This window comes from Rhinatrema bivittatum, chromosome 5, assembly GCF_901001135.1.
Source record: "Rhinatrema bivittatum chromosome 5, aRhiBiv1.1, whole genome shotgun sequence".
Classification (NCBI taxonomy): Eukaryota; Metazoa; Chordata; class Amphibia; order Gymnophiona; family Rhinatrematidae; genus Rhinatrema; species Rhinatrema bivittatum.
The window spans coordinates 254430556-254483241 of NC_042619.1; the positions used below are offsets into that span (position 1 = coordinate 254430556).

General features: G+C 47.7%; 1 protein-coding gene across 1 annotated transcript; it reads right to left on the bottom strand.

Annotated features, from left to right (window-relative positions):
* Window positions 1-14929: 14929 nt before the first annotated feature.
* Window positions 14930-47750, bottom strand: ATP6V1B2 (ATPase H+ transporting V1 subunit B2). Its single transcript, XM_029603873.1, has 14 exons — window positions 47591-47750; window positions 42940-42995; window positions 41478-41576; window positions 34091-34184; window positions 33745-33822; window positions 33253-33392; window positions 32928-33029; window positions 32496-32593; window positions 32191-32314; window positions 31781-31931; window positions 18682-18764; window positions 18101-18205; window positions 17495-17624; window positions 14930-17168 (listed from the first exon to the last, which is right to left on the bottom strand). The coding sequence occupies exons 1-14, from the start codon at window positions 47718-47720 to the stop codon at window positions 17026-17028; spliced, it is 1533 nt and encodes a 510-aa protein (XP_029459733.1). The 5' UTR covers window positions 47721-47750; the 3' UTR covers window positions 14930-17025.
* Window positions 47751-52686: the final 4936 nt, after the last annotated feature.

Sequence of the window (52686 nt, forward strand, 5' to 3'; positions counted from 1 at the left end):
GCCAATGGAAGTCTGCTCTCACCTCCAGTGGTGGTTGCAAGCGGATCATCTGAGAAAGGGAGTCTCCCTGATGTCACTGGACTGGTTGGTACTTATGACGGATGTGAGCCTCCAAGGTTGGGGAGCTCACTGTCAGGAACTAATGGTGCTGGAATACACAGAAGTCTCTCTGGAACATCAATCAGCTGGTAGCCCGGGCGGTCCGGTTGGGGTACTTGCAGTTCATCTGCTAGCTGCAGGGTCAAGCGGTCCAAATAATGTCAAACACATCAACAGTAGCTTACATCAATTGGCAGGAAGGAACCAAGAGCCAGCAAGTATCGCAAGAGATAGACCAACTTATGGAATGGGCTGAAATGTATCTTCAGGAGATCTCAACCTTGCACACTGCAGGAAAAGGCAATGTAAGAGCAGACTTTCTCAGCAAGGAGAGTCTGGACCCAGGAGAATGGGTATTGTTGGACTAGGCATTCCAGCTGATAGTGGATCGCTGGGGACTTTCATTTCTAGACCTGTTGGCAGCTTCTTGAAATGCTAAGGTTTCTCGATTCTTCACTTGCAGGAGAGATCAGAAGACCTTGGGGATCGATGCTCTCGAGCAGGTCTGGCTGGAAGGCAAGCTGCTGTATGCCTTTCCCCCATGGCCCATTGGGAAGAATGGTGCGAAGGATTGAAGGCCACAGCGAGATGGTGCTTCTGGTGGCACCGGATTGGCCCAGAAGACCATGGTTTGCAGATTTGAAAAGACTCCTGGTAGAAACCCCCCTTCGTCTTCTGCTGCACAAGAACCTGTTGCAACAGGGCCCTGTCCTTCACGAAGATCCAACTCTGTTTGGATACTGTATGGCCCTTGAGAAGGCTTGCTCGTTGAAGCGTGGATTTTCTACTGCGGTGATTGCCAATTTTCCCCTTCCTTAGCCTATGTGCAGGTTTGGCAGGTCCTGCGTTTCGACCGCTGCATAGCCTTTCCTTGCAGTTACTGACCTTGAAAACAGTGTTTCTAGTGGTAATTTGTTCTGTTCAACAAATTTCTGACCTGCAGGCCTTGTCTTGCCGGGAGCTGTTCCTTTGGGTAACTCCAGTGGCAATACAGCTGCGTACTGTTCCTTCCTTCTAGCCTTAAGGTCCTTGGATAAAGAAAGAGATGTGGAGGAATACCACCTGTTGCGTCCCTTGGATGTCAAGAGACATGTCATGAGATATCTGGAGGTTTAGAAACACTCGCCTATTCGTCCTTCATGGTGGAGGAAAACAGGGTAAACCAGCTTCGCAGGCTACAATAGCTCGCTGGATTAAGGAGGTGGTTACGGCCGCACATAAGGCAGCTGAAAAGCCATTGCCCACTCAGGTTAGGGCTCATTCCACTAAAGCTCAGGCAGTGTCATGGGCGGAAGTTAGATCATTGTCTCCCATCGACATTTGCCGAGGTGCAATGTGGTCCTCCTTACACTCCTTTTCTAGATATTATTGTCTGGATATGCAGGCCCAGGAGGATGCAGCCTTTGCACGTGCAGTTTTGATGAGACCATGGCAGGCTCCTGCTATTTGGGAGTAGCTTGGGTACATTCCACTGGTTCTGGATTCATCTGTCTGGATGCTAAGAAATGAGAAATTTCTACTTACCTGATAATTTCTTTTTCTTTAGGACAGACAGATGAATCCAGCTTCCTGCCCTTGGCTGCCGAATGATTGTACTATGGTCCTCCTGCATGGTTAAATTTCCAGAGATTACTGGTAAGTGTTAATCCAATCCCTAGACTAGTGTTAATATATTCTTTGTCTGAGCCCAGTGTTTCTTCTTGTTAGAATACAGTATTGGTTGTCTGTTTTAAATCAAGATTTTTGCTAGTCTGTCCACAGTTGCTTTTGAAGAGAATACTGGCAGGCTGATTATCAGTGCCAGGGGTATATATAATGTGATATCAGTTTGCTCTGTCTCCATCTGCTGGGAGAGGTGCATAACCAATTGGTTCTGGATTCATCTGTCAGTCCTAAAGAAAATGAAATTATCAGGTAAGTAGTAATTTCTCCGTCTTTGGGAGGGAAGACAGAGAAGTTTGCACAGGAGCCCCAACATAAAACCGTAGCAACCTGAGGCCGAGATTTATAAATTGCCTACTCTGGGCTTTTGTTGTTTCTCGGAAATGGCCAGTCAATATGGAATTATTATTATTATTTTAACTTTTATCCTAATACATCCTAAGATATGTAAACTTGCTTCCATTTGAAACAAGCAGCACTGCAAGTCTCTACATGCCATGAAAGTACAATTACAGAGCAAATACCACGCAGAAAGGGACACTTGTGGTAGGTCACCCCAAGAAACTTTATTTGGGGCATCTGGTTTCCAAATATTTCCAGCTACTGCTATCTAGAATTGTTTTTGGCTTTCAAGACATTTAGGCTATCTGCTTCTTGTATAAGCATGTTTTCCCATCCAATGCATGTGAAATGGGAGAGTCACAAGTCTTTCTCTTTCAACAAACCTCCTTTGCAGGTCCTTTCAAATGGTCCATGTACACATGGCCAGTGAGCAGCAATGGCTTTAAAGGTACAATCCTTAACTTGTCTCAGTGAGAAACTAACCAGTTTCCAGTGATCTGTGGGAGATGACTAGTATGGAATTGGGGAGCTAGTCCCAGCATTAGGACTGGAACAGATGGCTTACAGATGGGAATGCTAAAATCTAAGTGCATGTGTACATACTTTCTGTATCATTCAATCAGTGTCTTCACCATGGAAGGCATTTAATGTCAGGGCACACTGTTCCCTATAAAACAGTGGAAAACAAGGTACCAGGGTCGGAAGCAAGAAAAAATCCATTCTGTCAGACTGTACAAGCCAGTTTGCTTACCGTAGATAGCAGGGAATTTAGTCATGCATAGTGGGTGGCATCGTCCAGACGTCACGGAGGCGGAGCTTTCTAAGCTCAAAGAGTTTTGTAGTGCGCATGAGCACGACTTCCCGTGCTCCTCAAGTCCGCCTCAATTGGTTTTCCAAGCTAATGGTGGTGTAGGTGTTGTAAAAGTATGGCTGTCCAGGGAGGTGGGAGGGAATGCATGGCTAAATTCCCTGCTATCTACAGAAAACACCGTTTACGGTCAGCAAACATGCTTTTTTCCGTCAATAAGCAGGGCATTTAGCCATGCACAGTGGGTGTTCCAAGCATACAGGTTGCAGATATGAAATAACAGAAACATTAAAGAAAACACTGTTTATTAAAGATTTGTTTTTTGCAACCGGTAGAACCATGGACAGCTATTAGGAGTTAGAAAAAGTTCATAGAATCGCAGAACCCAGTGAGGAATCTGCCACTGACTGCTGGTCGAGACAGTAGTGAGAAGTAAAAGTGAGAATTGAAGACCAGGTTGCTGCCTTGCAGATGTCTTGAATCGGTACTCCCTGGATATGCGCAATGGAAGCTGCAGTGGCCCTTATTTGATGGGCCTTAACTGGACCGCCTAGAGGCATGTCCTTTGCAGAATAGCAGTATTGGATACAAGCTGTTAGCCAGTTAGAGTTAGTTTTATAATTGGTTGACCTGGATTATTTGGGTTGAAGGAAACAAATAATTGTGATGAGTGTCTAATTGCTTCAGTGGTGCTCTTGTAATAAGCTAAGACTCATTTACAGTCTAGAGTATGAAGGAGTTTTTGGCAATCTTCAGTGTGTGGCTTCAGGTAGAAGACCGGTAAGGAGATTGTTTCATTCAAGTGAAAAGGAGAAATGAAGGATGAGCTCATAAAACTACTTTATCGTGATGAAATTGGAGATATGGGAAAGTGATTACAAGTGCTTGAAGCCTACTTATCCTCCTCACAGATGTGATAGCCATGAGGAAAAGTACCTTCCAGGTTAGAAATTTAAGGGAAGAAGTCGATATGGGTTCAAAGGGTGGATGCATTAATGTGTGGAGAACTAAGTTGACAGCCCATGGTACTATCGGTTTCTTAAGAGGTTGGTGTAAATTTTGAAATCAAAGGATAGGAGGAGATGGAATGATCTTGGTCCAAGACATGATAAGCAGCAATAGCGCTAAGGTGAACCATAATAGATGTAACTGCCAGACCAGAAAGGGATAAAGAATGTAAATAAGTTAGTATTGCCTCTGGTAGACAAGAAAAAGGGTCAAATTTGCGGCGTGTGCACCATGTAGAGTATCATTTCCATTTGAAGGTGTAGTTACATCTGGTGGTGGGTTTTCTTGCTGCAGTGAGAACATCTGTAATGTCAGATGAGAGATCTAAGGAACTTAGTATGTGCCGTTCAACCTCCATGCTGTTAAGTGGAGGTAGGCTTGCATCGGGTGGATTAAGGCTCCCTTGTCTTGCGAAAGGAGAGTTGGGTCCTTTGGCAGGAGAACTGGAGGGTGAACAGAAAGGCAGAGAAGATAGGCATATCATGGTTGTCTCGGCCATGCAGGTGCTATGAGGATAAAGTCCGCCGTGTCCACTATACATTTTTGGATCATGCGCAAGATCAGCGGAATTGGAGGAAAGGCGTATAGAAGACCCTTGTTCCAAGGAATCAGGAACACATCCTGCGAAATCCTGCACGTATTGGGAAGTAAAGAACAAAACCTTTCTACTTTCTGGTTGTCTTTTGTTGCAAAGAGGTCTATGTCTGGAGTTCCCCAGAACGCAAAGATTTTGTTTGCTTCGGACTGAATGAGCGACCACTCGTGGGGGTGGAAAACTCTGCTGAGTTTGTCTGCTTTGGTATTCGCTAGGCCTGGTAGGTAGGATGCTTGAAGGAAAATATTGTTGTGTTCCGCCCATTCCCATATTTGAACCACTTCCTTGCAAAGGATCCAGGAACCAGATCCTCCTTGTTTGTTTATCGAAAACATCACTACCTGATCGTCAGTATGAATCATCAGAGATTTCCCCCGAATCCATGTCTGGAAAGCTAGTACGGAATTTTTTTATTGCCCTGAGCTCCAACAAGTTTATTTGAAGGTTTTGTTCATCCCTGGACCAAAGTCCTTGAGTTTGCAGGTGGAGGAGATGCGCTCCCCACCCTCTTGTTGAAGCATCTGTGGTGAGAATTAGTTGATGAGGGAATTGTTGGAATGGGCTCCCTTTCTCCAAGATAGATGGCTGAATCCACCATCAGATATCTTTCTTCATGAAGTTGGTAACCTGTACTTTGTGAGACATTGGTTGAGGGAGTTGGTTTCATTGAGATTTTAGGCCCCATTGGAGCCGTCAGATGCGGAGTCGAGTGTTTTGGACCACATGTATCGCTGCAGTCATGTGACCTAACAGTACACCATAATGTGTCTAGCTGGAACTTTTTTCCGACGTAGAAGAGTCTGAAGAAGTGAGTGTAAGGTGTGGATTCTTTCTGGAGGTAGAAAAGCTCTGGAAAGGGGGGTTTGGATGATCGCTCCTATGAATTGAATGTTTTGGGTCAGATGGAGTTGAGACTTTTCGTAGTTTATTATCCAACCCAGGTTTTGGAGACAGCGGAGTGTGTTTTCTGTGTGGTTCTGTATCAACTGGGGGTCATGCAATACGATTAACCAGTCATCTAAGTAGGGAAAAATGTTTATGCCCTGTTTACGTAAGTGTGCCACAACAATAGCAAGGCATTTTGTAAAGACTCTTAGAGCTGACGAGAGACCAAAGGGAAGCACTGTATACTGATAGTGTTGATTTGCAACCTGAAAGCAGAGGTATCACCAGCAACGGTTGTGAATCGGGATGTGAGTGTAAGCATCTTTTAGATCGAGTGAGCACATCCAGTCGTTCGTCTGAAGAAAGGGGAGAATCGTTTTGAGAGAGGTCATCTTGAATTTTTCTTTGGCAAGATAGTTGTTGAGTTCTCAAAGATCTAAAATAAGGCAAAGACCTCCTGATTTCTTGGGAATGAGAAAGTATTAGGAATAAAACCAATGCTCCATTTAATTGGAAGGTACCAGCCAGATAGCCTTCTGCTGAAGGAGGAGTGAAATTTTCTTCAGGAGCGATGGAACTTGAACCAAAGGAGTCTTAGGACAAATGATGTGAGGGAGCATCGGAATTGAGTTGAAATGTAGACGATATCTTTGCGCTATAATGCTCAAGACCCATTGGTCCGTAGTGATATGGGACCATTGGGAATGGAACAGAGATAGCCTGCCTCCTAGAGAAACTGTTGTTGTGGCAGGTGAACTTAAAAAGATTGTTTAGGTTGTTGAGTAGTCTGAGGTTTTTGTGGCCTCTGGGCTCTTTGGCATGGTCTTTGTCCCTGCATCTGAGATTGAGACCGCTGTTGTTGGAAAGGCTGTGGTTTGTAGGTTGATAGTACCGGAATGGCCTGTGGTAGTAGTAACCTCTCTTGTATTGGGGGGAAAAAAGACACTTGGATGTAGATGGCGTGTCCAAGGGAGCCACTAACGATTGTACTGTGATATTTTGTTCCTTAATTAAGGAGACAGTCTCCTGGACTTTGTCTCCAAACAGATTGTCGGTCTACAGGGTAGATTAGCCAGACAGTCATGTACCATCGTCCCGAATACTGCTGGCTCACAGCCATGCCATGCGTCTAAGCTGATACTGAGGTTGCGGATGAACGTGCCGAAGTATCAAAAGCCTCATACGAAGTGCGCAACAGATGTCTTAGACCTTCTTGTAAATCCAAGACGGGTTGAGGTAAGGAAGAGTCTCCTTGTGAGGTGTGAAGTAAAGGTTGTAGTTTTTGTGTATAGTTGAACAGATATTGGATGATGTAAAATTGATGATGATTAATACTGGAATTCAGCATTGAATTTAGATGGATGATTTTGTGAAGAAAATCTAACAATTTATCTTTCCCTGGTGGCATATTGGAGTAGAGCCTGTTCTTTTTGGCTCTCTTCAGCGCTGATTCAACTACTGTGGAATTGTGAGGGACTTGAACATTCGAGTAGTAAGATGTTTTCTGCATTCTGTATTTCAAGTCCAGTTTTTTGGATAGTGGGGTGAGAAGGCGTGGGGTCTCCTACACCTTATCCATCAGGCTCTCCAAAATCTGATGGGGAGGTAGAGCAATGGGCTCAGATGGGACATCAAAAATCTGTTTAATTCCCGTGACTTCTGATCTTGGGTCTGGGAGTTTACGTGTCTCTATGTTAAGAGCTAAACCCAGCTTTTCTAAGAATTTAGCATAAGTAAGATCCTCAGGAGGTGACGTCGGCTGAGGTAGGTCTTATGGAGGGGTCTGAAGGAATACCCGTTGAACTTGCCAGAGACGTTGGAGGTGAGAACACTGGAGAAATCGTGCAAGTGGAAGACAGGAGAATTAGAATGTGTCGGAAATGGCAGATTTTTCGGTGAAGTAGGAGAATTAGGCGATGCAGGAGCTTGAGGATACTGGGATACGGAGGTAAGCCCTGGAAGAAACTGTGAAGTAAGGAAGTTATATGAGACATAGTTTCTTCAGGTGTTGGGCGGGAAGTATGGACAGGTTGTCTCGCTGATTTTTTGAGACTTTGGTGTCTTTGGCAATGGAGATGTAGGTCTCTTTTTGGGACATGGAGGATGAGGAAGCACATCCGGTGATGAGTTCCAGTCTCCAGCTGGTTCACCAATGATAATGTCTGAGAATACCAAGGAAGGAGAGTACTGCCCAGCCGGGCTGGTTGAAGATGCTGCTCTTTGTGTAACATGTTTTGTCTTGGAGACTGATTTTCTTGGTGTTTCAAGCAATCTAGGAGTCTCTGAAGGAGCCTTGTGATGTTTGTAAGCTGAATGAGTCGTAATCTTCTGTGATGCGTCTTGGGCTTTTGAGGTGAGTCATGATGCATCGTAGCTTTTTTTTTTTTTTTTTACCTGCGTCGGGATGCGTTGTAGTCTGTTTTTGTGTGTCGGGATGCTTCGAGTTTCCCGATGCTGCCAATGGAGTCGATGCATGCATCGAGTGAGGACACTTCGATGCAGGTTTTTGTGGTGTATGCATCGTAGTCGACACAACGCTCGACGCAAGCTGCGTGGCCGACAACGCAGTCTGTGGCACACGGCTCTCCGAAGCCAAGTGCGCGCGTCAAGATGTCTCAGACCAGGGTTTCGGCTTACCCAGCGAGGACTTTGTTGATCTTCCATTCATTGGAGAGGGGGCATAAGATTGCCTCAGCCTCTCCATTTTTTTCTGCCCTCTGCCTTCTAGCCCTCGGGGACATCCGCCACACCCTGCATGCGGATTGATTATAGTTGGGACCGAGGTATAAATAACAATAGTTCCCTGTACGTACCTGGATCAGTCCAGACAGTGGGTTATGTCCCCAATCCAGCAGATGGAGTCAGCACAAGCTTTGAGGGGGCGTATCCATATATACTACTACCCCCTCTGCAGGAGTTCAGTATCTTCTGACTCCAGCAGATGCGAGTAGGGAAATCAGGCATCCCCTCCTTTTCCTTTTTCTTCACTTTCTTGCTTGATTATGGCTTGTTGTTGTCTTTTTCTGTGGATCAAGTTTGTATCAAGTTTGTATTAAGTTTAAAAAAAAAAAAAAAAAGTAAGGCAGAGTTCTTTCAACTTCTGGGGAGTGGCTTCTCTTCCTTGTCTCTTCTCTGCGGCCTTGCTGTTTATTTCTCGTTGCAGCCAGGGGTAAGTTTGTTTTTCCTTTGTAGTTTTTTCCTTCACAGCTCAGCCCCCGGTGCCCGCGAAAGCCGGTGGAGCCGGCCTCTTCGCTCTTTACTCCCTCACCCGCGGCCATTTTACAGCTCCTCATGGGCTGCTGAGCCATTTAGGGAAAGATGTCTGGGGCGGGTCGTGTGGCCGGGAAGGCCCCCTGCAGCACCCTCCTCTATTTTCGGACAGCGGGCAGTGCGGGCCGACCGGGCCCCCCCGCAGCGGCGCTTTTGTGCGCGTGGCCCCCCCCCCCGTGGCTTTTTCTTTTCTCCTACAGCGATCCCGATGCCGCGGCCGTCCCGCTGTGCGGCCTGCGGAGACCCGGGGTCCCGGATTTCCCGGGAGGGCATCTGTGCACGATGCCTTCCTGGGGGGGAAGGTACCTCACAGTCCCTGACTGATTTCTCTTTTTTTTGCCCGGGCGGTGCAGGCCAGCCACTCCGCCATTTTTGGCGGGAACGGCGGCCATTTTACATTCTGAGCGCCCTGAGGCGCAGGCCACGAGGGGGAACGGATCCCTGGAGGCCACGAGGGAGAACGGATCCCTGGAGGACTCTACCAGCGGGGGTGTTCCCCCGATTTTGGTGCAGGAACCAAGCACCCAGAGCCAGGGAGCAGGAACCACGCCGCCCCCGAAGCGCACCCGAGCAGGCCGGGGTTCTCTCCGGAGTTTATCCTGCTCATGCATACCGCTTATCTGCAGGGGCTGGAAGCACCTGTGGGACCCCCCCCCCCTCCTAAGATCCCTCAGATGTCGCCCTCGACGCCGGCCCCCCCCGACCCTCCGGGAGTGGGGGCCTCCCGCCTTCCTACCCGGGTCCGATCCACGCCTGCGGCAGTGGGGGCAGTGCCAGACCCAGCGGGACATGGACTTGACCTCCCGGACGGGGGACAAGGGGACGGCACGCAGGAGGGGGATGATCCGCGTACCCTACGCCTCTTCCAGAGGGAAGAGCTGGACGACCTCATCCCGCAGATCATCCAAGAATTAGATTTGGACCCGCCACCAGACCCGCCTGCCCCAGTAGCTCCCGCTGTCGTCACTTCTTCAAGGAAGGGAGATCCTGTCCTGGCGGCATTCCGGCCGAGGGCTCGGGCTTTTCCCATTCATGACTCGTTTTTACAACTTCTCACCAGGGAATGGGACACCCTGGAGGCCTCCCTGAAGAGCAGCCGGGCTATGGAAAAGCTGTACCCGCTCCCCGAAGATTTCTGGACCTCATCAAGGTCCCAAAGGTGGACTCCGCAGTGTCGGCGGTCACGAAGAGGACGACTATCCCAGTGACGGGAGGTGCGGCGTTGCGGGACACACAGGATCGTAAGTTGGAAGTTTTCCTTAAGCGGGTTTTCGAGGTCTCACTCCTCACGTCTCAGAACCTGCCGTCCGATGAGGCTGCCCAGGCAGATCGGCTAGAAGCCGCAGTGGCGTATGGGGCGGACGCCTCGTACGACCTTTTTCGGGTCCTCGCAAGATCCATGGTTTCGGTAGTGGCAGCACGACGACTACTGTGGCTACGCAATTGGGCGGCTGATACGTCTAAGTCGAGTCTGGGCTCTCTTCCCTTCAGGGGCAAGTTCCTCTTCTGGGAGGATTTGGACCAGATCATCAAGTCCCTGGGGAAGAACGCTGTTCATCGGCTGCCGGAGGATAGGTTTCGACCATCCAGAGCATTTTCTTCTTCTCGGACCAGAGCGCAACGGTGCTACAGGGGATACAGACAGGCGGCCTCCCAGTCATCCGCCCCCAGGTCTCAGCCCTGGTCACGCTCCTTTCGCGGGTGTCGGCCAGCACGCACTACTCCTGGAACCGGGAACCCCTATACCAAGTCTTCACAATGATGCCAGTCTCGCCCACTCCCCTGTCCCCAGGATTGGGGACCGACTAACGTATTTCTACGCGGAGTGGGCACGGATCACCTCGGACCAGTGGGTCCTGGATACCATAAAACACGGCTACGCATTGGAATTTGTCCGCCCCCCGCAGGGAAGGTTCATCTTTTCCCCCTGTGGCTCGGACCTCAAGAGAGGAGCGGTGCAGCTGACTCTGGCCAGACTCCGGGAGATAGGCGCTATTGCGCCCGTGCCCTTCGGAGAGGTGGGCTCGGGCCACTATTCCATGTATTTCGTCGTACCAAAGAAGGACGGTTCCTTCCGGCCTATCCTAGACCTCAAGGAAGTCAACAAATCCCTTTGAGTCGTTCGGTTCCGCATGGAAACGCTCCGGTCAGTGATTGCGGCGGTGCATCGGGGGGAGTTCCTCTCCTCCCTGGACTTAACGGAGGCCTACCTGCACATTCCCATCCGCCCGGACCACCACCGTTTCCTTCGTTTCAAAATTCTGGACCAGCATTTTCAGTTCACAGCTCTCCCGTTCGGATTGGCGACGGCGCCGCGCACCTTCACCAAGATCATGGTAGTCGTGGCGGCAGCTCTCCGGAAGGAGGGCATCCTGGTTCATCCTTATCTTGGACGATTGGCTCCTCCAGGCGAAGTCATTCGATCATGGACGCTCAGCGGTGACTCTAGTAGTACGGTTTCTACATTCCCTGGGATGGGTAGTGAACTTCTCCAAGAGCTCCCTCATGCCCTCGCAACGCTTGGGTTTTTTTTGGGGGCGACCTTCGACACCCTACTGGGCAAAGTTTTTCTGCGCCAGGACAAAGCTCAATCCTTGCAGGATCACACACGACGGTTCTCTGCATTACCAGAGCCCACCTCCTGGGACTACCTGCAACTCCTGGGAGTGATGGGGTCCACCATCGACCTTGGGCTTTCGCGCACATCAGGACCTTACAGTGGGCGCTCCTCTCCCGTTGGAAACCAGTATCGCAGGACTACCAGATGATTCTCCCGCTCCCGCAGAATGCCAGGGACAGTCTGGGCTGGTGGTTGGATCCGCCGAACCTGGCCCGTGGCGTGTCCCTCGATCTGCCAAATTGGGTGGTGGTGACCACCGATGCCAGTCTAGCAGGCTGGGGTGCAGTCTGTGATCGAAGCGCCACTCAGGGGACGTGGTCCACGGTGGAGGCGAAGTGGTCAATCAACCGTCTGGAAACCAGAGCGGTCCGGCTAGCTCTGCGACATTTCCTCCCGCTTCTTCGGAACCGGGAAGTCAGAATCCTATCGGACAACGCTACCACCGTGGCCTACATCAACCGACAAGGAGGCACGCGCAGCCCGCAGGTCGCGCTCGAGGTGGCACTGCTGATGCAATGGGCGGAGCGTCATCTCGTCCGGCTAGCGGCCTCGCACATCGCCGGTGTGGACAACGTCCAGGCGGACTTCCTCAGTCGTCAACTGCTGGACCCCGGAGAGTGGTCTCTCTCCGACAAAGCGATGCAACTTCTCGTCCATCGGTGGGGGGCCCCCCCACTTGGATCTGATGGCGTCCGCTCTCAACGCCAAGGCTCCACGCTTCTTCAGTCGCCAGAGAGAGCGCGGCTCGGAGGGAGTGGATGCCCTGGTCCTCCCGTGGCCGCCACATCTTCTGCTCTACGCTTTTCCACCATGGCCCCTGGTGGGCAGGATGCTCCGCAGAATAGAAAGCCATCAGGGGACCGTGGTTTTCGTCGCCCCAGAATGGCCCAGGCGACCCTGGTTTGCGGACCTGCTACAGCTGGTGATCGACGGGCCAATCAGGCTGGGGCACCTCCCCCAGCTCCTACATCAGGGCCCGGTATTTTTCGAGCAGGCAGAACTCTTCTGTCTTGTGGCCTGGCTTTTGTGAGGCGCCGCCTCCGGCGTCGGGGCTACCCAGAGGCGGTAGTATCCATGCTATTGCGGGCACGAAAGACATCGACGTCGGCGGCCTATGTTCGAGTCTGGAAGGTGTTCGAGCTGTGGTGTACCAGCCAGGCCACGAGACCCGCTAAGGCTTCTGTACCTCAGATCCTTCAGTTTCTACAGGCGGGGGTGGAAAAAGGGCTCGCCTATAATTCACTACGGGTTCAGGTGGCCGCCCTTGGTTCGCTGTTGAGCGATGGGGGCTCTCTTCTACAGTATCCTGACATTGCTCGTTTTCTCAAGGGTGTCAAGCATATGCGTCCTCCGTTACGGGACCCTTGTCCCTCCTGGAGTCTTAACCTTGTGCTTCGCTCCCTGTCGGGACCACTGTTCGAGCCACTGCGCAGTGCAACGATAAAGGATCTCACTCTCAAGACTGTATTTCTTGTGGCCATCTGTTCCGCTCGACGCATCTCGGAGCTGCAGGCTCTGTCGTGTAGAGAGCCTGGAGTTTCGCTTCGCACCGTTCCCTCCTTCCTTCCGAAGGTGGTTTCTGCATTCCATGTGAACCAGACGGTGGAGTTGCCGTCCTTCTCTTCCTCAGAGCCGAAGTCTCTCCGTCTCTTGAATGTCAAGCGCACTCTGCGCCTCTATCGGGAGGCTACAAATGAGTTCCGGACCTCTGACCATCTCTTCGTACTCTGGGCCGGTCCTAAGAAGGGGTCTCAGGCCTCGAAGACTACCATTGCCAGATGACTGAAGGCCGGCATTGCTGCTTCCTACATTGGGGCGGGTTGGACTCCCCCACCCGGAATCGTAGCGCATTCTACACGTTCTCAGGCGGCTTCCTGGGCGGAGGTTCGCTCGGTATCCTCGCAGGAAATTTGTAGGGCAGCCACCTGGAAATAGTTACACACGTTCTCGAGGCACTATCGTCTGCACCTCGCCTCTTCGGTCTCTGGACACTTTGGCGAGCAGGTTCTCCGAGCAGGCCTCGCAGGACCCCACCCGATTTAGGGAAGCTTGGGTACATCCCACTGTCTGGACTGATCCAGGTACGTACAGGGAAAAGAAAATTATTACTTACCTGCTAATTTTCGTTCCTGTAGTACCATGGATCAGTCCAGACGCCCACCGCGTTTGGGTTCTTGATCCTGCTCAGCTCTGCGCTACTTCTTGCTCGCAGTGTTCTGTGTCTTCACAGTCGTTTCTTTTCGCTGTTTTTCACAGCTCCCTACAAGTTGGTAGGATGTTTGCAGTTACTTGTTGCGGTTACAATTGTTTTCATTATCGGTTTCCACAAACTTGATCCTTCGGGGGTTACTACTCTGGCTTTGATATACTCGATACTGAACTCCTGCAGAGGGGGTAGTAGTATATATGGATACGCCCCCTCAAAGCTTGTGCTGACTCCATCTGCTGGATTGGGGACATAACCCACTGTCTGGACTGATCCATGGTACTACAGGAACGAAAATTAGCAGGTAAGTAATAATTTTCTTTTATGGCCGGTCACAGACATTTTTCCACTTGAGCAGTATTTAAAACCCAGGCTTTTCAGCATTTTTTTTTTTATTGAAGTTTTCATTGTGTGAGGCGATGAGGAGAGAGATACCACACGTCCGTGCAGTGTCGCGGAAAACAAAAACTGAGGCAGGCTCGACGAGTGCGGGAACTCATGCTCATGCGCACTTCAAAGCTCTTCGAGCTTAGAGAGAAAGCTCCACCTCCGTGACATCATGGATGACACCACCCACTATGCATGACTAAATGCCCTGCTTATCGATGGAAAATTAATGTGATCTTGTGTACAGAGAAAACAAATGCAAGGAGTCCGCTCTTATTCACTTCTGATTTTCATTGAAGGTATTGCTGCTTCCACTTTTGGGTTTCCAGATTCATACCACTCAGGCCGTCATCTATGCACGTCTGTCATTGTGGAATAATCTGGATTCTACCAAAGCCCCGTGTCCACAGGACTGGGCCTCCCTAGACTGCTCCCTTATCCCTCCCTCATCATTTTTATCAGAAGATTTTATGTACCTGCTTTGACCATAGTAATATAATCATGGCCCCAGCTACTCCCACATTGTACAGGCTCTCAGTCTCAGCCATAAAAAGTTTGTCTTCAGTTCATGGCATAGATTAGAACCTACTTGGATCTTAGCTAAATGGCCATCACAAAGCATGCTTTAATATCCCTTATGGCCACACCAGCTGCTTCCTGTTCCATTATGTCTCATGTACTGTCCTTTTCATGAACATTAAAGCTTTCAGTGTGTGAAATCATCTCTTTCTTTTTTGTCTGTTATGCTATCTCCCTGCAGCTCCTTCCCTCCACAGATGACCAGCCCATTCCATTTGTTCAGTAGAGACTGATCCAGTCCTGCTTTTACCCCATAGATACAGGAACTTACTTTACATTTTTTTTTTTTTTTAAGAGAAATCAGACATACAAATCTAGCCATACTGTCAGGGTAAAACTAGGCCTAGATCAACCAGACAAACTAAGTTATCACATTCCACATGTGTAAACCTTGCACAGTTCCACATTTATACAATGGGAAACTCCAAAGTGTAGCTCACTGCAAGATTAAAAACAACCAAAGTTAGCCAATTTTCAGGTATTAATATCTATTTTTCCATATACATATATTCAGATGTCACATTTTCTACAATATTCTCATGCTAACACCCCATCGGGAAACAAAGATACATACAATTCTTTTGTACACAATTGAATATGGAATGCACCAGAGTAAAAGGAAAGCTATTGCACTCAGGTTACAGACACAGAAACCAACTGATGGAGACGCATAGAGCTGCATAGAGAAGAGGAGCAGGGCAGGACAAGGCAAACCTTTTACACATTTACAGAAGGGACACTTGGAAGAAGGTCCCTTCTGTTTTCAGTTAAGAGAAGCAGCCTAGCTTGAAAGAGACAGAGTCAACCTCCCCACCACTACCCCTGCCAGACATGAAAGGCAGGTTTACTTCATTTCTGTGGTGTAACAGCACAAAAGAAACATAAAAGCGCCTTAAAAATCCCCTTACTATTGGGGAGGGGGAAAGCATGACAGACACCTCTCCCAGCACAGCAGCAGCAATGTCAGGCCTAGATTCATCATTCTGCTATATTTATAGCAGAATGATGGCCCATGAACAAAAAAGGGGCAGCGGGGATAATGTGCAGCTGGTTTTGCACGCCACATACTATCACCCCCATAGCGCCACAGAAAAAGGTGTAGTTATTTCCCGTGGTGCTGCCTGCGACAATGTGAAAAACATTATTGCCCGCAGCGCTGCCAGGACATAACTCTACCCAAACCCTGCCTACATTCCTCCCCTTCCGTTAATTTGAATAGTACTACCGCGATGTGGTCGGGATAGCATGCGATTGGGTGTTATCACAGCCGATAAGGCCCCAACGCACATAAGACCACATCGCAGCTTGATGAATGACCCGGTCAGTCGGCTCTTACAAAACATTCAGGGCAGAAGTCAGGCATTTGACCACAATAACTACGAAACACTTGACCTTTAGCAACTGGTGGGTTTCAGAGAGGGATGGAGGACTTTAAGGGGGGGGGGGGGGGGCGGTGAGTGAAATTACATTCTATTCCCAAGGCGCTTTGTTTAAGAGAGGTGCTGCTTGTTCCTGAGATGTCTCTCCCTCTACCCCCCACTAATTCCATGCCTGGAACCCCACAAAGGAGAGTGGAGACAAGGAAGGACCCACTGTTATAACTCATCTTTCTGTTTCAACAATGAAGTCTCTCTTTATTATCTGCCCATACCTACAGCCAGCGGCCTACACGGTGATGCTTTTCATTACATGACGACTGGGGCTTATCTGCATCTGACTGAAGATACACTCGGTATCAGATTGTTACTGGGTTCTGCTTTAGTCTCCTTGATGGGCCTTTTGAGGTTTCTGGTACTGAACCCATTCTCAGCAGCAGGAGAGCAATCACTGCATGTGACAAAGTAAAAGACAGATCCACCATCACCATGGCTTTTGAGTTTCTTTTTCTTCAAGCATTATCTCTTTTACAAGAAATTTACAGAAAAGTGATTTTCCAAAGGCAATGCAGTTGATCCTTCAATGGCCGACAGTTTCATGCTGGAACATGGGTTTAGAGGGTCCCAGTTTAAACTATTAAGAAAAGCCAGAACAAGCCCATAGGTGGCCTAGTGGACTTGGCAGTAGCTAAAGGATTCCAATTCTCACACATTGAGCCCACAAGCCTCTATCTGATTCAGTCCAACTTGTACACGAAGAAGGGGATTGGTGAGGATAAGGCATAAACATTAAAGCAGAATACCATTTACAAGGATTTCATAAGTACAAACTACAGGACAGAGAACCAGTGCTACAGTGCCCTGTTTACAAAACAGAAAGATCCAAATTTCAGCACAAGCTCAAAAAAAAAAAAAGCTGCTATGCAAGGTATAATCTGTTCAAAACAATCACAAACAATGCAATGGACCCAAAGAGTCTTGATGTAGTGGTAAATCTATGAATCTTCTTCAGCCTGGGCTATTTAATTTAAAGCTGGATGCATTTTTAAACGCTTGGCTTCAGCTTCACTGAGAAACACTGGCACAGAAGTAGCTACTCCCTCTCTGCCCCAGTACAGGGAGAAAGAGTCAACACAACGTGAGAAAAAGAATGGGTGTGTGGAAGGGCTGAGGAAGGGGCGGCTGGAGCTAGTGCTTGGCGGCAGAATCGCGGGGGTAGAACTCTGCCAAGGTGCTCTGAGGGATCCTTTTCAGCATCTCTTTGGGGAAGATACGCAGCAGCTGCCACCCAATGTCCAGCGTCTCATACACGGTGCGGTTATCATAAGGACCTGAGGGGGGGAAAAAAAAAAAAAGCCACCACCACTGCATTAGAATCTCAAGTGGCTTTATTCTGGAACATTTCCAGTTCAGGCAGCTTTTTCCTACCCCATGCCACCACATCACTAAAGATTTTAGATGGCACCAGGGCACAGCTTCATGCATGGTTTCACACAGAATTTCTGTCTTGCCAAATGCCATACCGTGTGATGGTGGCGGTGGTGTTACTTCAACCCGGGAGTCCATGCTCCAAAGGGTCGGCTGCCTGGTCAGCAGCCAAGTAAGGAAACTTTATTTTGGCCGCTGCTTTAAAGACGGAAAAGAAATAAAACCTTACCCTGAGCAATAAAGTTCTTTTCAAACTTCTGCAGAAACTCTAAATACAGCAGATCATCTGATGTAAGAGCTTCCTCCCCGACGACTGCCTTCATAGCCTGCACATCCTTCCCGATGGCATAACAAGCATACTGAGAAACAAAAAGGAGTTCTAAATTGAACACTTTTTTTTTTTTTTTTTTTTTTTTTTTTTTTTTTAATAGTCCTGCCAGTTTTGTACTACACATGAAATGAAAACAAGTGATGACATTTCCTGCTATCCCCCACAAACTAAGAAGGAAGTGCTGGGAGGAAGGGAAAAGGAGAAACTCTTCTGCAGGACATGCATTCTGACTGCATGCTCATTCCTATGTGTCTTATTACCCTCGCCTTTCTCATTCTTACTGTCCGCCATGTTTAAACCTCCCTCTGGGATCTGATGCAATATCACCAAGCAAGCATGTGGCCAAGTTTCATGGAAAGGTTCATCTGTGAAGGGGGCTGGATGGGAAGGGATTTCCTAATACCACTGATTAAAAATACACTGCAGAATTCCTGGGTAGCCCGGCAGGTGTCTTTCTTCTTAGGTTTTGCCCTATATAAACAGGCCATTAACAGTGACACATACCAGCTGGTTGGACACATCGGCATGATCTTTTCGGGTCATACCCTCCCCTATAGCAGACTTCATCAATCGAGACAAGGAGGGCAGCACATTGATAGGAGGATAAATCTGATGCAGAAGACACAAAGTAAACAGTAAGTGGCAAATACAAACAGAACAGTAGAAGAAATGATCACTGGACAGCCAAAATTCTGCATTCAGTACCACTAATCTGGGCTACATCTACAAACTTCAATACAAACTTCAAAACTTTTTAACCTAGGCAGCGTCTGCAGACATAGGGATTCCACATTACAGTTGCTCTGCACAAATGTTTTTGATCTGTCAACTGGAGCCTTCTCTTATTTTTTATTTTATTATCCCTGATCCATAGCACAACTAGGAATTTTCCATTTCTCTCTGTTAGTAATTAGATTATGTATTAAACAAATTTACTTCACAATGTCCGGATTTTTGCTTTTTGTCAAAGAGCTAAATTCAGTCACCTGGGTGAGATTATACTTAGTTTAAGACAGTCTCAAAGGTCTAACATGACAAATTACTGTTTGACTCATGCAGAGATTTCATTTACATGGAAAGCTTACCTGTCTATTGTGCAGCTGTCTGTCCACATAGATCTGTCCCTCTGTAATGTACCCAGTCAAGTCCGGAATGGGGTGAGTGATATCTGCACAGATAAGAGTTTTATGGTAGTGCTGTTACACTAAGAAAAGAAAATCAGTGCTTTTGGTCTTCCCTTTGCCAGAGCATTGGGCCACTTGTGGTCTGAATTAAAGATAGTCCAGAACTAGGAACTCATCTAACTTTTGACAGCTAGGCCAGAAATGCATGGTTATCAAAATGGTTATTAATCCCAGACATTTAGCTGTAAAAAGCATGAGATTTCTAAATCTATGTCCAGTATCACTTCAATGTCAAAGATTACATTACAAGTGTGATGAAGTGTTTTTAAAGTGAACATCTTGACCTCAACCTGTGGCTAAAGAATTGTGTTATTGAACGAGTTACTCGTGTAATTGTGTTACACCACTAGTGAATGCTTGTGTTCCGGGCCTTTACCTGTGGGTTCCATACAGAAATTCTCAGCACTGAAAAGCAGCCTCACTGCAGTGCTTCTAGCAAGAGAGTGAAGATTTAGGGAAGCTTCAAATCACCTCATCACTTTTCCCTAGAAATTTATCACACTGCTAAAATTAATTCTTTTGGTGTTATAATCCTTTGAAATTGTGGAATATACTGTGACTTGCAAAAGTATTTGACCCCCTAAAAAGTCAACAGATGAGTGGATTACAAATGACACTTACACAGATTGTTCCAGACAGTATGATTATTGCATACCAGTATGCTCTTAAAGTAAATTTCCAAAGTCACAATTCATTATTTCTCTGCATTTTTTGTAAAATAATTAAAAACTGAAAAATGCTGCTTGTGTAAGTATTCAACCCCTGTGGTGTGGAAGCTCCACAGATGAAAGATACTGCCCTAACAATTGGCCTCTACCAATTAAAAAAGGTCAGTGTTTCTGGATAAAAGACCCCCTAATTTCAGTACTATTGGTCAGACTGTGAATCTGAAAGGAAAGCTGTGAAAATGAAGATCAAAGAGCATTCTAAGGAAATTAAAATATAAAGTTATAGACATGCACAAGATAGGAAAAGACAACAAAAATTATATCCAAGAGCTTGGACAACCCAGTGAGCACTGTTGGATCAATTGTGAAGAAATGGAAGCTGCATCATACCACCCAGACACTGCCTAGACAAGGCGTCCCTCAACACTCAGCATCAGAGCAGGGAGGAGACTTGAGGGAAGCCATAGAGAGGCCAACAATCACTTTGAAGGAGCTACAGAGTTCAGTGGCTGAGACTGGAGTGGAGGTGCACCAGTCAACCATATCAATAGCTCTGCTTACAACTGGCCTGCTTGGGAGGGGGACAAGAAAGCCATTACTGAATGGCTAGAAAGCCATTACTGAAGAAAAACCAAGAACCACGAGCATAGTACTAGCAAAGAGTGAATACCAAGGCCTCACATAACAATATACAAATGTAAACAATGGTGTGAAGAAACAGAAATTCAGCTGAATTTTTCTTTGAAACTACTAGGTGCAACCTCGAAGGATTCCAAGAATAGAGTTCAATATGTCATTCTTTATTATTAGAATGCTGATATCACTGTATTGGTTTCATACACTTAAGCATTGTAGTCCCCCAACACGGTCATGTTTAGTCTGTCAGCTTCCTCGGGAGGGACTTAGCTAAGACAGCAGAACTGGCTTCCTAAACAGTGGTTACACATTTGAAGAAAAACCACATCAAAGCACATCTGGAGTTTGCCAGAATGCATCAGAGTGCCCCAGCTAAAATGTGGGATAAGGTTTTGTGGAGCTTTTTGCCAAATTATTGTAAACCGTTGTGATGGTCCATACACATACGACAGTCTATAAAAGCTTAAAATAAATAAAATAAATAAATTCAAAATGCTATGTATGGCGTAAACCTAAAGGAAAATTGGTTCCTGAACATGCCCAGATCAGACCAGACCAGTGGGTTTATGCCTCCCTACCAGCAGACTGAGGCAAAGAAACTTCGAGGCACTGCTACTTAACCAAGAGTGCCACCTGCAGTCCCCTCAGTATTTCTCTGTCTCCAGCAGATGGTAGAAGTGAATCCCTGCAGTCCTGGTTTGGATTTTGGAGACTGGAAAAGGCTCCCCGAGGTGGCAGGTTCCGTTCTTTGGGCCATCCCTCGGGTCGAGCCGGGCGAACGGGGTGTTGGATACCCCTGCTAGTGTAGCCCGTGAGTCCCGGGGCCCCTGATAGCCAGGGGACTGGCTCCCTCTCTGTGCCCTGAGGTCCCCTCCTAGCTGCTGACTCACCTCAGGAAAGTATCCCCCAAGTAGGGGGTCTTCTTTCTGTATCTCTTTAAAGTTTCTTGGAAAAAAAAAAAAAAGTTTCTCCCTTGCAGGAACAGCGAGGCTCAGCGAGACAGTCTGCCTGCACGGCAGTGCCGCGAGCAGGCGGGCCCAGTGGTCCGGAGCCAGGTCGGGGGGGGGGAGATAGGCCAATTTTTCAACGTGCCAGTTTGCACCGTGTTTGGCGGGCTATTTTTGGCAAGCGCAGCTTCCTCTTCTCTGCCACGTCTCCAGCGCGCCTTTACTTTTCAGCGAGGCAGTGCCTCCAGCAGTCCTTACACACATGGAGCGGCCATTTTTGGACTGGTTTCTTCCACGGGGGCTGTGTAATGGCGGACGAGCCGCTGGTGGCGCCTTGTACGGCCTGTGGAGTGTTGTCAGCTTACTTGAACTCCCTTCTCCCTTTGCACTACTTGTGCTCGGGGAGGAGAGGGAACCCTCCTCTAGGACTCAAAGTCCAGGAAGGCTTCTTCATACTCAGGAGCGGGGGCAGGGCCTTCATTTCTGAGACTCCTGAAGGGGCTGTGGCCCACAATCCTCCCACCGATGGGGCTGCTGCTGATGGTTCCCCCCCCCCCCTCTTTCCTGTGGTCCAGGGTAGTGAGCAGGGGGGGATGCTGGGGGCTCTGGCTCGGCTTCCAGTGATTCGGAGGACGCCCCTATGGGCCCAGGGGGGTTCTCGCCCCAATTCGTTCTGTTGCATGAGGCCTTCTTGGCTAAGAAGGCAGCCAAGCTTAGACCGGGGTTCCTCTAAGAAGCCTAGATGCTCCTCGGGAGTCCCCTCGAAGAGGCAGGGACCTGGCCCTGACCGTACAGTGGTGAACAGGGAGGACAAGACGGACTCGGAAGGTCCGTAGGGAGAGGGAGACTCCTCTCCGGTAGTGGACCCAGATGAGCCAGATGGGGATCCCCCCTAGTCTGGAAGCCTCTAAAGACGATCAGACCCTCGTTGAAGGGACCGGCCCTGATGGAAACGACCCCCGGGTGGTTCACCTGTTTAAGAGGGAGGAACTGAGACCTCTTATTCCTCAGGTTTTGGAGGAATTGGGAGTGAAACTGGCTCAGGAAGAGTCTGATAGCAAAGGAGTTAATCCGGTCCTGGATGGTCTCAGAGGTCCACCAAGCGCTTTCCCTATTACAAAGAAGATTAAAAAGCTGATTAGCCAGGAGTGGGATACCCTGGAGGCGGGCTTAAAAGTGGGAAGGGCAATGACGAAGCTCTACCCCCTGTTGGAAGAACATTTGGACTGCCTTAAGACTCCTAAAATGGATGCAGCAGTCTCGGCGGTTACCAAGAAGACCACAATTCCGGTGGCAGGCGCTGCCACTCTGAAACATGCACAGGATCACAAGCTGGAGATTCAGCTCTAACGAATGTTCGAGGTCTCTGCATTGGGTCTTCGTGCTACAGTCTGCACTAGTATGATGCAGCGTGCGTGCCTCTGTTGGATTCAGAAGTCCCAGGAACCGAAGGCTTCGGGAATACTCTCTCCTGTTCAGGCGTCCCATCTGGAGGCAGGGGTGGCCTACATGGCAGACGCTTTGCATGATTTAGTGGGCACAGCAGCCTGCAGTATGGTTGCGGCAGTGGCGGCACGCTGTCTTTTGTGGCTGCGCAACTGGTCAGTGGACATGTGGTCCAAGTCCCAACTATGTCACCTGCCTTTTAAGGAGAAGCTTCTCTTCGGAGACGATATGGATCATCTGATGAAGTCCTTGGGAGAGACTAAGGGCAATAGATTGCCAGAAGACAGGAAGAATGTTAAGAGGGCTTTCTCCGGTTGCTCTTGTTTTCGGAAGTCAAGGCGTTTTCATTCCCGAAGAGAAGCAGCTTCCTCGGGAGCTAAGCAGTTGACCGGCTGACAGCAGTCCTTTTGACCCTCTGGACGACCCACCAGGGGTGGCTCCAGCCATGGGGCCAGAAGCAGTAAAACATCACAATGAGATCCGGCCCACCCACTCCTTGTCCCCGGTAGCGGTCCGGGGCTACTTGTCCCGTTTTGGTTTTTTTTACGAGGAGTGGGTGAAGATTACGTCCGATCAGTGGGTGCTTGAGGTCATCAGAGAAAGCTATGCCTTAGTTTTCTCGTCTGCTCAAAGACGCTTTTCTGGAGTCGTGTTTTGTTTCCAGCAGCAAGCGGGAAGCCGTGAAAGGAACCCTGCGGAGATTGTTAAGCCTGGAGGCTATTCTCCCGGTGCCGGAAAACGAGCAAGGTCAAGGTCAGTACTCAGCCTACTTCATGGTTCTGAAAGAGGGCTCCTTCCGTCCCATCTTGGATCTCCAGAAGGTGAACATGTACTTGAAGGTTCCACGTTTCCAGATGAAGACACTTCGCACGGTGATCGTGGCAATTCGCAAGGGGGAATTTATGGCATCGTTGGATCTCACCGAGGCTTACTTGCACATTCCCATACATCAGGGTCATCTGAAGTTTCTATGGTTCAAGGTGCTAGGTCAGCACTTCCAGTTCCAGGCTCTCCCATTCGGATTCGCCACCGCTCTGAGACTTTCACCAAGGTGATGGTGGTGATGGCCTTAAGGGAGGAGTGCTGGTGCACCCATACCTCGACGATTGGCTCATCAGGGGCAAGACACAGGAGGACTGTGCTCGAGCAGTGGACCATGTGCTCCAGACATTACGCTCTCTGGGCTGGGTGATCAACCTGGCGAAGAGTCAGCTGACACTGTCTCAATCCCTGGAGTACCTGGGAGCCCAGTTCTATACCCGGTCCGGCCAGGTGCTTGATGGCGGCTAGGATAGTCAAGTTGCTGCGGCAGATCGAGAGGCTGCTACGTCTACAAGTTCCGATGGTCTGGGATTAGTTACAAGTCCTAGGCTCCATGGCCTCAACGTTGGAACTGGTCCCATGGACCTTTGCCCACATGCGACTGCTGCAGAGATTCTTATTGTCTCACTGGAATCCAATGTCGGAGCAATACCATCTCCTGCTGCCACTAGGGAAAGAAGCCAGGGTCAGCCTGTGGTGGTGGCTATCCTGGCCCCGTTTGGAGAAGGGAGTGAGTTTCGAGACCCCAGATTGGGTGGTAGTGACCACAGATGCAAGTCTCAGAGGCTGGGGAGTGGTGTGCCTGGGGTGTTCGGCACAGGGACTTTGGTCCCTGGAGGAGAAGTCATGGTCCATCAATCGAATAGAAATAAGGGCCGTGCGCAGAGCCCTGGAAGAATTTCTACCGCTGGTGCAAGGGCACATGGTTCGGGTTTTCTCGGATAACGCAATCACAGTGGCATACATCAACCATCAAGGCGGCACCAGGAGTCAAGCAGTGGCTCGGGAGGCACATTTCCTGTTCAGGTGGGAGGAACTACACCTAGAAGGAATCACATTGTCTACTCTGGCGACGTGGGACAATGTGCAGGCAGATTTCCTCAGCCATCAGCAGTTGTATCCGGGGGAGTGGGAACTCTCCCTGGAAGCCTGGAATCTCATTTGTGCCTGGTGGAGGGTTCCTCAACTAGACCTCACGGTGACATGGCTCAATGCAAAGACGACTCGGTTCTTCCGTCACAGACGGGATGTCAGTTCAGTGGGACTCAATGCTCTGGTATGCCCGTGGCCGAGGGGGATTCTTCTTTACGTTTTCCCTCCGTGGCCCCTCATAGGGTGTGTGTTGCGGCACAGAGACTCATCCCAGCTCTGTGGTGCTGGTAGCTCCCAAGTGGCCGTGGCGTCCATGGTTTGTGGATCTGATTCATCTGGCCGTGGTTGGTCCCCTTCGTCTAGCTCATCTGCGGGGGCTGTTGTGTCAGGGCCCCATCTTTTTGGATCAGGAAGATCATTTTTGTCTCGCAGCCTGGCTTTTGAGAGGCAGATGTTGCGACTGAAGGGTTATTCTGAGTGGGTCATTACTACCCTTCTTCAGGCCAGGCGCCCAGCAACCTCCACAGCGTACGTCCGTGTTTGGAAGGTATTTGAGACCTGGTGTGCTCAACAGGCAGATCCTCTGGTGGCCTCTGTTCCGCATATTTTGTCCTTTCTTCAGCAGGGCTTGTTGAAAGGGTTGGCTTATAGTTTACTAAGAGTTCAAGTGTCGGCCCTTGGTTGCCTTGGGGTAAGGTTCAGGACAGGCCTTTAGCATCTCATCCCGATGTCTGTCGTTTTCTGAAAGGAGTTATACATTTAAAGCCTCCGGTCCAGAAGGCGTGTCCTAACTGGAATCTCAATCTGGTATTGAGGGTCCTCTGTGAGGCCCCCTTTGAGCTGTGCCTCTTTAAAGGTTCTTACCTTAAAGACGGTGTTTTTGGTGGCCATTTGCTTCGAATTACAAGCCCTCTCTCTTGCCGCGATCCCTTTCTGCAAATCGCCTCCGACAAGGTCTCTTTGCAGACAGTGCCTTCGTTCCTTCCTAAGGTGGTCTCTGCCTTTCATGTGAATCAGACGGTGGAGTTGCTGGGGTTTCCAAACTGGGCCCGAGATCCTTCTATGAGTAGAGATCTCCAATTGTTGGATGTCCGCCATGCCTTGTTGCGTTATTGGAAGGTCACCAATTCTTTCTGGCGATCGGATCATCTCTGTTTTCGGAGGAGCTAAAAAGGGAGAGAAAGCTTCTAAAGCTTCCTTAGCCCGCTAGTTGACAGAAACTATTTCCTTGGTCTATGCTTCTAAGGACCGCATGGTGCCAGCGGGTCTTAAAGCTCATTCTACACGTGCACAGGCGGCGGCGTGGGCCAAATGTCAGTTGGTCTCTCCCCAGGAGATTTGTAAGGCCACGGTTTGGTCCTCACTTCACACTTTTGCTAAGCATTACCGTCTGGATGTGCGCGCGCCAGAGACTGCCTCCTTTGGTGAGAGTATGTTGTAACCTATCATTAAAATCATCCATTATACCTGAACACTGGAGGGTGGCCAATGTAACCCCAATATTTAAAAAAGGCTCCAGGGGCGATCCGGGTAACTATAGACCAGTGAGCCTGACTTCAGTGCCGGGAAAAATAGTGGAAACTATTCTCAAGATCAAAATCGTAGAGCATATAGAAAGACATGGTTTAATGGAACACAGTCAACATGGGTTTACACAAGGGAAGTCTTGCCTAACAAATCTGCTTCTTTTTTTGAAGGGGTTAATAAACATGTGAATAAAGGTGACCCGGTAGATGTAATATATTTGGATTTTCAGAAGGCGTTTGACAAAGTCCCTCATGAGAGGCTTCTAAGAAAACTAAAAAGTAATGGGATAGGAGGCGATGTCCTCTCTGGTTAAAAGACAGGAACCAGAGAGTAGGATTAAATGGTCAATTTTCTCAGTGGAAAAGTGTAAACAGTGAAGTGCCTCAGGGATCTGTACTTGGACCGGTGCTTTTTAATATATATATAAATGATCTGGAAAGGAATATGATGAGTGAGGTTATCAAATTTGCGGACGATACAAAATTATTCAGAGTAGTTAAATCACAAGCGGATTGTGATACATTACAGGAGGACCTTGCAAGACTGGAAGATTGGGCATCCAAATGGCAGATGAAATGTAATGTGGACAAGTGCAAGGTGTTGCACATAGGGAAAATAACCCTTGCTGTAGTTACACGATGTTAGGTTTCATATTAGGAGCTACCACCCAGGAAAAAGATCTAGGCATCATAGTGGATAATACTTTAAAATAGTCAGCTCAGTGTCAAAAAAGCAAACAGAATGTTAGGAATTATTAGAAAGGGAATGGTTAATAAAACGGAAAATGTCATATTGCCTCTATATCACTCCATGGTGAGACCGCACCTTGAATACTGTGTACAATTCTGGTTGCTGCATCTCAAAAAAGATATAATTGCGATGGAGAAGGTACAGAGAAGGGTGACCAAAATGATAAGGGGAATGGAACAGCTCCCCTATGAGGAAAGACTAAAGAGGTTAGGACTTTTCAGCTTGGAGAAGAGACGGCTGAGGGGGGATATGATAGAAGTGTTTAAAATCATGAGAGGTCTAGAACGGGTAGATATGAATCAGTTATTTACTCTTTCAGACTAGAGGGCACTCCATGAAGTTAGCATGTGGCACATTTAAAACTAATCTGAGAAAGTTCTTTTTCACTCAACGCTCAATTAAACTCTGGAATTTGTTGCCAGAGGATGTGGTTAGTGCAGTTAGTGTAGCTGGGTTCAAAAAAGGTTTGGATAAGTTCTTGGAGAAGTCCATTACCTGCTATTAAGTTGACTTAGAAAATAGCCACTGCTATTACTAGCAACAGTAACATGGAATAGACTTCGTTTTTGGGTACTTGCCAGGTTCTTATGGCCTAGATTGGCCACTGTTGGAAACAGGATGCTGGGCTTGATGGACCCTTGGTCTGACCCAGCATGGCATGTTCTTAAGTCCATTAACAGCTATTAATCAAGTCTAGTTAGGGAATAGTCACTGCTATTAATTGCATCAGTAGCATGGGATCTTAGTGTTTGGGTAATTGCCAGGTTCTTGTGGCCTGGTTTGGCCTCTGTTGGAAACAGGATGCTGAGCTTGATGGACCCTTGGTCTGACCCAGCATGGCAATTTCTTATGTTCTTATGAGAGTGAGTCTTTTGGGTTCCCACCCAGTATAGGGGTGCTTGGGTACATCCCACTTGTCTGGACTGATCTGGGTATGTTCAGGAAAGGGAAATTGGTTCTTACCTGCTAATTTCTGTTCCTGTAATACCACAGATCAGTCCAGAGGCCCACCCTGTAGTACTTCCGAAAGACTGACTGTCCTTGGGCTTGCTGGAATGTTTTTCCGAAGTGTTCTTTCAATAGAATGTTTTAGTCTTTTCGAGCTCAGCAGTTGCTAAGAGTTGCTCTTCCGGGGTTTCCAGCCTGGGGGTTTTTTGTTCGCCCCGTTTTTAGGGGAATGGTGTTTGTTTGTTGGGTCAACTTTGGCTTGGGTACCGGTCTATACTGAGGGACTGCAGGTGGCACTCTCGGTTAAGTAGCAGTGCCTTGAAGTTTGTTCTCTGCCTCCATCTGCTGGTAGGAATGCATAAACCCATTTGTCTGGACTGATCTGTGGTACTACAGGAATGGAAATTAGCAGGTAAGAACCAATTTCTCTTTCTTACCTGACAATTTCCGTTCTTGTAGTACTACGGATCAGTCCAGACTCCTAGGTTTATGCATCCCTGTCAGCAGATGGAGAAGGAGAAAGAGAAAGTTCAACCGACACTGCTTCATATACAATGGTGGCACCTGCAGTTCCTCAGTACTGAACTGCACCCAAACCAAAAAACAAACACTTGCAAAAACTTGCAAAAAACTTGTAAGAAATTATTTAAACAAAGTTGGAAAAAGAAATCTTTGGCTATATCAAGAAATTAAAGCTGAGGAGACAACTCTCCATCGATCGGGCGGGTTCTGGACTGATCCGTGATACTACAGGAACAAAAATTAGCAGGTAAACAATTTTCCTTTCCCTGTACGAACCTGGATCAGTCCAGACTCATGGGATGTACCAAAGCCCCCTACTGAGGGTGGGACCTGGAGAGTCCAGCTCACAAGACACTTTCGCCAATCAACCAAGACTCCAAATTCCCTACAACCAGATGATAGTGCCTTGCAAAAGTATGCAATGACTTCCAAGTCACCGCTCTACAAATCTCCTGATAAGAAACCAACTAAGCCTCTGCCCAAGAGGCTGCTAAGATAGAGTAGAGTGCACCCACAAAACAGTCCGGCACTTGACGGCCTTTGAGTAAGTATGCAGATCCAATAGCCTCCTTAAGCCACCTCGCAATGGTAGCCTTGGATGCCTGTGAACCTTTCTTTGAACCACTCCATAAAATGAAAAGATTTATGACTGAGATACTGCAGCAAAGCCCTACAAACGTCCAACATCCGAAGCTCCCGCACATGAGGCACAGAAGCATCCAATTCCAGAAAAGCTAGAAGCTCTACTGTCTGATTAACATGAAAAGCAGATACCATCTTCAAAAGAAATGATGGAACCGTACACAAAGATACTCCTGAGTCTGACATCTGAAGGAATGGATCACAACAAGATAAGGCCTGCAATTTAAGAAATTCTCCTCGCAGAATAAATGGCTACCAAGAAGACAACCTTTAAAGTCAAATCCTTAAGCGTCGCTCTGCGGATAGGTTCAAAAGGTGCCTCACACAAACCTCGAAGAACGAGATTTCAGGTTCCATAAGGGACAAACTCTCCTCACTGGAGAGCGCAAATTCTTCACCCCGCAGATAAAATGGACCACGTCGGGAATAACGGACAACGGGTACCCTTTAACTTTACCTCTTAAGCAAGCCAGAGTCACTACCTGGACTCTAAAAGAGTTGAAAGCTAGGCCTTTCATTAATGCCTCCTGAAGAAACAATAAAATGTGAGACAACGAATGCCTCAATGCCTAAAATCCTTTAGCCATACACTATGACTCAAAGACCTTCCAGGCTTGAACATACGATAACGAAGTTGACTTCCATCTAGCTTGCAGCAGAGTAGTGACAACCACCTTTGGGTACCCCTCTTCGCCTCAAATGCCACCTCTCAAAAGCCAAGCTGCTAGACAAAAGCGATCTGCCTGGTCTGAAAATATGGGGCCCTGCCGAAGGAGGCAAGGAAGATGACTGAAACATAACAGTCCATCCACCGCCAGGTTGACCAGATCTGCGAACCACAGTTTTCAAGACCACTCCGGGCCTACCAACACTACATCCCCCGGATGCCTCTCTATCCGATGCAGGCCCTTGCCTACCAGAGGCCAAGGGGGAAATATGTAAAGTAGAACTTCGAGGCCAAGGTAACACCAGAGTGTCAACTTCCTTGGCCCCATATTCTCGCCTTCAGCTCAAAAAGCAAGGAGCCTTTGCATTGAGATGAGTCGCCATTAGATCTACATGTGGACACCTCCACTTCTTGCGAATGAGCTGCATCGCTGACTCTCACAATTCCCATTCTCCTGGATCTAGAAGACTGCGACTTAGAAAAACTGCTTGGACATTTTTGACCCCTGCAATATGAGACACCGCTATCTGAACTAGGTGCTGTTCCGCCCAAAGGATTAACTCCTGAGCCACTGATAGACTCTTGGTTCCTTCCTGCCCTGGGCTGATTGTCACTGGTATACTGCTCCCTAACCAGAAAGGCTGACATCAGTAGTATTACCCAATCCAGGACCTCCAGTTCGACACCAAGCACCAGATTGAATGTCTGAAGCCATCAAAACAGACTGTCCTGCCCAGGAGGTTCGAGAGACACATGTTAATGAAAGGCCTCTGATAATGGATTCCATTGCACCAAGACAGCTCTCTGTAGTGGCCTCATATGTGCAAAGGCCCACGATACCAAATCCAGCGTTGAAGTTATCAAACCCAGGACCTGAACACGCAATGTTAACAAACACCAAACATTTCTGTAACTTGCATACTCTCTCCTCCATCAGGAAAACCTTGCCTTGCCTCGTATTGAATCAAGCCCCCAGATACTCGACAGTCTGAGATGGAATTAGGTGGCTGTTTGTCAAATTCACCATCCAACTTAGCAATTCCAGAATATGAATCACTTTCTGCACCACGGTGCGACAATTGGTCTCAGACTTCGCCCTTATGAGCCATTCGTTGAGATAAGGGTGTAACAAAACTCCCTCGCGCCGCAAGGCTGCCACCACGACCACCATGACCTTGGTGAAGGTGCATGGTGCCGTAGCCAGCCCAAACAGAAGAGACTGAAACTGGAAAAGCTGACCCAGTACCATAAACCTCAGATAACACTGGTGATCTGGACGAATAGGAATATGCAGGTACACCTCCATCAAGTCCAAAGAAGCCAGAAACTCCTGATTGTGCACCGCTGCAATTACCAACTGTAGGGTCTCCATGCGAAATCTTGGAACCCTTTAATGCTGCATTCACCCATTTTAAGTCCATAATGGGGCAAAAGGTGCCTTCTTTCTTTGAAACCTCAAAGTAAATAGAATAGCTACCTTTGCCTCATTCAGCCCGAGGAACCGGAACCATAGCTCCTAAGCACTGCAACCTGTCTAAGGTCTCCCACACCACCTGACGTTTCTCCAACGACCCACAGGGGGAGATGAGAAAGAATGGGCAAAAATGATTCCCAAACTGTGTGCATAGCTGGTAGAAACTTACCCCAATAGACTTAAAGCTGTTATTGCAGCAAAAAGTGGTTGTACCAAGTACTAGTCTGAAGGGATTGAATACTTACTGGTGTATAAAAGACTAATGCAAATTTAAAAACAATGAGTCGACTGGCACTGCCTGGTAAGCAGTTAATTCTGTGATACCTGGCTCCGTTTACTCCCTTAAGGAAACATAATCTTGTTTCCTTCGATTTCCGCTATCAAGTTTTGTATGTATAAAAAAACAACCTGCCAGTGATTATAGATCTCTAAGCTACTTAATAAATGTTTTGAAACTGAAAGGCTGTTTCATCACTGGCTTTGTGTCCTCACTTGGGAGGAAACCAGGCGGAGTAAGTTTCAAGGTTTCAACATTATGCAAGCAACATGTTTCAGTTTTTAGTTTTATTTTATAAAAAATGCAGAGAAATAATGAATTGTGACTTTGAAAATGTACTTTTAGAACATACTAGTTTGCAATAATAACACTGCCTGGCCAATCTGGGTAAGTGTCATTTGTAATCCGTACAAATCTGCTGACTTTTTAAGAGGACTAATATTTTTGCAAGTCACTGTTCTCACAGAAAACCCCAAAACACCAAGATTGTCCACATTCCCTCTAACAGCTTCTTCTTAGATTCAGAAAGGACATGTTTTCCAGTAACACTGGTGTGCAGGGACGGGATGCAGAGATACTCACCATCGTTTGGCATGGTCAGAATAGGAATCTGAGTGATGGAACCGTTCCTGCCTTCTACGCGCCCAGCTCGCTCATAGATGGTGGCCAAATCTGTGTACATGTAACCTGGGAAACCACGGCGGCCAGGTACCTCCTCTCTGGCTGCTGACACCTGTGGGGAATGGGGAGGGGGAACTGAGCAAGGACAGTTTACCTTCTCCAAACTTCCCCAAATGAGGTTTTGGGGATAATGCCAGCCACTGCAGACCATAATGTCCTAAGAAACCAAGGAGCATGCAGAACTCGGAGTACCGTGTGCTTAGGAATAGCAGTGTGTGGTTTGTAATGGATGGGAGTACATGGTGCAGGTTAAAGTCATGAATAAAGTACGGCATCTCAAGCCACAGTGACACGCTTTATCCATGCCATACCTCTCGCAAAGCTTCAGCATAGGAGCTCATGTCAGTCAGGATCACCAGCACGTGCTTCTCACATTGATAGGCCAAGAACTCTGCTGCGGTCAGAGCGAGGCGGGGTGTAATGATGCGCTCTATGCTGAAGAAACACAACGGCACAACCTCAGAAGGGCTCGCACGGACCCACATCTCACATTTTATAAAAATGTTACAAAGAGGATGCATCGATAGGTTAGAACGCTCTAAAACTGGCCAAACTAAACCGTTAACAAAACATTAAGCGACAGCTGAAGACCAGGGAGCTTCTCTCAGGCACTTACGTGGGGTCATTGGCCAGATTCAAAAAGAGACACACGTTGTCCATGGAGCCGTTCTCCTCAAAGTCAGACTTGAAAAAGCGAGCAGTTTCCATATTTACCTAAAAGCGAAGAGAACATCCACTATATTAAAGTGCCCTCAGATGCTTTCCAATAATGCCTAGCTGCAGTAACCTCTCATTTTACAGCAGACACCAGAACAAACTAGTCTCTACTAAACACATTTTTCCAAGAAGGGGGTTTGCAGATCCAGTTTATACTCAGAAAGGTCATTCATTTTCCCACAATGCTACTTGCCTCTAAGCGATACCAGAGTTTCCTTGCTGCCGATAAGGGGGACTTAGAATGCCACCTCTGCACTAACCCAGAGGAGCAGTGCAGAGGTGGCAGTGATTTTAATCTCAGCCTTTTCCAAGTGCCAGACCACATACTTACACCCATAGCAGCAAACACTATGGCAAAATTCTCCTCACTGTAATCCATCACATCTTTGGATTTCTTTACCAAACCAGCTTGGCGACAAATCTGGGCAGCAATCTGGAGAAGAAGAGGGGGGCATTTTACAAACTCGGCCAGAAAGAAGTCAAACTTACTAAACAGTTGCTAAGCAGATGACAGGAAAATTACATCCACCACAAATATCATGACTCTTTCAAACACTAAGAGCCATTACTGGGATCCAGGAAGGTGTCTCAAAGAGAATGAAATCTGTCTGATTTTAAAAGGCAGACGTAAGACCACTAAAACTCCCAGCACCCACCTCATTATGGGGTAATCCAGCAGCAGAGAAAATGGGGATTTTCTGCCCTCTGGCAATGCTGTTCATACCATCAATCGCAGAAATGCCTGTCTGTATCATTTCTTCAGGGTAGATTCGACACTGAGGGTTGATGGGCTGACCTGTCAAATTCCCACACAGCAAACCATTACAAGTCAACACATTTACTAAAGGCTGAGTGGAATCTCATGTACACTAAGGGATCAATGGAAAGATTTATACTTGCCATAAAATCTCTCATCCCATGAATTTACCTACTATCCCCTTGAGTAATTAAGTTTATTCTGAATTGTTTCATCAACACCTAGGTGACACAAACTCTCACATGCTAAAATGTTTCCTTCTCTGAAGTTCAAACATGCAGGCAAACGTGATGTTCCCAATCTAACTCTAAATACCCCAAAACCTTTTTTTTGTTATATTTAAGAGTCACAATAGTCAATACACAATATTGCAATAAAATTAACAAGTTACCCATAATGTCCAGATAATCTTCAGCCAGAACAGTAGGACCTCTATCAATGGGTTTCCCGGATCCATTGAAGACACGACCTAGAGAGAAAACAATGTAAAACTCTGTCAATTGATCAATTCTTGGTCCAGCTGTGTGAGAGCTGCATGCACGTTTATACTTATCCTTCTTCAGGACATAGCACAAAGTCAGCAAGCTAGTCTCACTCCTTCTGGCTGTAAGGTTATGATAGACTGAAAAGCATATCAAGGAGAATGTATCTGCCTTTAACAGGTGACCTTCAAATCCCCAACACACCTGCCCATTATAGCCCTGTGCCCAGAATATAAAAACTCCTGCAGAACATACCAAGCATGTCCTCCGACACTGGAGTCCGAAGAATATCCCCAGTGAATTCGCAGGATGTTTTCTTGGCATCGATACCAGACGTGCCTTCAAATACCTGCAATACAAGCGAGAATGTTATACTTGGTGAAAAAAGAACACTGCATAGAAAGAGTTACCACATCTCTCCATTAATATTACAGCATCACATATTCAACAGACAGAATTAGTGTGCCAAGGGGCTGGCTCAATGGAGGTATGTACTACCATGTGGAGGGACCTAGCTTTGATTCCTGGCTTAGGTCTTTTGCTTTCTAGGTCAGCCAAGACTGGGGATGCTGGAGAGGCATCATTCACAGTCCCTGTGGGGAGGGAGTCATGGTCATTGTGCACTGGCAACACCCAACGGCTGGATTTAGGGCCTATGACTGCAAAGGTCTGAGAGGAGCCATGGTGCATGGCCCCAGATTCAGGACTGTAACTTCCATGTCTGGACTATCTGAAATCTCCAGGTAATTGCATGAAGGATCATGATACTGGATCCCGGGCCTGGCCATGACTGAGCAGGAAGAAACTTCTGGGACCATACAAAAATGAATTACAGTGTCAAAATGAAAGGGTCACGGAATCCCTTAATTTACAAGACATTTACTGGCATATGAAGAAAACCAGCTTGACAAACCTATGCACAGCCTGGGGCCTGCAAGGAAAAATAAAATGTAAAGAGGTCAGCACCAAAGTCAGAACATGCTCTCTATCTCCAGCAGCTGAGGAACAGGGTAATCCCAAGTGTAAGGGACTGGTCTAGCAGGAGAGAAAAAAAAAAGCATTGATCAGGCTGTCCATTCCTAGTTCTGTTAAGGCTGCATCTGCAGAGAGCACTAATAAAGGAAAATTGGTTCTTACCTGCTAATTTTCGTTCCTGTAGTACCACGGATCAGTCCAGGACAGCTGGGTTTTGCCTCCCCACCAGCAGATGGAGACAGACAAGATCTTGCGGACTCTGTCCTATACCCTGAGGTGCCACCTAGAGTCTGTCAGTATCACTGTACCCAAGCAGAAAAATACATAAAAACCAGAACCATAACCAAATCAACTGTCTCCCGAACAGCAGAGGAGATGAAAAAACTGACACAATGAATGAATGAAGAAAAAAACATGCCCAAACTCTTTCCCTGAAAAACAGGGGGGGCATTTGATAAATGTACTGACAAAAATTCATGATCAGCTACCAGCTGAGCAGACTCTCCATTCTCTTCCTGGGTCGGCGTCTGGACTGATCCGTGGTACTACAGGAATGAAAATTAGCAGGTAAGAACCAATTTTCCTTTCCCTGTACATACCCAGATCAGTCCAGGACAGCTGGGATGTACCAAAGCTTTCCTAAGCAGGATGGGACAGAGAGTCCTGCTCAGAGAACACTGGCCCCAAAAGAACCAGGCTCTGGAGCCCAGACATCCAGACGATAATGTCTGGCAAAGGTATACGGAGACTTCCAGGTAGCCGCCCTACAAATCTCCTGGGGTGACACCTGCTGACATTCAGCCCAGGAAGCCGCCTGACACCGAGTAGAATGTGCCTTGAGACCGACTATTGCCTCTTTCAACCAACGTGCAATCGTGGCCCTGGAAGCCATGTGGCCCGATAGACGGAAGGCGTTCGTCACTTCCAAGTAAGGCAACAACATCTCTTCACGTCTAACTTCCTCAGGTCCCTAGCCTCAGCCGTTGAATAGTCTAGACCCGCAAAGGAAGGGAGCTCCATGGACCGATTCAAATGGAAGGAGGACACAACCTTCAGAAGAAAGGAGGGAACCATTCTCAAGGAAACACCCTCCTCGGAAAACCTCAAGAAAGGCTCCCTGCATGACAAGGCCTGCAGTTCTGAAATCCGTCTCCCGGAGAAAATAGCCACGAGGAACACTGCTTTTAAGGTCAGATCCTTCAGAGTTGTACGCTTCAATGGCTCAAAAGGAGCCGAACAGAGGGCCCGCAGAACCAAATTTAGCCGCCACGCGGGACAAGGGCTCTGCTTCAGGGGCCGTAAATGCTTAGCTCCCTTCCTAAAATGCGCCACATCCGGATGCACCTTACCTCGGAAGCAGCCGAGAGCTGCCACCTGCACCCGCTGGGTATTGAATGCCAACCCTTTGGTTAGCCCCGCCTGCAAAAAATCCAAGAGCTCCGGAATGGATGCCCTGGTTGGCTGCACCTGGTAGTCGATACGCCAGTACTCAAACACCCCCAAAACTTGCACATACGCCATGGAGGTAGAATGTTTGCAGGAACGTAAGAGCATGGCCACCACCGCATCCGAGTAACCCTTACTCTTCAACCTGCGCCTTTCATAAGCCATGCCGCTAGACAAAAGTGATCTGCGTCTCTGAAACAGGGCCCTGATGCAGAAGGGTCGGTGACGAATGAAACCGCAGCAGACCATCCACTGCCAGATTCAGAAGGTCCGCAAACCACGGGCACCTCGGCCACTCCGGCGCCACGAGGATCACCGTGCCCCCATGCACCTTGATGTGGCGGAGAACTTTGCCTATCAACAGCCATGGTGGAAAACATACAACTGGATGTCTTTTGACCAGGGAAGGACCAGTGCGTCCACCCCTTCCACTCCCGGTTCCCGCCGTTGACTGAAGAACCGTTGAGCCTTGGCATTGTCGTAAGTCGCCATGAGGTCCATGGCCGGGGTGGACCACCGCTCGCACAGGAGGCGAAAGGCACTGGAGAGTTCCCACTCCCCCGGATCCAATAGGTGGCGGCTGAGAAAATCCGCCTGGACATTGTCTACGCCAGCAATGTGAGAGGCCGCAATCCGGTAAAGATGCTTCTCTGCCCAGTAGAGCAAAAGCTGAGCCTCCGCTGCCACCGGACGACTTCTTGTGCCGCCTTGCCGGTTTATGTAGGCCACTGCCGTCGGAGAGCACCCTCACAGACTGGCCCTCCACCATCGGGAGGCAGCCCTGGAGTGCTAACCGCACAGCTTTGGTTTCCAAGCGATTAATCGACCCAGAGGCCTCCTGTCTGGTCCACCGGCCCTGGAGTGCTTTGTCCTGATGAACCGTTCCCCACCCGGAGAGACTGGCATCTGTGGTCACCACAATCCAACAAGGAATCTCCAAATCCACCCCCCGGTGCAAGTTGTGCGGCAAAAGCCACCACAGCAGACTGGAGCACGCCGCATCCATCAGGGGCAGGACTAGATGAAATTGCTGCAAAAGGAGATTCCATCTGGAAAGCAAGGCTAATTGAAGAGGACGCATATGCGCAAAGGCCCAAGGCACAGATCGATCGTGGAGGCCATCGAACCCAGGACCTGCAAGTAATCCCAAGCATTGGGACGAGGCTTGGATCGCAACAACTCCACTTGAGTAAGAAGCTTGGACAGTCGTTCCTTGGTGAGACAGACCTTCCCCAAGACCGTGTCGAATCGCGCTCCCAGAAATTCCAGGGACTGGGAAGGAGTTTGATGACTTTTGTTCGGGTTGACTACCCAACCTAATGAGCTGAGCATTAGAAGAACTTTGAGGACCGATGCTCAACAATCGTCCGCCGACTACGCCTGAATCAGCCAATCGTCCAAGTAGGGATGTACTAGAATCCCCTCCTTCCTCAGGGCCGCAGCCACGACCACCATGACCTTGCTAAACACTCTGGGCACTGTTGCCAGACGAAATGGTAGGGCGCAAAACTGGAAGTGTTGGCAGAGAATCGCGAAGCGGAAGTATCGCTGATGGTCCGGATGAATTGGAATGTGCAAGTAAGCTTCCGTCAGGTCCAACAAAGCAAGGAACTCCCCCTTATGCACAGACGCTATCACAGACCGGAGAGTCTCCATGCAAAAACGGGGTACCTTCAGCTTCCGATTGATGCTTTTTAAGTCTAGTATGGGGCGGAAAGTACCATCCTTCTTGGGCACCACAAAGTAGATGGAGTAACTCCCTCGTCTCGCTCGCCATCGGAAACGATGGCTCCTAGGTCTTTTAAGCGGTGCAGGGTCTCTCGAACCGCCAGATGTTTTTTATGGTAAGTGCATGGAGACACCAGGTAATGCTCCTGAAGCGGCCGTGCAAAATCTAACGCGTAGTCTCATTCAATGATTTGGAGGACCCATTGATCCAAGGTTATACTGGCCCACTCCCCTAGAAAGAGGGACAACCTTCCTCCTATCCTTGGAACAGAGGAGTGGACCGCCCTCACTTCATTGAGCAGATTTGAGATTTCCATGGGACTGCAGGGGTCCCCCCGTCTGTTGGGTCAGCAAACCCGAAAGGACTGATTCCAGGAATGCTGCCGCCCGTAGCTAGGCAGAACGAGGAACCTGAAGAGTGGGAGGAGCAAAAATGATGATTCCCCCGGAATCTTGGTCTCTGAGGAGAAGACCCCTGCATCCGCAGTCTGTCTTCCGGCAACTTGTGGACCTTGTTCTCTCCCAGTGATTTAATCAAATCCTCCAGCTGTTGGCCAAACAGCAACCGCCCCTTGAAAGGCATGGAACCAAGCTGAGCCTTAGAAGAAACATCTGCCGCCCAGTTTTGAAGCCAAAGGAGGCGGCAAGCTGAGACCGCAGAGACCATAGCTCGGCCCGAGGTCCTCAGAAGGTCGTAAAAAGCATCTGCACTGTAGGCTATGACAGCCTCCAGTCGACTCGCTTGCGCCGCTTCTTCCGCAGATAGTGAGGACATCAATTGCAGAGTTTGCACCCACCGGAGTCCCGCTCGAAGCGCGAAGCTGCTGCACATGGCAGCACGGACCCCCAGCGCAGACATCAAAGATCTTCTTAAGCTGGAACTCCAACTTGCGATCCTGCACATCCTTCAATGCTGTAGCATCCATCACTGGAATGGTGGTCTTCTTCGTCACTGCCAAGACTGCAGCATCTGCAGCATCGACCTTGGGAACTTTAAGGAGATCCAGAGCCTCATCCTGGAGCGGGTACAATTTATCCATAGCTCGACCGACCTTCAAGCCCAGATCGAGAGTGTCCCACTCTCGGAACAATAGGTCCGTGACCGATATAAGGAATGGGAAGGACCTGGCCGACCCCTCAAGCCCCTCATTACCGGATCAAAAGTGCCCAACTGAGGGTCCTCCGGAGGGACCTCAATCCCCAATTCTTCCAGAATTGGCAGAATAAGGGGAACCAGCTCATCCCGACAGAACAGCCGGACAACCTTGGCGTCATCACCGTTGACGGCAGCTGTGCTCCCTTGCATAGCCGGCTGGAGCTGGTCATTCTGATCTGCGTCCCACCCCTGATCCAGAGGGGGTTGCATCCCCATCCGAACTGTTCGACTGTGTACTGTCCTCCGGATAGGCAAGAGACAGGAGGGGACATTTGGCCCTTGACGGGTCCTCCATCGCCAGGCAACGCTTCTGTGTCCCAGAGGCCCCCTTATCCACCCCCTCGGCACCTGGGGCCGCCCGCGATGCTTCATCGGTTTGTGGGTTTTCAGGACCTTACGGAGCAACCAGACCAATTGGAAGAGTAAGAAGAAGAAGACCCCTTCGAGGCCCCCTCTGTGTCCTTCCCCGAAGACTGCTCTCTCTCGACCTGATCTTCGCCTCCCCCGGAGGTCCCCGGCCGCAGTGACAGGGGGGGGGGTCCACTCCCCGCCCTCAAGGCTGCCATCTCCTGCTACCTAAAAGTTCCCAAGATGGCCTCCATTCCCGCGCTGAGGCGGAAAGGGTCTGGGGGCTGCCGCTTCTGAACGAGCCTCCCAGGCTCTTTTGCAGGTGCCCTGCGCGATCGGGAACCACTGCCACTGGAAATCGTGGTCGGGACTGCCAAAGTTCCCTCCACTCCCGAAATACAGGCAGTACAAATGCCGGTCCGGGACAGTCACACGCGTGCGCTGCCGCAAGCCGAGCAGGCCGCGCCACGTGGCATGACCTCGGACTAAATTTAGCCCCGACTCCGGAATCAAGTGCATCGCCGAAAGAAAGCAGCCAGCTGCGGGACGGGACAGCGCAAACGCAACGGCAAAGGGAAGGGAAAACGCCGGGCTAGTACACAAAAAATAAAAACTTACTAGTTTCTCTTTTTTTTTTTTTACAAAGAAGCGGCTCCAATCGCCTTCGCGCTGGGGGTGAGTGATCCGGGCCCCCCGGTATCACCCCCAGGTACTGCAGGTACAAGGTTCCCAACCCTCTGCTGTGCTGCCTCAACTACCGGAGGGATGGTCCCACCAGGACCTGCCAACCCCCGGGAGACTAAGGCGAAATCCTCTTCAGCCAAATTCACAGAGAAAGAAAAAAATTTTAAAGAAGAAATTTAGAGTAAATTTAAACTAACACACCTCACAGACTCAGGGTTTTGCATCTCCACCATCTGCTGGAGGTCCGCAAGATCTTGTCTGTCTCCATCTGCTGGTGGGGAGGCAAAACCCAGCTGTCCTGGATTGATCCGGGTACGTACAGGGAATTCAATTTAGCAAAATTTATAAACTGTATTCACCACAAACGTTCAAAGCAGCTTACACAGCAAGAACATACATATTAAACATGAACATAACATGTAGGAAAAAAAATCTCCTCTGCCAAGGAAAAACAATTTAATACGTCACTATTTGAGGTACTATAAATGTCTTTTTGAATAGATGTTGTTAAAGCCTTCTTAAAGGACTTCACAGACCAGGGCCCGGACAGCACTGGGCAGGGAATTCAAAAACATTGGACCAGCTGCTAAGAATGATCTGTCCCTCATAATGGTCAAATGGACCAGTTTTATCAATGGCGCCTCTAGGAGGTTTTTACCTTCAGATCTCAAAGACCGAGAGGGCCTGTAAATCCTGAGGACTGAGCTCACTCAGCAATCAGTATCACCATGAATTAATTTAAAGATGATTAAGACGAGCTTGTAAAGGATTTGCCATTTGATAGGCAACCAATGGAGCTCAAAAAGGATGGGAGTTCTATGTTCTCACATAGACGTCCCCATCAATATGCAAGCTGCAGCATTCTGAACCAGCTGAAGAGGGCACAGCACAGTCATAGGGAGCCCCACATATAAGGAATTGCAATAGTCCAGTCCACAGAGAATAGCCTGGAAGAGGTTCCAGTAGTGGGCACAATTTCTTAATAAAAGTTTAATACAGCATCAGTGAAAAATGGAGATCCCCTACAAGCTTTACATGTAATTCCAGCATAATACAGCTCGGAGTACAAGGAACCAAGAATCACTGACATCAAAACTCGGGGAATATCCCCTTCAACTACAGGCTTTAAAAATAAGAAAACAATTAACTAGAGTCACAGCAAGAATGGCCCAAGAAATATCAAGTGCAGCACTAACCATTAACATGTACAACTGGGCCAAAAAACCCCCAAAAACCAAACCAAGTTTGTTCCAGCTTATTGCAACAGGCTGGCTAGCTGTGACAGATAAATACTGCATTCCTTACTTGGACTACAGCTTTCGAGCCACTGACTTCCAAAACCTGTCCACTCCTCTTGGTGCCATCCGGTAGGGTCAAGTGGACAATCTCAGCATATTTAGGAAACTGTGAGATAAAACACAAAAGGAAAAACTCTGACAATACAGCCCACTGCATTCTATGTAGTATAAAAATTAAATGCAGGAAGGAAAAGCTGTCGGCCACTCTCTTTCTTTATAGCAGTATGAGAATACCAATAAAACTTTACAAATTAAAAAAAAAAAAAAAGAATATAGAACATGACAACCCTGATTTATCTGCATAACTAGTCAGAAGCAAATACTCATTTGTACTAATAGAAAAATGCAGAAGATGTACAAAGATTTCTGGATAAAAGGGTCCTTCAGTGGGTGACAAAGAAAGGTTTTCTATCATTTTGAATTTATACAGAGTTCAACATTACTTTTTGAGATCTGGATACAAAAGTAACTAGGCAATGCTTACACAGGCCCAAAATAAATATTGCCAGAAAACCTAAATCCTAGTTTGTGAAAGGTACTTTGTATGTAGACACAAAACCATGCAATGTGACTGACCTATTCAGAGCGTACCCTTGTGTAAACCTCCTGAAGTGGCTAAAACATCTGTGTGGCTCTGCCAGTATTTAGTAATTTGAGCCTTCAGTGACCAGGGACAAATTTCTCTCTCCCACCCCTAGGGATCTTAAGCAGCTTCACTCATCCCCTCCCAATTGGAGGGAGGAGAGGACTGCACGGCAGGGAGGGGAGTGGAAAACACACACCAATGTGATATCCAAGTATGGGGTACCCTGAGCACAGGTGCCTCTAGGCATATGCTTGCTGTGCCTAATGGAAAATGCAGTTCTGGTTGTGACCCAGACTATACTTGGTGCCCCCCCATCAAGGGTTTTGGAGGTTAGTCCATGTCTGCCGCTACCTTGCCTCTTCTGTTCATACAGCTAGTATATCACTTTTGCTTCAGCTGTACCACGTCTCTGAACAGAACAAAGTGACAAACTGATAGCAGGAAGAGCAGGAAGCAAAAAGCTTCATAAGCCTACCAATGAAAACAGTGAGTGCAAGAAAGAAGATCTGAACTAGATTACTAATATTTACTGATTGGCAGGGGTGGAAATGCATGTAGATCACTTAGGTACCAATCAAACATTTTTAGGGCCTAGGAAACTTTTTCCTTTTTTTCTCACTTTTTCACTCTTTTCTTGGTGTTGCTAGTTGGTGTATTTTCTTATTTACCCTTTGTTAGTTTAGTTGTTTATATTGTTTGCTTCTTCTCCTTTACTTTTATTTTTTGTTTTTCTGAATTTTAGGCATCAGGCGACCTGGTTCTCAGGATTTTTCCAGCCCTACAAATTGTGAAGATCTTCACATTCTTTACATATCTACAAAAATGCCCCATATATATTACACCTGTGCCCCATCCCTCTAAAACACAGACATGCAAATCTTACCTTAACTTGATCTAAAATGACCAGCGGCCCATTAACTCCAGACACTGTCCTGTAGGCTGAAAAGAGCAGAAAGCACCAATAAGCTGATACCTACTATGCTCTGTGCATGTATCAGTACACAGCCTGGTGTCAGGTTATGTGCTAATCAAAAGCCTTAGCAAACAACTCTTCCCATCACCGAGCAACATCTGATACCACCATCTTAAAATTCAACCACTTGGCATCACAGAATGTCACACTCATAGCCTTCCAACCAGTACGGTGCAAACAACCATGTCAAGCTGAGATGCTTTCATTCACACACAGCTGTCAGAGTTGGAATTTTCCACTGGCAATGCCAGCCAGCATCTTGAGCTGAAAAGAAACAGATAGGTGCTAGACATGAAATGATTCTGTAGGGACATCTGACAAGGTTGGGTGCGAGCAGAGACATTTCAGATCTTAATTTGGTCCTCTAAAAGGAGCAAGTACACAGGGTTCTCTCAGGTTTGTTTAAATGCAGTCAGCAACAAGGAACTGAATATACGTTATTAATGAAGCTCAAGGCACTGTGTTGGAGTTGAAAATAAACAACCCCCTTCCAGTCCTCTCTTTCCCCCCCCAACAGACAGTTCAAATATTTAAAAGGGATGGGTATGTAAAGGAATAAAAAGGCTCAAGCCACAAAGTTAGACCTAGCAACATGGTAATGACAGCAGAAAAGGACCAAATGGTCCTTCTAGTCTGCCCAGCAAGCTTATGGTAGAATCTGCTGCGCCATGCAGGTTACCCCATGTTTCTTTGTTTACCTAGTCATAAGAACCAGCACACCGAATATTTAAACTAGTTTTTGGCAAATTGCAGAGAGGCCTACATCTCATTGAATTCAAGCAATCTTATTTTCTAACAGAGCCACATTCTCTAGTCTGAGCAGCTAATGAAGCTCTCCGACAGACAATATCAAAACATGGAACACAATATCTTACAGGAGAGTGTCTCATAGGGACCCTTCAGAGAATCTACTTTTCTACATAAGGGGGACAAGTTTGACCAGCTCACATTATCTGCAATGTGCACAGGCACTCAGCCTGTGTGCCCTGTGGCCAGTTTCCATAAGGAAGCCTCCTGTTTCCTTTTTAATATTAGTGGCTGCAGCACACACACACACACTTGTACTTTGAACCTGCTGCTTCTGCGGACAGCCAAGCAAAAGCAAAGCAGCAAACATGCATTTCAAAATCAATCTAAACACACCCCAGAAAGGCCTCTGTTTAACAGGGCTACAAGCTTGCATGCTGTGGAAACCTACAACTGATGTTATCTGGGCAGAGGGGGGCAATTTACCTGGGTAAAAGGCTTTCAAAGCTGCCCTCTAAGAAAATGCCTTTCTTGGAAAGTGAGAAGGACTTTTACCATAAGAGATCTGTCCACTATCCAGAGGCTCCCTGCTCTATCAGAAACCCTTCCCTTCTTCCAGTTCTACTTGAATGCTCTTCTCCAAAACAGGGTGAGTCTTGTGTTTGAACTCTGCCTCATCTTTTCTGTCATCAGAAAGCTGACAAGTGTTAAGCCACAAAGTTCTGCAAACATCACCAGAGGAAAAACATGAGCATGAACCGGTTTACTCATGTGTAACAGACACTGGAAACTACAGCTAAAAACATCTGCCTGAGAAGCAAACTAAACCTGTTATTAGTATATCTGTAAATTCTTATTCAAATGGAGTCAAGTTATTCTTTACAATAGAAGAAATATGCTTCAGGAGACAAAAGAAAACTTCCAGCAACAAGCTCTGTCAGGATCATTAAAAGGGGAACAGAAAATACAGGAATAAAACAGTGAATGTCAGCTAAAACAAAAGCAACAGGAATCATCTGCACCAGTCTTAGTTTACTGTATGCAGGCAATGTTTCTAGTCTAGTCTGACAACCTTGGTTCTTATATATTATGTCAACACTATAATATTTATGGTGTCAACAAAAGCAGCAACAGTTTGTTGATGGATAAATGAAATTCTATTATATACGGTGAAGAAAAGGTGGCATTTCCACAGGATGCTTTGAGATTAGAGGGTGCTGTGTGGGCTCCACACCTGCAGGCTGGATAACCATACAGCCATAAATGGGGGAACTTAAAGTGCAGCAACTGTGAGGTAAAGGGATGGGATGCACAATCATGAAAACTTTAGACCTGTGGGTGGAACGGTGGACAGCAGACTGTATCGTGTAATTAAAGATTTGTTTCTTGTACAAAGGTTTTTCTTCTGTCTATGGAAGCAGAAGGCAATGCATGAGCTCTGCTCTCATAAGGAAAAAAAAATCATGTTGAAAAACAGATCCGCTAAGTTGGGTCTTAATTGTTTAGTCTATATCAGCAGCTGCATCTTAAGGTGCCACTGTTATGTATAGCTGGGAATCATTAACATAGCTGGTTTTCTTACAGTCCCTGAAAGGAAATGTAGACAAGAAAGAAAAGATTTTTTTTTTAAATCATATCTTTGAATCAAGTGATTGTAACCCAAAAATGTAGGGTGTTCATCTGCCCCAGTGTGACCCTTACAACAACCTAAATTATTATGAGCTCAAACAGCAGGAAGAGAAACTCTTATTGTTGTGAAAACATTGTACAAATCCAAGATTATGCCATTTCCACTCCCAGCACAGAGCTAGACTTGTGCACTTGTAATACACTGCTGCTGATTAAAATGGAATACTTCCCCCTTTTAGCAGATGTGGTATAACCACAAAACATGGCATATTGCATAAACCTAGCCATCACTTCTCCCATCACAAAAGTTCCAGTAAAAAGATCAGCCCTGCACCTCTGGAAACAATGTCTCACACATACACCCTCACCACTCAGACAAGAGTTTTTTCCAGGGAAAACTAGACACTTTGAAGCAGTATCACAATTTCTGATTTTCTCTTCCCTTTCTGAAACTTTGCATGCCAATTGTTTAATATGAGGGCACCAGCACTCTTTAAATAATACACATAACCTGGTTACTGTGAAGCAAATCATTTAATTAAAATTGCGTGCCTATGATGGACTTAATCCAGATCAAAGGAAAGTCAATACCTGGAGAAAAGAACAATGAATATTGTGGCAGCTTTTAACCCTCAGTACTGATGTGCAGTAATCAGGATTTCTGACAATGAGACTTTTCAGAAAAAAGCTGTTTGTTGCATGATATTTGCTTTGCTTACATTTTACAGGAACCTTAAGCCTTCCAAACCTCATTTCCCCCCCTTTTATAACACTGTCATTGTGTACTCATTAATCATATGGTTGCAAGTCATGGTCTTACAGAATGCCTGAGGTCTTGATTTGCTGAAGGTCACAGTGAGTAATTTCATTTCATTTTATGAAGTAATGGAGTTGGGGTGCCATCGCTCACTTCCCAAGACACACAGCTATGTCACTGGAAAATATTTTCTAAGTAAATGGTAAAATGCTTAAATATGATGGCAATGTTCTTACAATAAACATTTTCTCAAAATATTAATATACAATGATGTATTAGAAGTAAATTCTGTCTCCTGTTGATTTTCATCAGCAGGGCAATCCTGATGTAAAACTGGTTTCTCCCCTTTGTAAAAGACGTTTATTCCATAATGCATTCATTCAACATCAATTTGCAGCATTATCACAGGGCAAGGAATCCAAGAAGCAGCACACTAGTCTGCTGATAAAAGGAAGAACAGTTTCACAAACTAGTTCTCATTTTTCCTCAAATGTAGAAATGGGCCAAATATGTTAATAGCAAATTCATGGAATCCAGCTTTTACAAGATGTTGCATCCAACTTTAATTAATCTAAAATAGTACACAATATTGAGTCTGATTTACTAAGTTTTCTCCCAAGAGACTGAATGCAAGAAAAATGTTAGTGAATCCAACCTACTATCAAGTGCTCAGAAAGATTCAGAACAAAGTAATACGAATACTAACTACTTGTAAGAATCACATTTGCCAACTTGCAGATAAAAGCTGTGTTTTTATTTTCAATTAGTAATACATAGCGAATGTACAAATTCGAACCACCTCAGCCTTGTGCAGTAAAGAGTTGCAATTAAGCCAGGGACAAGCATCCTGTCACACGATGCAATATTTGTGAAAGATTCTCCCTCAGTAGCAAGAACCATTTGAAACCAGAATTTGTTAGGGCCCCTATTACTCATAACATTGGGGAAATGCTGAGTTAGCTGCAGACTCATTGTAAGCAACTTTTCATTAAAAAAAAAAAAAAGGCATCTAGTGTTAAAAAGCAGAAATTATCTATCTGTCTTTCTCACTAGGGTGGCTGGGATTCTGTGATGGGTCATGTCCCCTTTCTCCAAAGATTCTCACTGAGATAGGATTGGAGCTCAGAGCCAGCTCTGTATCCCATTACTCTCCAACTCCATAAGGGGAGACAGACGGGCTCGTATGTCTCCTCTTCTCACCTCCATAACAAGCTCTGTCAAGCCTCCCTCCCTCCCTCCGCAGGGTGGTGTGATAGGGTCTGCCTGCCCCATCTCCCGAAAGCTAAACCCCGGAATTACAGTAACAGGGTTTTCTGTCGCCTTCCCTCACTCCAGAAGAGCAGTGACGGGGGTTCTTCCCCTTCCCCACAGGGGTGCTGTGACAGCCCCATCTCAACTGTGACAGTTTCTCCATCCCGGGATACTCACTGAGGCGGGGCTGGGAAAGGTAATCCCTGCTCACGGCCTGCGCGTGCTCCCGGGCCCCAGCAGATGAGGACGAGGAAGAGAACTCGCTCATAGCCCCGTTCACCATCCCCCGGATCGCCTTCAGCGCCATCTTCCTTCTCACTGTCCAGTGGGTCACGGGATGCGCCGCGCACGCGCATTCATATAACCGAAGGCCCGCCCCCCCCCCCCCCCCCCCCCCCAGGCAACGTCATGGCGCTCACGTACCGGCTAACTCTCGTAAATGTCACCACGCTAAAAGAGCCGCACGCGTGGGCCCGCAGTCAGGAGGTATCCATGGTGCTGAAGGAAGCGGCGCTTTAACGTGAAGCACAATAGCCGATGCAATACCGTGTGCTGGGGCCAGCGCACGGGTTGACGCGCGTGCATAACCCCCAATGCAATGCAGGGATTAGCACTTCCAAAATGTACATCCAATCAAGTGCTTAGCTAATAGCGCTCATCACATATAAATTCCATGTACATGAGGCTATTAGCTAATCCTCGCGATTCAAAAAATTTCCCATGCAGCCAATGCGCCCATTTAATGCGGCAAATTTTAGCCATGCTCAAGAGCTCACTTAAAAAAGAAAAATTCCTGCGTTCTGTGATTCCTCCACTTAGTATCGTCACCCACTAAGTAGGAGGAACCACAGAAAGCAGATTGAAGTAGGAAAAAAAGTCTTGAAAAAAGAAATTCTGGGCACACAATATAGACAGTCCAGGCCGTGTATCTTGTGCTGGTATCTTGTGCCAGTGGAGGGGTAAAACAGACACTTGTATTGAGCATCCGTTTTCCCAGCCTGCACTGACGGCCACTTTTCCCGTGTGCCCGATACTGAGGATGTGCTAGGGATGCACAATTTTCCCTAGCGCCTCCTTTTTAGCCCAACCCCTCATTTAAATAATGCATTGCACACCCAAGAGAGGTGGGAGGGTGCACGATAGGACAGCTCAATCATAAGCACCTGTTTTACGTGAGCTGCTATTGCATCGGCCTGCACACTCACCCTTAAAATGTATCTCCATTAACATTAAGGAAAATTAACTGGTAGGAGTATTTGTACAAGTGTTTCCAAAGTGTGAATTACTCCTACACACTTGCACACACACACACACACACACAAACAACACATTTATCCAATTTATATACATGTATACAGATGTAAATACTTACATTTGCTTACATGTATGTTCTTTATCATCCTACAGATCAGTCCAGATGAATGGTATTTCTCCCCTACCAGCAGACAGACAGGAAAGAAAAGGCATCTGCAGTTGCTCAGTATTCTCTGTCTCCAGCAGACGGCAGAGGTGCCAAACCTGCATTCGGATGATTTGTGGAGAAATGCTATTCCCTGGAGTGGTCAAGTCTGTAAAGGCTATCCTCCTGGTTAAGTGTGGTGAGAAGGGATTTGGAAGCCTTGGTGTGCTTCTACCCTTTAAGTGAGAGAGGTCTGATGATGCTAGGTCCTTCATTCCTCTCCCCTTCCTCCACCCCCCTCCATTGTGGCCTGAAGACAGCTGACAGGAAAGTACTCATTACTTTACTTTTGTTTTCTTTTGATTAGCATAAGTTTAAGAAACATGCAAGAGAAAAAAAGGAGAAGACATACTCCAGATCATTGGTTGGCTGCAGCAGGGGAGTGCAGAAGCAGCCTTTCCCATAGGGTAGGTTGGTGGCAAGCTGAGTATCAGCCACAAGTGGAAGGGAGAATAACTGGTGGAGTTAAGTGATTTTTACTTTCCGGCCATAAGACATTCTTGTTGTTGCTCTTGCTGAGCACAGAAAGAGAAGACCTGAGACACCATTGTTCCACGTCTTCAGAGTTTCCCTTCAAGATTAGTTTTGGTCAGCAAGTCGACTGCACTTAGTTACTTCCCTTGGAACTTGTTTTCTATTACTTGGATTGCCCTCCGCAAGGCACCCCTTCTTCAACCTTGGCGTTTTCTCCTGATAGAGCATTTGGACATGATTATCAAGCCACGTGTTAAGCCCCTTTGTCACTTACAGTGGTTTTTCTGGGCATCTGTCCCTCCCGATGCAGCCCATGTGGCGAAACATGGTCTGTGTCGGGGGATTGACACCTCTATTTAAACATCTATGAATTAAAGCTGAAAACGCTTAATCCAAGGCTTCATTTTTCTTGATTAATTCATCACAAGGATTCGAGAATTCTCTAGCGCTATACTCCCCAATATATGATTAAGCCTATTGTAACACCACCAGCAGTGGATTCTTGGGTACTGCGGTGATGGCCACTCCCATGGGAAGGAGCCCCGTGAGGAACCGCAGTACTAGGCTAGACTATACACGCAGACACAGAAAATTTGTATTTATTATTCAGCTTGATGGTACTGCCCGGGGAGCGGACAGCAATGAGGTAATCCAGTAGAAGTAGTCCAGGAGTCCTCAGCAGAGGAGAGCAGTCCCACACTTGAGTAGATGATAGGCAGCACAAGGTAGCAGAGGAAGGTCCCGGATGAAGACTCGAGTGCTGAAGCTGAAGGTGAGACAGACTGACAGGGTTAGTACTCACTGAAGTAGAAAGCTGTATTGATGAAGATCCTGGCAGGCAGAAGTGGTTCAGTAGTAGGCACCAGATTAGGGAGAGCAGGCCCTCGAGGAGCGAGAACCCGGTATCCCAAGATAGGTACCTGAAAGAGAGCAGAGGGGCCCCCGAGGAGCGGGTATCCAGATTAGCGATGAATTACCCCGAAGGGCAGAGAGAGAGCTTCTTGTGGCAGCTAGGAAGCAACAGAGCAGCTTAGATCGGAGGCAGTCCAATCCTTGCTAACTCACAGGCCTATCCTGTAAAGTGCGGCCGCGTTTACCCTGCTCCTAAGCTGCTTTTAACTCTCGTTCCGGCCGCGTTAGCCCTTCCTGCGATCCCGAATCCCCTTTAACCTACTCCTACCGCGTCCTAAATTCCCCGGGTAACCCCTTCCGCCCGCGGCATGTATATTGCATGCAAACGAGCGAATTAGCTCGATATTGCATGCAAACGAGCCAATTAGCTATTCCCCTAGCATCCCGTAACCCGCGCCCCGACTAACGCTACCTTTCCCTGCCGTTTTGTCGCGCGTTTAACCTGCAAACTTACCGCCTACCCTGACCCAGGCGGTAGAGGCATGGGTAAGGGTAGGTGGCAAGCTTTCCCCCAGCCCCCGCTCACCTGCCCCGGCCGCGATCATGGGTGCCGGTCTCCGTGGCAGCCCCAGTCCTCTCCCCTCCTCCCGAAGCCAAAAAAAAAAAAGCTTTTTTTTTTTTTTTTGGCTTCGGGAGGAGGGGAGAGCACTGGGGCTGCCACGGAGACTGCTTTCCCCCGTGCAAGTAAGTTGTTTCGCCGCTTGTCTCTTCTCCCCCCTCCCGGAGCAGGGCGCGAAAAGCTGCCTTGCTCCGGGAGGGGGGGGTGGGAGAGATGACAGCGGCGAATCCAAAAAATAAGCGAAAAAAACTTAAAAGCTAAAAATAAGTTGCTTCGCCACTGTCATCTCTTCTCCCCCCCTCCCGGAGCAGGGCGCGAAAAGCAGCCTTGCTCCGGGAGCATCTGTTAGATGTGTCCCGAAAGAAAAAAGCTTGAGAAGCACTATGCTAGCATATAGTTTCTGTGTAGGGATCTATACAGCAGCTTGCCTTGTTCTGTTTTCCTAATTAGAGTTACATTGGTGTTTTGGGACCTGATATATTTGCAGCGCTGCCTTTTCATAAGTAAGGGTTGATACTGTTTGAGTGCTGGCAGTTAGTGCTGTTTTGGTATGGCAGGTTTACTATATTGTAATTGCAATTCAGATAACTTATGGCTTTCTAAGGACCAAGCCCGCATTACAACAGGCCTAATACCATATGGTTTTCAAGTGTCTTTTTTGCAAGTTTTTTGGTTGTCACCACAGTAGTACATGTAAATATAATTTACATGTTTTGTGATAGTTTTACCTGAAAATGTCCTTTTTCATGTAAAATCTTATTATAACTGCATAATTTTAAATTTTATATGGGGAGGTCCAGGGGTGGGAGGTGCATAAGGTTGTAAGGTTCACCTAGAACACCTTATACCCTTGCACCAGCCCTTGGCATATGCTGCTCCTCCTCCTTCACCCTGTGCTTGCTGATGCTGCTCCTCTTCTCTTCAGCGGCAGGGGCCCAATCAACATAGTTCCAGCATCTTCAGATCCTGCACACATGCAGGTGCTGTTCTTTCTCTCTTCTGCCATGTGAGTCCAGCCAACATTGCCTTTTTTTTCCTCAGCCATGCAGATACAGCCAACATTGCTCCTGCTCCTTTGAGTAGTGGGCCTCGTGTACCTGCAGACATTGCATCTCCATTCTTCAGCCACACCAGCCCAGCCCATACTGCTCCACCACCTGAAACCTGGGCCAGTGGCGAAGCGAGGGGTGGGCGGCCGCCCCGGGCGCCGGGTCTAAGGGGGCGCCAAAACGCGTGAGGGATACGCTCTAGGAATCACAAAGCTCCTGTTACGTTCTCCGACCAACTTTTTCCATTCCCACGCGCACTGCCTCGTGGCAGCAGTTTACCATAGCTCGTCGCGCACAACTGGAAGGAACCCCAATCGTTCCCGTCGCTGGCACGCGCAGACTGTAGCCGAGAAAAACTGGCCGCGAAGCCTCCCCAACCTCGCTCGCGCGTGTCCCCTATTGGCGGCAGTCTCTCATCTGTCTTCGCTGCTGCTGCCCTCTGATTGGCGGAGCCGGCCGGCAGTCAGAGGTGTTTCCTGGGAGACGGCGAGTGGACTTGCTTGGAGTAGACCGCGGCGGGCGGAAGCTCATTCGAGCTTGGTTTCTGTTTTGACTGAGGCGGTGGTGGCGCCACCTTTCTTTTGGGAGCTTTCCCTGTTAGTCAAACGAGAGGAGTCCAGCAGCGTTGTTGCAGAACTGCACTCCTCTTTGTAGCGGCCAAAAGGAAAGGGGGGTGGTACAGGAAGAAGGTGTGTCGCCGTGGAGGGCCCCTGCAGCACCGTGTACTGAGTGCAGGTCAGACACTGAATGTTGTGTGTTAGCCGCCGGCAGCAGGGAAATCAGTATATCTGTGAACTGAGCTGGACTGGGATCTTGGAGA

Coding starts and splice junctions, on each gene's coding strand:
- ATP6V1B2 (XM_029603873.1), bottom strand. CDS start 47,720: ATGGCGCTGAAGGCGATCCGGGGGATGGTGAACGGGGCTATGAGCGAG. Junction 32,315..32,495: donor AATCTGGCCAATGACCCCAC/GTAAGTGCCTGA, acceptor GTGTTTCTTCAG/CATAGAGCGCATCATTACAC. Junction 18,206..18,681: donor GACAGCTGCACAATAGACAG/GTAAGCTTTCCA, acceptor CTTCTGCATCAG/ATTTATCCTCCTATCAATGT.